Genomic DNA, 72089 nt, shown 5'->3' with positions numbered 1-72089 from the left:
TGCCATAGCTTCCAGGTGGTGCAGTTAACTTTTATCAGAGGACATGGATTATATTCCCAGTTTGTATATTTTTCTTTGCCATCAGCACAATCGCATGCATGGAAAGCTTGAAAAGTATTCATTAATGTCAACCTTGTCAGTGGAGGTGAATACAGTTACAGTGAGCATTAAAGGGGAACTGTCAGCCAATTAGCTGCTGGAGTTCATGCCTTGTTCTGCGCCGTCTCCACAGAAGCGAGGTGTGAATATTTCATAGCTGATAATTTGAAGTGTTGCAGGAGCTCCCAGTGAGTCCACACATTAATTGGAAAAGCTTCTCTTTGAATTTGAGTCATAATTCCTGAAACCGAGTGGATGAGTCAGTGAAGAATTTAAAATATTCCTGCAGAGAGACAATAGATACCCAACAGCACTGGCAAATACTACAGCAGAGAATTTAAACCCTGAAGATGGACTCTTCAGACACACTTGTGGTTAGATTTAGAGTGTTGTGGTGTCGCAGGGACTCAGAGTTGCTGATGTATTGAAGACAACGGTAGCCTTTCAGCTTTTTGTCAACACAGTGTGTGACAATGTTCAACATCATGGCTAAATAATTAATTTTGTATTTTATTTTACTTTACTTTGTGTTAGTAAAGAGAAAATGTGGTGTTGTTGTGTAAAATGTAAGTAAAAACAGAATGCAATGATTTACAAATCTCATAAATACATTTTTTTCCTTTCCATTAGAACATAATGTTGACATGTTGATATGTTGTATTTTAATCTGTTCTGTTGGAGTGATGAAAATTCAAAAGATACTGTAATTAATCCTGTTCGTACGATCCTGATCGTAGTGTTCAGAATTTAATTGGGATGCAGATCCAGATCTTTGCTGTCATGTAAGACATGTTGGGAATGTCTCCTGTATTTCTTGGCTAAAAACGCTGACCATTTATTGTGGGGTTATATAGTTATTTACTAATAATGGTCCTATAAAGAATGATAAAGAATCTTTCGAAAGATTCTTGAATCCAGATCAAGATGCATTCTCAGAAAAAAAAAAAATTATGAAAATCTGTCCAGTAGTTTTTGCATAAAGTTTCTAACAAACACACAAACAGAAAAAAAGCTGTCAAAAACGTAACGTCCTTGGCGGACAAAATAATACAATAAGCTGATTATTAATCAATGACATAGTTGACCATCTACCGATGTTTACAGTTTATGACATTGGTCAATCAGATCTGTAAGACGTTGGAATCCTTTAAACACACTGAAAAATGAATTACTAGACAATAATACATAGAGATAAAGATATTGACCTTGCATTTAACAAGATTCTAAAAATATGTTCCTCTTTTTATCAAAGGTATTGTCTGATTGAGAAATGTGGCATAAAAGCAATGTGTACCAAATACTCATGGATCACAAAAAGATTACTGCCTGTGAAAAGAAAAATACGCTTTACAAGGACCTTGTAAGAAAGAGAACCAAAGAGGCAAAATATAAATATAAAAAAAATATAAAATTAAGTTAAGGGTCTTAAGGTTGTAAATCTTAAGGACAAGATATAAGATTACTATAACAGGAATAACATAGCAGGAATATTTAAAAAATACAATATAAAACTATAAGAAATATATCCAAATAAAAAAGTCTTGTCTAAGTGTTTTCGCTGTATCACATGATTTCATGGGGTCTGTTAAACCCCCAGCTTGCCAGAGAAATAGGGGAGAGTTTTGTAAACATTAAACCAACAAATGAGTTCTTCTAATTGAAAAGCTAATTATTTGCAGGTAAAGTTTGCCCGTGACAGACGGAGCTGAATGACGGTATTGGAACAATATCACTCAAACAACAGAGTTTTAAAATTACTTAAATTAAATCAAATCAAGGCTAATTTTATTTGTATTTCACTTTTCATACAAAAGCATATCAAAGTGGTTAACAACAAAAAAAACAGTATCACACTTAAAAATACACACGCAAGTTACCCACACACGAACACAACCCAACCTTTCCCCTGACCATTAATGCCAAAATAAAAACTAATAACTTCAAGATTCTATCTCTGTATCTGGCTTGACACGACTGCGAGGAAACAACATCTGGGAAATCTGGCCATGTCAACACCAGCCCCAGGAACGACCAACAGAGACACAGCCACAGGGAACACCCAGGCCAGGGCAGGCCGGGGTCCACACCACAGCCATATGACTGCAGTGTAGAACCCCTACCAACACCCCCGCCAGGACGGGCCAAACAGGCGCAGCCCCCAACATGGAGGAAAAAGAAACACTGGAGCTAAAAAGATCAAATAAAGACACACAAGATAAAATAACTAAATAATTCTGTAAAACAATCTGCTTTTAACTGGAAGTAAAACTGGAAGTAAAAGCTAAACTAAAAAGGTGAGTCTTGAGCCTATTTTTAAAACCATCTACAGGCCCTGAGGTCCTCTGGCAGGCTGTTCCAAAGGCGAGGACCATAAAACTGGAACATGGTCTCTCCATATGTTTTAGGTCTAACTTTTAGTACATTTAAAAGGCCGGTACCAGAGGACCTCGGGGTCCGTGAGGGCTCATAACTTAAAACAAGGTCAGATAAATAAGAATACCCAAGACCATTAAGACATTTGCAAACAAATAAAAGAACCTTAAAATCAATCCTTGATACGCCAATGCAGCGATTTTAAAACAGGTGTAATGTGTTTCCAACCTCTGATCCTCGTCACAACTCGTGCCGCCGAGTTCTGGAGTAACTGCAGACTGAAAGCACTCTTCTTTGGAAGACCAGAGAGCAGGGAGTTACAATAATCTATTGTACTAGACATAAAAGCAAGCATCAGCATCTCAGTACTGGCAAGGGAGAGAAATGGGCAGACTCTGGCGAGACTCTTTTTAAGATAATAAAATCCCGTCTTTGTTATGTTTCTGATGTGTGGAATAAAATTCAGCTCAGAGTCAAATAAAACAGCCAGATGTCTCACACACTGAGAGGGGTAGAAACCTCGCAGTCTGCATGAAATGATCTCTTTGGGATAATTAAAACCTCAGTTTTGTCCTGGTTGAGCTGTAAGAAATTCTCTGCCATCCAGAACTTTATATCTAAAATACAGTTTAAAAGGGTATTAATTGGCTCTAGGTCATCAGGAGACACAGCGATGTAAAGCTGTGTATCATCAGCATAGCTGTGAAAGGCAATGCCGTGTCTCCTGATGACGTTCCCAAGGGGCAACATGTACAGATTAAAAAGTATTGTGCCAAAAATTGATCCTTGGGGAACCCCACACTGGATTTCATGGGTTCTTGAGAAGCATGTATCCAAACTTATCAAGAATCTTCCATCTGTGAGATATAAGTCAAACCATTTAAAAGCAGTAGTTAAAGCAAAAACCACAGCTAGAACTGTGACAGTTCAAAAAATACTTGACTTACAAACTTAGCAGGATCAGATTTGCATGTAAAAGCTGTGGGATGTAACAGGTCAAGAAAAGTAAATCTAAGTAAATCATTTTTCTTTTGCAGAGAATATTTATTCTGGTCATTCCAGTAATAACATTGATTTGGTGATTTGCCCTGAAACTATACTGACCACTGCTTAAAAAATATTTGGCAAGGCATCGGTGCCAAAGTCCAATCTTCGAGATCTACCATTCCAGTTGCAACACCTCTCCAACACAGGGCTGAATGACAAGCAGTGAGGAAGTTCAGCTATTCAGATGTGATGGAGAAGAGATTCAGCTAAAACTTGTAGGACAGTACATCTCAAGGAACGGACAACCTGGCAACAAGTATTTATCTCCGTCAAGGAGGTTATGTTTTACGCTGCGTCTATCTGCTTGTCTGTTAGTATTCAAGATAACTCAAAAAGTTATGGACAGACTTCATGGAATTTTCAGGAGTTGTTGGAAATATGAAAAGGAAGAACTGATTTATTTTGGTGGCTATTCGGATCACCAGGAATTTTTAAAGGAGAAGCGCTGAGCTGTTGGGAACAGCAGTTCAGTGCAGAACCGGTACTATTTGTTGCACCCTGAAGGCTGGCTCCTATGGATCTGCAGATATAAAGAAATGACAGGATTCATAGTGGCCGAGAAATGTAACCCTGCAACACCCGCAAGATTATTGAAGAGGCAGCTGGTCAGGACATTTGTTATGTTTATGTGAGGACTTTTGATGTGCTTCTCATGCACGTTTTGATGCACGTTATGAGAGCGCAATGTCACGTTGCCCCTATTTGGGCTTGTTTATTACCTCTGCCAAGGAGGTTATGTTTTACCCTCCCCAGCATTGATCTGTTTGTCTATTTGTGTTCAAGATAACTTGAACATTAGTCCCAAAAGTTGTGGACGGATTTTCATAAAAATTTTCAGGACTTGTTGGAAATGTAAAAATAAAGAACTTACTTAATTTTGGTGGTGATCGTGTTTTTGTATTACTTTTTTTCTTTTTACTTTATTACTTTGTTTTTTATACTGGAAGATAACTATTTCAACTCACGCTGATCTTTGGCTGGGATTGACTGATTGGGATTGGATGTCATCGTCAAATAAACAAAAGAGGAAATCTGACCATCTTATTGGTCGAGAGACCGGCAGGAAGTCATCACTGTTTACAACCAACCTCTGTATGTAGGTCTGCTAACATAATTTACATGTTTTTAATCACAGAATGTAAATCATGAATGTAGCGTGGTGGAATTTGAAGATAAACTTCCTGGGAAAAAACACTGCACTTATCGGCTGGATTGAAAACCTTCTTGAAAGGCTAAAATTGTCCCTAGCTCACGATAGATCACCCAAACAGTGTGCTTATGCTAGCAATTTTCCCCATTAAGTTTTATTGTGTGGTTCCTGAGATATTTAAAAAATTGTTGATGCTGTTGCGTTAGATCGCCCACATACCAGCTGAATGGTGTGTATTCTTCACTAATGCCATTTATTATTGGTATATTGCAACAGGATGTTCAGTGTTCAGTACTTCACATTTATCCTGACCTCTACTACACGGAGATATTGCTGGTGAGTTATTTTTGTTTATTTAGACATAATGAGTTATTAAGGTATGGCCACAGGTGTTCTAGTGTCATGTGTTTTATGTTTTATATATATGTTTATTTAGAAATCATTTGTTATTACATGTATTAAGATGTGACCACAGGGGTTTTTCTGTTGTTTTTATGTTTATTTATAAGTTTTTATTTTCGCAGGTATGACCAAAGATGTTCTCATGTTGACTTTTTATATTTTGTTTATTTATAACTGATTAGTTGGTAAGATATGACCATAAAAGTTCTCATGTTTGTCACATTTTTTATGCATTGCCACTGCCACACATCAGATATCACTGTTTATGTTTATTCAGTTATTATAAGATTTAAGATATTATAAGAGGAGATTAAGTGTTGAATTGTTCACATTTTTCTGCATCATGACTGCCAGACACCAGAGTTGTTTATGTTTCTTTGGAAGTTATTAATTGCCTCCGCCAAGAAGTTTATGTTTTTCCCGCATTTATATTGTTTGTCTGTCTGTTAGTGTTCAAGAGAACTCAAAAAGTTATGGATGTATTTTCATAAAATTTCAGAGTTGAAAATGTGAAAATGACAAACTGATTTAATTTTGGTGGTGATCCGGATCACTGTTTGGATCCAGGAATTTTTTAAAGGGCTTGGCAGAGGTTTGTGCTCTCAGAGTGCTTTTCTAGTTTTTAAATATGTTTAGGAATTGTGATAGCAAATACTGGTCTGTAATGAGAGAAAATATGTTTGTTGCCTTTTTTATAAAGTAGAACTGATAATCATAATATTGATGGTAAAGACCGAGGCTGATGAAGGCATATGAACAGTGGCACATGAACACGCTAAGGTTTGAGACAGAAGTCACGCAGAGGCTTTAATCTTTTCTAATCAGATACTATGAAATATAGCCCTTTATGAAAATAACAGCAGCCGTTGAGCAGCACACAGTTAATTGTGGTCTCACTGAGGATGGAACATATGTACTACTTCACTTTGACAATAACAAGTAGGAGGAATCCATTATCCACTGTTTTTCATATGCAAACTCATCCTCTATACAAATATGCCCTTTGCTCCCACTTTGTGTGTGTGTGTGTGTGTGTGTGTGTGTGTGTGTGTGTGTGTGTGTGTGTGTGTGTGTGTGTGTGTGTGTGTGTGTGTGTGCTTGAGTTTAGAGGGAAAAAACATTCTCCTATATCAATTATGTTGAGTGGTCTCTTCACATTGATTAGCACATAAGAGGCTGAGCCAAAAGCTTTGTTCCAGATACGCAGCAGCCAGAAGGGTTGCTGGGTGTTTGTGTGTGTGTGTGTGTGTCAGTGAAAAGCCTGCAGAAGACTCTCGAGGTTTGATCAGAACAGAGCCTGTTGGCTTGAAATGAAATGTCCTCTTGTGTTTGGCAGTTTCCCAAATAAGGACAACTACCCAAATCATTTACAATAATCGGTATCACTTTCTCCCCAGTGCCATATTATATGCAGCTGCCTTGGCCAAACATCACAGGGAAGCAGAGGACTTTCTGCTGTGTTTGTGTGAAAGTAGGCCAGAGTTAGTTATGTATGAATAAGATCAGGGCACAAATTATACCTGGACTTCAGAGGGAACCTTATTGTCAGGTGTGCACTGTAAATTTCCATGTCGTGTTTGTGTCAGGCTCATATTTGTTAGTGCACATGGCGTGGTCAAAAAGAGGGCTACTGCCAAAATAAAATTTTAAAACATTAAAAGAACCTTTTGTTATTACCGAAGATATGACCTTTTATTTTTATATATATATATATATATATATATATATATATATATATATATATATATATATATATATATATATATATATATATAATGTCACATATAATGATGTATAATGATGTATAATTCTCACAGCCTGTCGGAGGTCATCTTTTTAATTTGGCTTTTACATAGTATTTATTATGTTGGTGTGGATATTACATTTATTAACATTTTATTTTTAATTCTTATCTTATGATTGATAATACTGCTTTTTATAATCTTTACTGTATTATTTTCATTTGAAATCTTTATTGTTTTACTATTTTTATTTTTTTAATGTATTTCATCATTTTAGCATATTCTCCGGAGTTCCTCAGAGGGAGCCCTATTCACTGGGTGTCATATTGGCCATGGCTACGGGGGCACCTTTCATGTCTTTGCTCCTTAAGTGACCGTTATGGTGCCTCTAATACTTTAGTCTGGTGGACTCCTGGTACAGACGGCTCCTGTGTTTCCTCACCGGGCTCATCTGTGCTCAGCAATATATAACTTGGTGGGTGTATGTGTGATGTTTAAGACAAGTGTTGGAAATTGATTTTGGTTTGGCGTGTGGATAAGTGTCTGTGTGTGTGCTTGAGTGTGTGCGAAGGGAGGGGCTGATGAATTTTCATTGTTGTGTTTTTATTTTGTGTAAAGCACTTTGTGTAACATTTTATTGTAGGAAAAGTGCTTTATAAATTAAATTTGATTTGATTAAATAACGGCAAAGATAACTGATATTTCATTAAAGTGGAACTATTATGAGCATTTCAGGCTAATTTATTTTTATTTCTGAGACCAGAAGGGCTGGGATTGATCGAGTTATTGTCACAAATCGCTTTATTTACTTCAGACCGTAGGCTGTCAGATCAGCCTGTGGGCAAAACGAGTGGCTTGAGACACTTCCGCATTAAGACCCGCCTCCCACCACTGCACTACATCGGGAGCGCGCACCGCAACTGCTTTCGCCGTCATTGTAACATCTCATAAACAGAACGATTAGGCTAATATGAACTCAATAAAAAACATAAAATACACTGTCAACACATAGCATGCAGCCCTACATGTTGGAACCTGAATCAGACCCTGAAAACGAAGTGGAAAACAGCAACGAATGCAGCAGGATGTCTCTCTTTGGTAAACTCACCAGCCATTGTTGGAAGTAACCCGCCTGATGTATTTGTACATGTCCTTGTTAACCAGTAGAAGGTAACCAATCACCGAACCTTACCCCCCAGGACGTCACAAGAATTTCCAAGTAGAAAAGACTGTCTAAAATGACGCGTTTTTTGTCGCCATGGAAACCGAACGGAGAGAGTGCTGGAACTCAAACTCAAACATGCGTTTAGGTGATAAAAAAAAAAACGGTGCCGTTCACATGTCTGATGAGGATTCAACACTGTAACACTGTAGAAAGCTCAGAAAACTCAAAATAACATAATAGCACCCCTTTAAGAAGCTATAAAAACAAACATGCAGAAATGTCCTCAACAAAAAACATATTTGTAACCAAGAGTTGCACCTCTAAACGTAAAACATCAGAGCTGTGGTATATGAAAGAAAACATCCTTCAGCATTGTGCTGAGAGAGGAAGAAGTCCCAGTGGCTCATTTGACTCACTCATCAGAACGAGTCAAACTTTACAGAGCAGAGATGGAAATCTCCCGCCTCTTCAGGCTTCCTCTACTTCTCCATGAATAATGGATGAAATTAAATTGGTTCTTGTGAAATAGTTCCTTTTTTCTTCTCTCTGCTGTTTTTTAAAGCACAGGATGTGTTTTTACATTCTTGGTTTTAGTTGAGGCTTCGTTTATCAAGAAGTTGATGACTGTGACTGTGCACACATCAATTAATCTTATTGTAAGGATAAGAGGGGGCATGGGAGTTTGTGCAACCAGTCCACTTGTGCTTTGTGGACCTGGAGAAGGCATTTGACTGTGTCCCCCAGGGACGCCTGTGGGGGGTACTCCGGGAGTATGGGGTACCGGACCCCCCTGCACGAGCTGTCCGGTCCCTGTATGACAGGTGTCAGAGCTTGGTCCGCATTGCCGATAGTAAGTCGGATTTGTTTCCAGTGAGGGTTGGTCTCCACCAAGGCTGCCCTTTATCACGATGTTCATAACTTATATGGACAGAATTTCGGCACAGCCGAGGTGTTGAGGGGATCCAGCTTGGTGGCCTCAGGATTGGGTCCCTGCTTTTTGCAGATGACGTGGTCCTGTTGGCTTCATCTGGTGGTGATCTCCAGCTCTCGTTTGAGAGTGTGAAGCGGCTGGGATGAGAATCAGCACCTCCAAATCTGAGACCATGGTCCTCAGCCAGAATAGGGTGGATTGCCCTCTCCGGGTCGGGAGTGAGGTCCTGGCTCAAGTGGAGGAGTTTAAATATCTCGGGGTCTTGTTCATGACTGAGGGAAGGATGGAGCGTGAGATCGACAGACGGATCGGTGCGGCGTCTGCTGTAATGCGGACTCTGCGCCGGTCTGTCGTGGTGAAGAATGAGCTGAGGCAGAAGGCAAAGCTCTCAATTTACCAGTCGATCTATGTTCCTACCCTCACCTATGGTCATGAGCTGTGGGTCGTGACCAAAAGAACGAGATCTCTTATACAGGCGGCTGAAATAAGTTTCCTCTGCAACGTGTCCGGGCTCTCCCTTAGAGATAGGGTGAGGAGCTCGGTCATCCGGGAGGGGCTCAGAGTAGAGCCGCTGCTCCTCCGCATCGAGAGGAACCAGTTGAGGTGGCTCGGGCATCTGGTCGGGATGCCTCCTGGACGCCTCCCTGGTGAGCTGTTCCAGACACGTCCTTCTGGAAGGAGATCTAAATAAGACATAGGGCACGCTGGAGGGATTATATCTCTCGGCTGGCCTGGGAACGCCTCGGGATCCCCCCCGCAGAGTTGGCAAAATGTGGCTGGGGAGAGGGAAGTCTGGATGAATGGATGGAAGTTTATTATATTAATCTCTTTTACTATTATTTGATTTAATAATTGCTTCAAATCCATTTAAACAAAACAAAAAGCTTTTGGGGGCAAATTTCATTGTGCAATTAAAATGTGATTAATTGAGATTAATTCATTTCAAAGCCTGTAAATAATTGGATTAATTTTTTCAATTAAATCCCATCCTTAATAAAAAATAAAAATAAAAAAATAAATAAAAAAATAAAAACCTTTGAAGACAGAAACTAGTCCAAATAGATGGAAAAAAGATAGGAAAGTGGTAAAATAAAATTGAGTTAACAAAATTACTCAAAAGAGATTAAGATTTCACTAAAAATATGCACAAAATAACACAATGGTTAAGAGATGGGGATGCACGGTGGTATGGTGGTTACAGCATGAATTCATCCTTTTTAGGTTTTGTGCATTTGTCTGATTAGAGAGGGAATAAACAATAGTAAAACCTTCATGATAATATGAACACAAAATGTTAGCATGACATCACACAGTTGCTGCAGATTTGTCAGCTGAACATCTATGAGAATCTATCATTCCACCACATTCCCAACCTGCTCCATTGAATTGCGCTCTAATGACCGTGGAAGTTATTGGAATACAGCAAACCATGTTCAAGAAAGCAGCTGCAGATGATTTGAGCTTTGTGACATGCTGCATTATCCTGCTGGAAATCCCTATCAGAAGATGCTACACTGCAAACACAAAGGGTTCAAGGTTCAAGATAATCTTTGCTGGCTATTTTTCATGCAATGGGAGGTCACCACAAGATAAAAACATTAGATTCAGATTCCAAAAACACAAGGTGGATTTAATTATTCTGTGCAAGCACATATAAAGTTCATTGGTGATTGATCCATGTAAGAAGATTTGAAGGGGGAGGGGAGGGGGTCTGCGACTTGTTGAATTTAGGACGCATCATCAGTAGTGTTCCTCTGGATCCTAGAGTGTTTCAGCCTTTCACACTATACACCCTCACCAGAGGCGGCCGGCTGCAGGGTGATCAAACCTGAGCCTGCGTAACATGCGCAATTATAGTTTGTGGTATAAAGCCTACTACTATTTGATTATGGGCCCAGCAATGATCCTTTCTCTTCATCCAAAGCCACTGGTACTTTTCTCTGCTGCCTCTGAGGTGGTTTTAACAGCTGATCAAAGGCTCTGGCCCCTGACTCCAAGGTCTCTTAGTAGTTTGGTGGTAGATGTTGCCACAAACCCCCTGCATCCAACCTCCACTGGGCGGACTTCGGTTTTCCAGCCGTGTTGCTGCGCTTCAGCAGCTGGCTCAGCATAGCGCAGGTGCTTTTGTTCATGTGCCTCATCCATAGAGACCTTCTTTAGGGATGGGGACCGTATCACCAGGTCAGGCCTTAGGGTAGTGATAGCGATCTCGTGGGAGAAAACCAGCTGTTTCCCAGTATCTGCTAACAGTTTCCAGTCACGTGCTGAGCAAAGCTGACCTCTCTCTCTCTCTCCAATGGTGCGGAGCTCCTGGTTACTTTAGTCCCCTCACAAACAAAAAACTTCTTCCATGGGGGGCTGGCTTTGAGTGGTGGTAGGGAGTTGATGGCGATTCGTTTGTTCTCCAGGGTGGCCACAAGGCACTTTAGGACTTGGTTATAATGCCAGGTGTATCGTCCTTAGGTGAGACTCGACTTGCATCCGGTTAGTATGTGCTGGAGAGAGGCTGGCCTGGAGCAGAGAGTACATCAGAGAGGATCATCACCAAACCACTGCTGACGGTGTTGGGAGGACATCGTAGGTGGCTCTGATGATGAAGCTCAAGCTTCGTGCTTCCATAGCCCACACGTCTCTCCAGCTGATCTTCCTTTTTTCCACACTGTCCCATCGTGTCCACCGTGCCTATTTGCCAAGGGAAACCGCTTTTGCCCACTTTACAGCCTGCTCCTGGCGACGTACTTCTTCCACCACTATCTTCTTTCGTTCCGGTGCAGTGGCCTTACTCCAAGTTGGGCATTTAGTTGTTAGACCAAAGCCGCCTCTTCCGTGCTGGACGTTCCCCACTATGTTGGCGTGCTTGAGTGCAGAAGATGCCTCCTCCACTGCTGTTACAGCTGTCCATTAACGCCCAGTAATCAAGGTTTGTACGTTGTTCCTCACCGTTATATCTTGCGATTCGTTCAGTGTCATTTGGAGCCATGTTTTGGTAGATTTGAACTCCTCTGGTAAACTGGTGAAAGGCAGTTTAAGGACACTGTCTCCATAGATGCCTATGGTAGTGAGGCATCTTGGGAGTCCAAGCCATTTTTTTATGAATGCTTTGACTCCTCTTTCCAGCTTTTTCACTGTTGAGATGGGGACCTCATAGACTGCCAGAGGCCACAACACCCGGGGCAATAGCCAAAATTAGAAACACCAAGTCTTGAGCTTTCAGGTAGATGGGTGTTGTCGATGGACTGTAGGCCAGCATTAACATCCTTGCACAGCTGTTTCACCTGGTCCCTATCCTTCAGGTTTGTGTCGTAGCACCTCGCAAGGCTTTTGACTGGTTTATCCAATATTGTGGGAATTGGCTCGTTACTGATGAAGAATTTCAAGTCAGCAAGTATTCCCTTCACCACTGAGAAGCTGCGTGACTTAGATGGTTTTATTTTCATTTGGGCCCAGCTGATGTTCTCCTCCAGCTTACCGAGTAATCTCCTGGTGTATGGGATGGTGGGAGTCAGTATGGTGATGTTATCCATGTAAGCTCTTAATGGAGTGAGACGCATACCGAGCCTACTTGTTGTCCTCCTATGACCCATTTTGAGGCTCGCATGATGATCTCCATTGCCATGGTAAAAGCCAGGGGGCGAGATGGTACATCCGGCCATGACACCTACTTCCAGGCACTGCCATGAAGAGGTGAACTCTGGGGTTGTGAAACAAAGCTGCAAGTCCTGAAAGTATCATTTAACCAGGGCTGTAATGTGGTTTGGGATGTAAACAAAACCTGAAGGCAGTCCAGAGAAGTTCATGCAGCACAAAGCCAAAAGCGTTAGCGAGATCCAGGAAGATGACATGAAGGTCCTTGACAAAATGAAAAAAAAAAAAAAAAAAGAACACCAAACCACTTAACATGCCACACACAAAACCAAAACATTTCTGAATACTGCACAAAGGGCTGACAATGATTTATCACAAACTATTTAAAGTCCTGATGGAGGATGGAACAAAGAAATGTATGAAAGTTTCTTCTGCAACCAGATGTATTCTATTCTATTCTATTCTATTCTATTCTATTCTATTCTAATTCAGTAGAAGCTTTTATCCAAAGCTACTTACATATGAGAGTGAGAACAACACAAGCACAAAATCAAGGACATGAAGGTGCTAGTGGACTGCTGCGAGTCCAGTTGGATCCAGGTGTTGACATGTAGTGGTACAGGCTTTTTCTTTGTGCCTGTTTTTTCTACTAGCACAGAGGGTCTGAGTCAGAGACAATGCCTTCTGCAGAAGGGATGAACATGAAACTCGGGTAGGCTGATGTGTTTAAATGATGTTCAACTAAGTATTCCCTAAAGTGTACTAAGAAAACATCCCCCCTCACACCACCACCAGCCTGAATCGTTGGTCCAAGACAGGATGGAACCACGTTTTCATGTTTTTTCCATCAAATTTTGATCCTACCATCTGAATATTGCAGTTGTAGACTTGCAATGGAGACTCATCAGACCAGGCAGCGTTTTTTCATCTTCTATTGTCCTGTTCTTAGCTGACAGGAGTGGGACCCAGGTCAGAAACGTTTAACCCCCTGGACCCCATGTGTGGCTCAAGCTTCCAATAAAACAAACTGCTGAGCTGCAGTCCATCACCTGTTTGACTCAAGATACAAACACAGCAGCACAAAGAAACACAAAAGAGTTTATGACTCCAAACACACACCTTCCTCCTGCACATCATCAGCCACCATCACCTCTCTGATTCAGTGCAGATGGATGCTGTAATGAGCTGCTGTTTGTTTGGCTACAGGCTGTCTCAGATGACACATGATACTGTCGTTTGGATTTCATGGCAGCTGCCACAGTGGCACTGAATCACCATCTGAGTCTCACACCATCCCACACTCGAGCAACAGCAAGTGCTCAACCAATTTCAGTGTTATCCCCCAGTGCTAAATGTCACTGTCCTGGCTTTGGTCTCTTTTAATACTGTCCTCAGAAAAAAGTGGAATCAGATGCACATAAATACAGGTAAGTATTCCATGCATGTCTTTGTGTGTACAGTTAGATGTTACAGAAATCAGTGTGCTGCATAATTTGTTCATACTTTGTGCTTTACAGGCAGCTGACACTAACAGTCATGCTGCCAAACACGACTGAAAAAGTGGCATTTCAATGGAAGGACACATCATTGGGGTCTGTTGTGGCAGCTCGCTGTCCTTCAGAGCACGATGGTGCGATGAAGCAACAAAGTGCATTATTGGATGTCCCCTCCTCCCTCCCAGCAACAGATCTGGTGTGAGGACAAATTCACATCTCCAGATGGAGAGACAAACTCAGGAAGGAAGAGGGTCCATCAGGGATCTATCACTAGAGGTGACTGACTGCCAAATAAAGAGCAGTGGTGGGTCATTTTACAGGGTGACAGTCAATACAGTCGATACAGGCAATCATCTAACAGAAGCCTCTCAGCATCACTCCAGCTATGGTGTTTACAGCTCAGGGCTAAATGGTTTTAACCCACTGAGAAAGGTCATATAAAAGGCAGAAAGGTTGTTTGACTCGCAGAAAAACTGCAAATAGAAAAGAGAAAAAAAATATGGGTGAGTTAAAAAGAAAAATGTGTGAGTACAAGTAAATACGCATGCTCATTCATCTACAGTTGTGCCTCATGTAACTGAAGTACATCGATCCATTCTCTCTTCAGCCATCAGACTCAACACAGGCTGCTGATATGACCACACAGTCACATGCCAGAGTTGTCATATTGTCAAATCCGTAGATGGTGCTAAAAGGACTAATATTCCATAACCATGAGTCAGCAAACAGACAGGAAGTCCACCAGCTGGAGAGCTGGTGCAGAGCAAAGAATTTCTGCTCAAATGTCACAAAGATTAAGAAGCAGGTCGTGCACCACCTTCCCCCCCTCTGCATAGTTGGCATGCTCAGGAAGTGTCCAGCTACAGGTGCTTGGGCTTGCACACCACTAACATCACCAGCATGGTGAAAAAGGCACATTAACATATCTACTTCTTGAGCAACCTCAAGGCTGCTGGACTTGGCCTTCCAGCCCTCATCTCCTTTCTACAGGTGTGGAGTGGAGGGCATCCTGTCAGCCCATCTCAGTGTGGTTTGGCAGCTACACAGCACCAGAGAAGAAAGCGCTCCACCACCAGGCGCCAAGATAACTGAGTGCAGCTTTCTGTGCACTGAGAACATCCAGACAAACCGCAGCAGTAGCAGTGCCGCCGCCATCAGAGGTGACTCCACCCTTCTTATGAACTGTTCACCTGTCTGTCCTAGGCAAGACATTGAGAAGTATCAAGGTCAGAACCTCCAGGCTGAGGTCCAGTTTCGTCCCTGAAGCTGTCAGACGTTTAAACAAACAAATCTTGTTGTGACAAATCATTCAGTTTTAACTGGCTACTTTGTTTTTAGCTCATTGATTATTTTATAGTGTTGTTATTTTTATTGAGCTTAAGTCGATGAGCATCAGGCAACAAACCTGGTTCTTTTCATGTTTTGGCATTAACCAATGACAAATAAAATCATCTGAACCTAGAAACTACACACATCTGATGTCAGCTCAGCTTCATGAATCTTACTTAAAAGTTGATGTTTCAAAGAGTTAAACCTTCAGACATGCACAAAATCCATTGATTTTATGATGTCAGATATGATCCAAGTAACTAGACTGATCTGGAAGATGTTGGTGTTTCTCCATCCTTACCCTGGGGATCCACTACTCTGTTTCCCTGCTTAACAACACTTCCTCCAAATAAACCATTAAAAACTGTCTGCATTCCTCGATGACAAGCTTCAGGGTTGAATCTTCATTTAAACGAGATCAATATGAGCTGGGAATTAAAAGAAAATGAACAATGTAGAACAGGACATGCGTCCGGGTCACAGACATTCATTCATTCATTATCCTAACCGCATGGAAGCTGGAGCCTATCCCAGCAGCCTTTGGACAAAAGGCAGGGTTCACCCTGGACAGCTCGCCAGTGCCCAGGTCAAATACAAAAGACTAAAATGTACTTTAGTTTCTAAAACCAACACTGAAGAGAGATCAGTCTTCTTTTCTGCTACAGCAGTATACAGCATACTGCATTGCTGCCCCTCAATGCCTTCATTCCTTTTCCCTTTTATAGCTGGTTATAATCCAGCATGTTTACGTAAAAATTGTTCATTAACTTTCCTTGTCCCATCCAAATAAATAAACTGAAACTAAAATGCTTTTCAGACCAAGGATCCCAGGATGGAGGGAAAGGAGCAGGGACTGTCGAGCAGCTTACTGGCACGTGATCTGCGACTGCATGGAATTAAGTTTGTTTAGCTTGGCAAAAATGTCATTAAGATAAGGTAAATGGAAAGTTCAGATAATTATCTGAATATTTTCAGGTCTTCTCTTGTTTGTGCTCATCCTTATCAGCTGCGAGATTAGCAGAAGGTGCCACCTCGCCACTTTCATTATCAAGTGAGGAATGGGAGAAATGTTGCCTTTCTCAGTGAAAGAAGACACCCTGCCGCCGTTCATCCATTTACTGCTGTATGTTGCATTTACACTGATATGTATTTACATTTGTGAGTAAAAAATGGGCGGAGAAAATATAAAGTGTAAAATAAAAAGTGTTAAAAGTTGTCTAATAACCAAAACCAACCACTTATCAACCACCCATGCCCTACCTTCAGGAAACTCCTGTGTGTGTTTGTGTGGGAGGGAGGGAGGGAGGGATGAAGGGGAGTGGGTGCATTATAAGACACTTCTGTCTTATAATACAGAGCAGAAGATAAATTAATCCTTTCATTTATTATTTCTATCAGAACATCTATCAGCAAAGTTCCAAGTGAAGTCATGTCTCCACCATGAATCTAGAATCAGCAGATGAAAAAGTGAATTCAGCTAAAGAATTGTTCATAATTTCACCAAAAGCTGGAATTAAGTATTAAGTGCGGCTAAAAAGTGGTGTTGTCTTCTCATTCACCTGGGGAATGTGTTTCCTCATATGAAGCAAGCAGCAGCAAGAATTTGGTCTCATTTGAATTTGATTCTATGTAGAGATTAATATACGTGGTCAAGAAGGTCATTATTTACTTGATTATTCTATTGACTTGTCGATAGTTTGGACATTATCGCGTATTGTGAAAAAGTCTTGATTCCAACTCTCATTTCTATTTGTATGACTGGGAAACTTTCATGGAAATGAACGGCCTATGTACATCTCTAATGAGCTTGAAACTTTCAAAGCTCTTCTGTTGTTTTTGGCTGTAGACATTGTCCTCCAGTGTCCCAGGGACAGCAGAGGGCGAAGCCTGACAACAAATATGTTACCCAATGAGGTCATTGGATTGCTGTTCATGTCTATTTAAATAAATAAATAAATTCATTCATCCATTAATGTTCAAGTTTGAACTGTGTGAGGATTAATCACTGCATCAGACCTGTTGCCATGGATTTTTAGTCCAGTTTTTGTGTCATTTGACATTCCTGATCCTCTTCTACCAGTTTACCTTCCTTGCCACCATGTATTATAATTATATTATTATAATTTTTCCAAATGAAATGAAAAAATGAAAATAAACATATTTCTTTCTTTTCTGTCTTTTTGACATCCACACCACTTCTAATGAGGCTTCAGTGAACAGACAATGGATCATCTGAAGGTCCACATGCATCTCTCTCATCCTGTTTCAGGTTTTTGCCCAATATTTTCCTGTTTCTTTCCGATTCATCTGCTGTGGATAGTGTTTTATGCTCCCATTTATTCTTTAGTCCTCCACTTAGCCAGTTTCCTAAATTTTCAAGGACACACTGCACAACCTCACATTAAAGAAATACAAACAAATGACGCATCTTTGCCATAAGCTGCCAGTAACAAAGTGCCTAAAAATACTTTTCAGATAAGTTCTTAGCAGTCACGTGACAGCAGACCAGTTTATTTCCATGAAAAACAAGCCTTTTTATGCTTCAATGATTTACAAGTCAACAAGTGCAAAACACATTTTTGTCTGAAGACACAAGGACTGAGCTAAAAGCCAGAAAAAATTGTGAAATAGCAGCGGAAAGTCTGAACAGATGTTGCTCAACATGACTTTGTTAGGGGGATCAATACATTGCAGTAAAATAATCATGTGATGAAAAATACATCTATCACACTTACCATATTTATCCTGTTTTGGACCCAAATACCAAATAGACAATGAAGAACAGAATCTCGTTTATCAATCTAAATGAAATCTGATCTTAGTGCTTCGGTTTGCGTTTCAGAAATGATTAAATTAATCAAATCTATGATCACAACAGGTTCTGATTCATTTTTTGGCCATTTAGTTATTAACACTCAGTTATTAATCCTAATAAATACAGGAAATACTCACATGTAGGAATGTGTGGCAGGAATTGTTAAAAAATGTTGCTAAAAAAGACTGCTGATTAATTATTGGAAATCAGTAGTTTGTCCATTTCAGCAACAGATTCAAATGATGAAATTCACACAGTGAATAATCTGAGCTCAGAATGGGTTACAAAACATATATGTGATTGTTTTAAGTGTCAGATTAAAGCTTAACACTATTTTCCCACATACAAGCTGCAGATTGCCAACAAATCCAAGTTTCTCTTCCCAGTGAGACGCAACGATTGTTACCCTGCACTTCAGCTACAAAGATGGCAGGGATAAGAAGGCCAGACTTATTTTCATGTTTCTAATTCTGAGTGTGCAAAACAGAAAGAAATAAGGTAGCAAACCAACCTTTGATTTATATTCAAATGAGAAGTATACAGGGGAAATTGGATTTCTCTTTCATTTCAGAGAATGAATTTCCTGGCAGCAGATAGTATTGAATCATCTTGCGGCGTTAATATCCAGCTCTGAGCGTCAGGACCAACTCTTCATTACAAACACACAGAGGAACTTTTACACCTCCTCGCTGCAGAACGCGGTGACAATTTCCATTTCAGCTCCAGTGTTCACACAATACCCCAAAGGCTATTTAATGTCTTTTCACCCATTTTCATTTACACTTGAAAGGCGATAACATATCAAAGGAGTTCTGCTTTAAATTCAAGAGAAAACTTGTCTGGGTTTTTGTCTTGCATGTCATGGAATCTGGCTAATTGTTCACCTCTACGCAAGCCAGAGGAAGGAGGAGCTTTTTCCTTTCTAGGTGTAATTGGGATTTGAATGTTTACATGCTGATGAAAAATTCAACTTTTGTAATCTGAGTGCACTGACTGAAACGGTGGTGAGAAATATCCACTGATTACAGTGGATATCCCTCCCAACTCCAAATGTTCGAGGCTAATCTTTTCTGGCCAGAAGCCTTTTCATTGCAGTTTCTGATGCACTTTGAAGGTTTGTGATGTAAACCTGTAGTCATACAGCAGACTTTCTCGCTTCATTAAGTCTAGTAACTTAAATGATGGTGCACATTTAGAAAAAGAGGTTGTAGAATGTAAATTCAATCACATGCTCAGCTGAGTGGAAGGTTTCAGGGAGTTCCTGGTGGGTGGTCAGATTGTTTAATACCTACAAAGTATCAGGTTTGATGACAGCCCTCCTAACATGGTGCACATCAGTGTTAGGATTAAACTCAGTGAAGCTGCTCCAATTTTAGCCATGAAGAAACAGGACTGATCTTTGGCGCCCCCCAGTGGACAAACGGATAATTGGCTGGGGAAAAAAAATCCCACATCTTCATTTCTACCCCTTTCAATGAAAGAACTGCAAATTGAACAGTATATAGCAGGGCTGATTCACCTTAAACCCAGGGACTCGCTTTGGTTTAATACTAGTTCATCTCTCCAGGCCTTCAGGTTTCTGCAGGTATAAGTGAATGAAGTTTTGTTCTACAGTGTGTAACTAAACCAAAGGGGAGTTCATCATAATTTTGGTTTAAAATAAAGGTCTCAAAGCTTGATTTCATTAAGAAAATGTGATAAATAACGGTGTTATCATGGATCACTCTGATTTTAGCATAGTCTATGAATAAACTACATTTTATGACTGGATTATTATTGATTTTATTACGAGAATGTGATAATGATATTATGCTTAGAAAATGCATTAAAAGCTGCATTTCTACTGGTATCTAAAAACCTATTGAAGTAATTGTATTGAATTTGCTTACAATTAGCCATTCAAATGTTTTGCCTGTGGGTCTACATACGTGGTAGCTGCCATATTTGTGCCACCATTTTTACTAGTTTCTCTTAACGGACAAACAACTGTGTGAAGTGAGAACACTGAGTACGAGCTTTGTTTGATAGATACTAGAGGAGGGAGCACCAACTCCGGTCCTCGAGAGCTACCATTTTGCAGGTTTTGGTGTTTCCCTAGTACAACACACTTGAATCAAATAACAAGGTTCTCCAGCAACTTCTTGTCATGTTCTGCACCTGCCTGTTAATGAGCCATTGATTTGCACGTTGTTTACACCTGCACACAGTGCTGAAGCAGTTAACCGAACTGCAGTCATTGCTGCACCTGAGGCTTCAGGATCCAATTACAGATGAAAACCTGTATATGTAAGAAAGAATTTTTACCACTGATGGCCACCATTAATTCATAACTGTATACCATTTGAAGTCATTTCTACATTCATCTTCCACACTGGATGTTAGTAAGACCTCTAATGTAGTTATCACATAATAATAAACACAAGTTACTGATGCTGTTGTTGATAAAACTGGGTAAGTAAAATGTAGTTTATTCAGAGACTCTATGCTAAAACCAAAGTGAGTTTATCACATTTCATAATAAAATCAAGCTATGAGACCTTTATTTTAACCCAATATATCATGATGAATCCAGTTCCTGTCAAAGTTTCCACCAATTATATCACTTTAATTGACGGATGTCCAATCAGGAGCCACTAAAAATCACCAAGTGAACAAAAAATTATATGTATATATCAGAGAGAAAATATGCTGGTAATGGTGGTGTATGGTTGGAAAAAAGCACCCCCCCAAAAAAAACTTTTTTGATGTATGATTATTGCAAAAACCAGCCAAGACGGAGTTGGTTTTGTGAGGAAAGTAGTGAAAAGCAGCATAAATAACTGTAAATAGCAAGAAAAAAAAAAAGCCTAGAGGAAAAAGTTTAAATATGTAAATAGATTCTGTGTTGTTTGTTTTAGCGCCAATGTTTTTCCTCCCGAAAGCCAGAAGTTGGAGAGTGATATGCAGATGAGAAAAAGCTTGGTCACTGCTGATCTGTGTGTTATTTCTACAAAGTAGTGTTAGTCATAAATTCTGTTTATTGTTTTTTTTTGTCTGGCCTTGATGGTGCGAAATCCATTAATAGAATCATTTTTAGCCTCACACTAACATTTGAGGCTGTCCTGAAAAAATGTCTTTATCTTGAATGTGCTTCAAAGAGTTGAGGCTCTACATGTATTTTTACATATAAAAAAACAGATGATCAGTCAACAGCAAACTTTGGCTTTTGGTTTTAAAGATTAAAGATAGAGAGGCTGAAATATGATGAAAAAAGCTGGTGGTTATGCAGTGATGTCAATATTAGTTTTGTCTGAAGAATCAAAGGCACAGACTCTTCTTCAACTCCCACTTGTGTTTATTTTTATAGTTCCATCAATTTTGGTATTTGTGACAAAGTTTAAGCAGAATAAACTCTTAAGTTAAGGTTTGTTAATCTAAAGTTGAAGCGTTTTGCTTCCATCTCAGCATCAATTTCCTGCACCAATCTCTTAACATCCTAAAGTGTCACAGTCTGTTTCAGTGGATTCTGATCGTTTTGCACTGCTTTACATGCAACATGAACATCAAAATAAGTTTAAAGTCATTTATTCTGCACACAAAGTTCCAGTTAAAAAGGTTTCTAATCTGACTTCTGCCGTTCAGTATATCCACGCTTCTCGTGTAGATCATGTTCGGTCTCGGGTCCCATCATGAACATGAGTCACTGAAAGGAGTCCATCTGCACAGAAGCAGTTCAGGCTGGAAGAAGCAAGACGGATATCTGATCATAAACAACAATGATCTGTAAAGAGAGGCCGGCGATCCAAAATGAACCCATTCAGACTTTCATGTTTCAGGATGATTTCACATGTTTCCATAGCAGCTGTTTGACACGTTTTTATGTTCCTCGCGTGTAGACTGGAGTCCCTGAACATGCGAAACACCTGCAGGACAATTATTACAGCAAACAGGAATCTAACTCTACAGCATGTTTGTCTCTTCTTCGAGTTTAGACTCATCAGAGCTCAAACACCCCACAGCAAGTCATCCAAACAGCTAGGGAACACTGGGAAAACAACTCCCGCTTACACTGAGGACCACTGTAGCAAGGTTACTCAGGGGTCAGCAGCAGAACGTTATGAGTGATCAGGACAGCTTGCAGGAATAAAAATGACCAACTGGAGTAGGGTGATATTGATTATTATTAATGTGTGTACTCAGATAATCCCTCAACAATAAATAATAAGAGTTAAAAATCACTGTTGATCTAAAGAGCTGATCAAGTCGTCTCTGCCATCGTCATTCAAGCATCCTCTCCACATTTTAAAGTAACTCGAACAGTGGAAGGCTTTCTTTACCACTGTGAGTCTTAAGTTTTCTCCCAGCAGGACCAACCTGGGCGTTGTCCTTCACAGAGGACTCGATGAAACAGCTGTGTCTGTTTTCAACAGGCTACTTGGTGGCAGATTCCCCATCGGTCCTCATGCTGAAGGGCTCCAGGCGCTCGCTCTCAGGCAGCATGTTGTTGAGGCGCTCCATCAATGGCACCGTCTGGTCGATGCCCATCTGGATGCGACGCAGGATCATGGACATCTCGTTGACCTTCTGGATCTGCTCGGCGTACTTAGCGTAGCGTTTCTGCCGCTCCTGCATTATGCTGAACAGGGTTTCCACTGACATATCCATCTGAAAAGAAAGATGGGAGGCAAAACTTTCAGCATGTTTTTGGTGTGCACCACGTGCATCGTACTGTAGCTGGAAATCTTGCCTCTTTGATCCTCTTGACCAGGGCGTTCTGGTCGAAAGCCACGGCTTCAGCACACTGGTGCAGATGGTCCTGGTAACGGACGCAGAGCTGCATAACCTGAGCTGCATCCAGCCTCTCCAGACACACACTGCTGGGTGACGTCTGGCCACTCAGCACTCCTGTGGAAACAACAATGGGTAACGTACTTGCACGGACGGATATGCTGGATCCAAGTCACACTTTACAGCAGCGTTGCACTTTGTAACAACAGCGATTAACCACACAAAGGATGTGAAAGCACCAGAAGAACTTTACAGGAAATATGGCTCATTATCCACACAGTGCTGCTGGGTTTCAGCCGTATTCACCTGTTCAGAATTTGAAGACATAATTGTGAACGCTGAAAACTGGAGCCAATTTGCTGCACGTCAGAAAAAAGGAAATGGTGAAAACATACCTGTTGGTACTGGATTATATAACAACCTTTACATTTTTGTGGTCAACTCTAGACATGTGTTTATGTTGTTGAGTCAGAATCAGCTGTACTGTTATTACAGAGGATAAGGAAACTGCATTGCTCCTCCTCAAGGCAGAAAACTGGGGATAAAATCAGCAGCCAAAATACAAAAATATGAAATAAAAAATAGAAATAGAAAATACAATTGAACAATAATATTAAAACCAATGTGTAGATACTGGTTTTAGTCTGTATAACTTTAACAATATTCACAAAATGTGTAAAATTATCTAAAATAATAAGTGCAAATTATAAAATACACATTTCTTACAGCTCATGTGTGTGAAAGTGTGCGTGTATGTGCATGTGTTAGTATGCCTGTATATAGTTCATTATATATTTTAGAGATTATTTGTAGAGTATTTTAGAGATCAGGGTCAAACAGAACCTTGACTGAAGAGCTACATCTGCAGGTTTCAATGTATCCCTGCCCCAACATCCTGGACTCAAATTAATGAGTCATTGCGCAGATTGTTATAGGCTGTATGATCCATTTAATTTGATGCAAGCGCGTTGGAGCAGGAATACATTTACAACCTGCGGGACTGCAGCTGTTGTAGGACCAAACAGAGTAGCCCTGATCTACCCAAACAAATAATTTCTAATCAAAGAAAATAGGAAACCACATGGAGAGAAACAGGAAGGAGTGTAAGTAAACTCATGTCTGCTTTCTCATTTAAAAATCATTCATTTCATTTAATCATTTAATTTTTTAAAGACTGCTGGGTTAAAGATGCCATGAGATAAATGGTTTTGTTGTGTTTCCTACTTTGTGATAAAAGTGGCTCAAATGACGAGAAAAAAAACAACTATTCTTGACCAGTCTGAAGTCAGGGCTTAAATTACCACATGCAAGAGCACATTTTTCACTCCACATGTACCTGTGCAAGTCTAGAAAATGATAAGTCTTTGTTATTAGTTGACTCGTTTAATAACAAAATGACAGTAGAAGTATAATATCGACTAGCATTAGCATCAGTTGGAGAGCCCGCCTTTACCAGCTTCCAAACCTGCATGCAGCAAAACCCCACTATGAGCTGACCAAAGCTGGTCTATAAACAAGAAACAAGATGAACACTCTGAGATATGTGCTGAACAGCCGGTAACTGTTTAAACTATACACTACCAGTCAAGTTTAGACAAAGTATGTCCAAATTTTTAACTGGTACTGTAAATTAACTGAATATTTACACAAATTTGAGTTTCATCTCTCATCTGCTCTTGAAACATCCCTTCCTTCCTCACGCTAAAGAAGAAGATCGGAGGTTGTGATCCAGTTTGTTGTCTCTTCCAGCAGGGAAACACCTGAAATGCACATCAGATATCGTTCCCTCTGAGTTCAGAAGGAAGCAGCTTCACAGCTTTGAAATTCGCACTGCTTCCTTTTAACTAATGAATCCTGAAATTTTTATCTTTCTTCATCATAAATATTTAAATTTATTCTATAAATATTTAAGCTGAGATTTACAGGAAATGTTTGAACTGCCTTTGTATTAAGAGAAAACTGCTGTTAAAAAGCAGCTTATCTTTATTTTTCCAAAAGGTGCTTTTAAACCAAAAGTTATTGCGCTTTTTTTCCCAAGACATTTACTATTAATATAAAAGTTTGCAATAAGCCAATTCTGAATCCTTATTGACTTGTGTGCAAAAGTGTGATCAAACCTCATCGTAGTCCAGCACTGCTTAAAAACTTATTTGTGCTTTTGTTTTTATAACATCTTATAAGATTGGATTTAAGGTTTCATAAAGTTTTGTTGTCCACTTAAATTATTTATTATTATTATTATTATTATTATTATTATTATTATACTTTTTTTTTTGCCCCAAGCACCGGTGCATTACTACAGAAATGTCCAAATCAAGATCTGCGTTATAAACAACATTTAATGGTTATCTCCCCAAAAAAGAAAACTGAATCATTTTCAGCAAAAACCAGAGGATATAAGTCGAACTTATCTAGGAATTAGTAAAAGTAATGTCTGAAAGAAATGTCTCAGGAATTCATTGGCTGATATTGATAATTGACACTTTTATCCATGGTTAGTCAGGAATTAAACGATAGCTTCCAAATTCATCTTAAAAAACACCATAAAGATCCAGAGAGAGGTGAATCCCACAATAGTATATCATAGACAGTGTGCAAATTGTATTATAAAAACCTCTTCATCTTCATGATTCATTTCAAACTGAGTTTTGTTTTTGTTTTTTTGAAGAGGAATAAAACTTCTGACTACAAAATAGCACAAGTAAAACACGATTTATGATTTTGGCAGCGAGCTCACAAAACTTTTGTCCCACAGTGATGAGACAGACATACTTTTAATCAGCAGAGTCTCTGCTTTCATATGAGACATTGAGAGGTTTGCTGGATCTGGAGAAACTAGCAAATGCTCTAAATGGATAGTAATGTTCTCATCTTGTTCCATTCCCAAGAACTTTTGGGGGTCTGAACTGTGTTTTGTTTGGATCCCAAAGCTTGGTAGAATCTTTAAGCTGAATTTCTCTGTGATTTTTGTGTGCTACATGTCAGGAGTGGTGCTCCATGTCTGTGTAAAGACCGTCTGTACTACATGAATCTTGTGTTACCTGGTGCAGGAGGCTCTTGTCAAGAGAAGGTTAACTAGAAGAGACTAAAGTTAAATTGGTGGAGAAAACAACTACCCCTGCCTCTGATGTGACATTTTTCTTAAACAAGCTTCCATTTAATAAACATATACATGTTGACAGGTTAATTAATTAACAGACAGGGATGAGGAGTACTGACAAGGAAAACGTTAGCAGTTGCCACAGCAACCACCAACGTTTTAGATGGACGTTCACTAGTTAAACACAAACTGATCAGTAACATCAGTAACATGGCATCAGCCCGCATATAGCCTTAGACTGGTATGCTTAGTTATTACTGACCACTGAAAGTGCATGACAGCAGGTAGGAAATAGCATACCTTTTAAAAGTGGCTGAAACGTGGGAATCTCTTGAAGTTTGATGACATCAGGGTCGCTGTGGATGTTTCGCATTGCCTGAGTTCCCTGGGCCACGACCACAATATCATCCATTTTTGCCTTCTGCTTAGCAGGGGAAGGCACCACTGTAGTTGAATGAAAATGTGCAAAGCTAAACTAATCTCATACATCAAATCAAAGAAAGTGTTATTTCCTGAAGTTAAAAGATCCGCATTTTGATAAATTGCTTATATAACGTCGACATGTGATTTAAGTACCATATCCACACTGCAGTCGACTTAGGGCAACATATTAAGAGATATAAAAACAATACATTAATAGTGTTCATACTTCATTTCAGTTCAAAATCATGTCAAAAGCGAATTAGACACCCAACATGCAGTCTTACCCGATGAGGTGTAATCGGAGTGTTTGTGTTCAGCATCTCCGCTCTGCTCGGCTCCCATGCTGCTAACGATGCGTTAGCAATGCAGCTAAAGGTCTGCCTAAGTCAGCGTTTCCACAGCCAAGTCCAAATAACTGGTTAAAAGACGGCAAATATTTTATAAAGACTTAAACACTCCCGGATAGCAAACAAAACTGATATCACAGGAAATGTTTAGCTCTGTGCTGCTGAGCAAAGCAGCTGTAGCAGCCAGATTTCCTCAAAAATTCTCAACTGTCTCGCAGAAGATATAAAATAATCAACGCTTCATTGATTGATTATATTTCTGAGCAGACCAGGATCTAAGATAAGTATGTATATGAAAGCAGACAAATGTTACACAAGACAAAAGCGAAACATAACGCTGTATAGAAAGCGTTACTTCCGTAAATAACGACGTTTTCTTCGCGACTCCATTGACAGTAGCATTACTGCCCTCTGCTGTAGCGGAAGCGTCATTACAGACACAAAACCGCTGGCGATCACATTACTTTTTCTTTAAATGAATATTGAGGATCAATTTTATTTTTAAATGATAGCAATACCGATAATTTCGTAATTCAGTTTATAAAATGGACTAGTTTTGTAAGACTTCCACAAGATAAAAGTAAAAAAACAGCTAGAACCGTATTTTCAGCTGTATATTTTAATAAGCATAAAACATAAACTGCACACAGAACACAAAATATAAAAGCAAGTTAATATGCCAACAGTCAACAATCTTTAAGCCTTTCCATGGAAAACTAATATAGTTTTAAAACATGTCCTTTTGAATTTGTAGTTAAAAGCGGTACATACTTTATTTTTCTCATTCTTTTCTGAATTTAAATCACAAAACCAGCTTTAACTTTGCTTAAAATCCAATAAAGCATATATTAATTATCTTGAAGCTAAATTTAAGCCCCCCCACACACACCCCTTGCAAAAAAAGGAACAGGAAAACTTAGTTAAATAACACTCATTTAGAGAAACTGCCTACTGCAGGACAACACCCTTCCTTTAGCATTTTAGACAATTACTTTATCCTGAACAATACAAAAGATATATAAACACCAAGAACAATGATCAAGAAAAAAACAACGAATGAACAGGAAACAAACAAATTATGGTCTCATGTAGGTGATTTCAGGCTGCACTAATCCTGTCCTCCATCTGCTGTGCTCTCTTCACCAGCATGTCTCCCGTTCTCCTCTTCAGCCAGAGGGTAGGGACGGAGGTCTAAAGTCAGGATGCGGCTGAACATGCAGCCATCAAACTGCGAGGAAGAGAAAAACTCAGAGAAAGCAATGACATTAAGAAAGAATTTTTAAAATGTCTTGTCAGTTTCTTACATTTGAATAGACTCCTTGTAGAGCGTCAGCCTTGGAGAAAAATTCCTCCTTTAGGGAGATGACGATAATCTGCATGCTTTCTCTGGACTCCTCTCTGATGAAGCTGGTCACCTGGAGAAAATTAAAGATTTATTTAAGTAAAACAATCCTTAACTTACTGTAAAACAAACCCCAGCCCACTGGGAAAACATTTTAAATGATGTATTGCTAACAATATCAGTGATTCAGCTGTTATATGTCCACCAGAAATAAAATTATTTGCTGTTTCAACTCCAAATCTCAACCCTAAGGTACATGACATTTTATGATGCATGATTTCTCACAGACAAATGAAACACTGCAAATAAAACAGAGGTGGATGCTTTCATTTTCTGCATGTTCATCACGTTCATCAAGAGTTAATAGAACAGAAAATATCTATGCCACCTGCTTTCCTGGTGAATTTGTTAGATAAAACAAAGCTTACAACTTGTTAACTGATAATGAGAACCTACTAATCAATAGTTTAAGCCCAGCAGTATTTACAAGCAGTAATCTTTGCACATAACTGGAATCTGACCTTTCCGATGTTGGTGTTGTCCAGCGCTGCGTCCACCTCATCCAGGATGAAGAAAGGAGCTGGACGGAAGCTGAGAGGAAGGACACAAACATCAGCTGTAAATCTGCACGAACACTAAAGCAGAAATGTGCCTGAGTTACAGGCATGGAGGGCGTTTTAAGTTAAGAAACAGGATAAGTGTTGACACAGAGACTTCACTGAGTGAGGTCAATTCTCACTGGCCTCTATTAGACACTCTGACCCCATCTTGCTTTTAAAAATGTCTTAACCCTTGAGAGTCTGAAAAATAATGGGAACAATATTCTATTTTTTTAACCCAAAGTCATTATTAGAAAAAAAAAAAAACGTGATTACATGAATAATTTGACTATGTGTACGATTTATATCTGTGATGTCAGAATTATTGTAGTGCAAAAAGTCTCCAACAGGAAGCAGACGGAAAGTATCCGACAGGCTCTAACAGTTTTGAACAACATTTTAACCACAAAAGGAGACAAGTCTCAGTTAAACAATGTATCAGTGTTACACACAGCATTAACTGACTCATTGTGTTGATTGAACAAAGTGTTGAAAACATTACTCCAGGGATTTTACTCCATGTTGATGTAATAGCATCACACAGATGCTTCAAATTTGTCAGCTGCACATCCACGACGACAATCCAGGGTTTATGTAAAACTGAGTTGCTGCCATGTGACTGACTGACTAGTTATCTGTGTTATGTCACCGATGTAATAATGTTGTATGGTTTTAGGTTTACCGAATAAAGTGTGTGATGAGGATCAACTTTCTTTAATCAAATTCTCAAGTGTTGGATGTTATTAGGAAATTCAACATTTTAAAAGCACGTAATTTCATTCATTTTCTGTTAATTCCCAGCATGCACTGTGATTCAAGTGTACTTTAGGATCTCACTTTAAGTCCAGTGTTACCTGTGAATGGCAAACAGCAAGGCCAGAGCAGCGACAGCCTTTTCTCCACCAGACAGATTGTCCATGGACATGAAGCGTTTCCCTGGTGCCACACAGTTGTAGTTGATGCCCCCCAAATATGGCTCGTCTGGATTCTCTGCACTCAGAATGGCCTGGGGGAAGCAGAGGAGGCAATTTTACTATTTTTAAAAGAGTTTGTCGTCTAATAAACAGTCCCAGATTAATGCTAAACTTATCAACCAGTTACAAGCCTTCAAATCTTTTTACATTAAATGAGATCTCAGAGTCTATAACCTGAAAAACATACAATATTTACTGCTGTCTCACCTGAGCGCTGCTGTTCTTGCATATTCGTTTATAGATTTGATCAATGACAACACACACATGCTCAAAACAACGGTTGAAGTGGTGGGAGCGCTGGGCTTTGATTTGCTCAAATTCCTGGCTGCACTTCCTGGCTTCTTTAGAGCTGGCATCAAAGGCTGAGTGAGGAAGAGGAAGTTAAAGCATCACTCTGACCGACATCATTTCATTTACACACAACATCAAACTGCGGTGTTGAAGAGAGGCTGAGGCACCATGATACCTGCCTTTAAACTAGCAGAAGATGCTTCATTACCTCATTTGTAGTAAAAGCATTTCAAGCGAAGATGCATTCTGATGAACACAAAGTGTAACTCAGAAAAATGCTGCTTGGATTGGGTGGGGGTGTGGGGGGGTAGAGGGTGTTCCAAAGGAAAATGGGAGTCATTTGTTGTAACATTAAAATGCCTCTTTTCCATTGTTGAAAATGTTAATAAAAATTACATTACAAAAAGAAAAATGCTGCTTGAAACAAAACTGCAAATCTGTCAGATCAACATCAGGATGTGGAGTTTATATGAAGGTAAACTGATGTTCACACACGGTGCTTTACAGCAAACTCCAACCCTGACAACGGAAGACCATCTTTAATAAATCGCTGCTTTAGCTACCAAAAGCTGAATTTAGGAATATTCTACTCTGAACCGAATATTCCAGGTTTCTAAATCATTAAACCTTGGAAACATAGTTTTTGTGTACTTTGGGTAATGATGTCACAAGGTAGCTGCAGTTTCAGCACAAAACAGCAGTACATCTGCTATCTCTCTCCAATCAGGGGCTCATGGACTGGGCAATCCACTAAAAGCGAAAGATTGCAAATAATCGTCCCAGAATGCTTTGCTCAAGTAAAATAACACCTCCATTGGTCAAAAAACTAGTAAATACATACAATTTGTGAAAGTAATTTGAACTTATCACGTGTCAATAACTATGAAGTTTAGTAGAAACAGTAATATAAGAAGACCAACAAGTGCTGATTGCTGGAGTTCCTTTGGAAGTTCTTTACTTGTCTTAATTTTCAGATTTTTGTATAGAAAACCTTCAGCTAAACTATATAAGCTGCTCTGACAGGGAGAAGGCTGAACAGAGTGCAATTCAGTTACCTGAATGTGACAGAAATACAGTCTGTGAATCAATAAGGCACTTTATTTCATAGCTTGATGAATAAAGTGTTTACTAGCGTAACACAGAGAACACAGTCCAACCACCGAGAATTTCATGAAAGGAAACACTGCATGAATGAAGCAATATACCTTCCATTACTCCCTGTAATTTGTCCTTCACCTCCCTCATTTTCTCCAGAGCCTTTAGGTTGGGAGCAGTAGTGCGATGCAGCACTCCTTCTACAGAGGAGATTGACTCCTTCAGCCTCTCCAGGTAGGTCTCTATCTCCTCCTCAGCCTGCAGACTCTGTCCACCGGCGTTGTCATTACATGCACATTAAGAGCATCGACACAGAATAATGATGAAGATTTGACCTGATGTGATGTCTCACCCTGAAATCTGCCTCCAGCTCAGAGTAGTCGATAACAAGCTGCGCCTCTCTCTCGTAGATGTCAATAGAGGCTGCGGTGCTTTCCGAATCTCCATCCAGCTGCACAGGCCCGATAAATCCATCATGAGACAAGACTTGACTTTCACTTTCTTGCTTGTTAAATTCTAATTATTTAAGCTCTTGTTCGTTTTCTGGCCTGCTCCAAAATGGTACAGCAGAGGTTATGGCATCGGTGTGTCCTACCTGCACCTCACTGATTTCATTCAGACTCCCCGACAGCAGGATGATGGGCAGGCCATGGATTTTACAGGTTAACAGCAAGTTGTGTCGAGCCAAGCGTTTCTGCTCTAAGGCCGTCTCTGCAGACATCACTTCTCGCTGAAGCTTTACCAACTCCCTAAGAGAAATAAGAGAAAATATAAGCCTCAGTGTTCAAATTTAGAGTTGATACATTAAGACAAGCATTTTAAGTGAAACAAGCAATTACTAGGTGTTTCACAATAAAAAAAAAACTAAGCCTGAACCCTTTTTTAAAGGTTGGGTAAAGGAAACCTTACATTTGGAATTATCTGCCAGATTAGTCTTTAAGAGACAACAGATAGGATTCATTTTATGTCCTACTCAGACATTTTTATATATTTCTAAACAACTTTTTAATTTTATTTAGTGATTATTTTGGAAATGTCACAGCTAAGTAGCATGACTGTTTTTATTACTTCTTTTTTGTGATTGTTTTTAAAGTTTATTTAATTGAATAGATAAAGAAACCTGGAATTGTATCATATGTGAGGTCCAGCTTCAGTCTCAGATATAACTGTAGAAAAAACATCTGACTGGGATGTTTCTGACCAGTATGGCGATTGCAGTTTGGTTTGTAAATTTAGCTTTTAAATTCCAGTTTATGTTCAGTGTTCATGCAGAAATATATTTTCTACATGAGATTATGAGATTATCACATGAAATGACATCCAAATATGAGCTGCTCGATACTCTGACACAGTGACGCACAGCGATTTGAACAGCTTCACTTGCCAACTGCATGATGCAAACAGTGCCCAAAACACTGAAGGTTTAATTTCTTCTACAACAGGTTAATAATTAGTCCTTGTAGAAAAAGACCAAACAGTCTGATGTTATTTTATTTAAAGCACAGCGGTTATTTTTCTCCATATGCTTTCTGCTTTGCACAAGCAAAATTCAGCCCTAATGCCACACAGACACATGCATGCTCGTGTACGTTGGCACATTGCAAACAGCAGACGGGAAACTCATGTCAGCTTTGCGCTGTTTGCTGTATATCAGTACAAAGCTGCTCTTCTCAGCTTTCAGAATATACTGCAACTACGTTCACTGCGTAAACAGTTGAAGAGTGGACGTCATTTTCTGTCACCGTGGACGGCTTCCAGTTTTGGCCAAGCTCAACTTCTGATTGGTTAGTAATGTGCTTATTTACAAACAAAGCTGTGTTTACAAACTTTTTAGGCCATGAACGCCATCTGAAGACAGTTATTGTCTGATGCATCAAAAGGATCATCTTGCAGTCATCCAAGGATGGCCGTCCTTTATCCAAGAAGGATAATGTGGTTATTGGTGGATTTGGCTCACTGCTGTGACAGAGCACCAACATGCCAAAAAACAGCTTCTTTCGCAGAGATAATGAGACTTTTAATGTGATATGTGTCATGTATCTCCAAACTGTGTGTAGCTCTCTGTGGTGTCTGGCGGAGGCGTGGCCTGTGGTTAAGGCAGCACAGCTGAGCAGAATCACGATCATGCTCCTCACCTGCTTAAAAACCCCAGGCTGTTCACCATTTGATGCTGGATCATTGCCTCTTCTAGGTGTCAAACTAAGCTGAGACAAACCACAGCCCTGCCTTGCCTTGCCTGCCTTGCCTGCCTTGCCTGCCTTGCCTGCCTTGCCTGCCTTGCCTGCCTTGCCTGCCTTGCCTGCCTTGCCTGCCTTGCCTGCCTTGCCTGCCTTGCCTGTTCAGACCATCTGACGTCCTACCCAGCCAGTCCTGTCTGCCTGCCTGGGTCAATTCCTTGCCTTCCCGGATTCTGCCAAGATCCTGGGACATCAGCCATCTGGTCCTCTTGGTGATGACTCAATTAAACAGTTAAACTGCTAACCTATTCCGTGGGTTCATTATCTTCTGTGACAATACAGTGGGGCTCCAAAGTTTGGGCACCCCTGGTAAAAATTTATTTTAATGTGCCAAAAAGAAGCTAACAAAAGATGGAACATCTCCAAAAGGCGTCAAATTACAGATTAGACATTCTTATAACATGTCAAAACAAGTTCGATCTTATTTCCATCATTTTAACTTTTAAAATAACAGAAAACAAAAAATAGCCTCTGCAAAAGTTTGGGCACCCTGCATAGTTAGTACCTTCTATTCCCCCGTTTGGCAAGTATGACAGCTTGTAAACACTTTTCATAGCCAGCCAATAGTCTTTCGGATCTTGTTTGAGGTATCTTCACCCATTCTTTCTTGCAAAAGTCTTCCAGATCTTTGAGATTTCTGGGCCATCTGTGACGCACTGCTCTTTTAAGGTCTATCCATAGACTTTCAATTATGTTGAGGTCAGGAGATTGTGAAGGCCATGGCAAAACCTTCAGTTCATGCCTCTTGATGTAATCCACCCTGGATTTTGAGGTGTTTTTAGGATCATTATCCATTTGTAGAAGCCATCTTCTCTTTAACTGCAGCTTTTTCACAGATGGCATTAGGTTAGCATCCAAAATTTGCTCAAATCCCATTGAATCCATTTTTCCTTCTACTCGTGACATGTTCCCTGTGCCACTGGCTGCAATACAACCCCACAGCATGATTGATCCACCCCCATGCTCAACAGTAGGATGGAGGTTCTTTTCATTAATTGTGTGCTCTGTCTTCTCCAAACGTACCTGTGCTCATTCCGGCCAAAAAGTTCAATCTTAACCTCATCAATCCACAGAACTTGTTTCCAAAATGCATCAGGCTTGTCTATATGTTCCTTTGCAAACTTCAAATGCAGATTTTTGTGGTAAGGATGTAAAAGAAGTTTCCTTCTGATGACCCTTCCATGAACGCCATATTTGTACATGTACCTCTTTATAGTGGAAAAGTGCACCACGACTTCAGTATTAGCCAGATCTTCCTGGAGGGATTGTGGGGGCATCATGCAGTCAAACTTGGGTTTTGACTTGTTTTTCTGACAATCTTGCAAGCTGTTCTGTCTGATATTTTTCTTGGTCTTCCAGATTTTGCTTTAACTTCCACTGTTCCCAATGACTGCCATTTCTTGATTACATTCCGAACAGAGGATATTAGCATCTGAAAACACTTTGCTATTTTATTACACCCTTCTCCTGCTTTGTGAGCATCAACTATTTTCAGTTTCTTGACAGCTGCTTAGAGGAACCCATGGTGCCGATTGTTGAACCAAGGTCAGATGAGTGTGAGCATTTAAAACCAGGTGAGATTGACATCACATGGTCTTTCCAGACACTTACTGTAAACAATCCAGGACACTGTCAGGTCTCTGTTGTCAAATTGTACAAGGTACTAACTCTGCAGGGTGCCCAAACTTTTACAGATGCCATCTTTTCTTTTCTGTTATTTTGAAGGTTTAAATGATGGAAATAGGATGTAACTTTTTTTGACATGTTATTAGAATGTCTAAACTTTACTTTGATGCCTTTTCGAGATTTTCCATCTTTTTAAAGCTCCTTATTTGCACATTAAAATAAATTTTTACCAGGGGTGCCCAAACTTTGGAGCCCCACTGTATGTGTTTAACTTTGTTGTTTATGTTTTAGTATTTTGAAAATTTAGGTGGTCTAATTTTGACTAGATTAACATTAAAAATCCCATATTTATTTGATAAATGCAGGCTATATAGTTTTTACAATTATCTGGCAGGTGCCTGAAATCATTTCATGACCCCCAGTTTCGGAACTGCTGCACTGTACTATTTATAGAGTAACATGTTAAACAGCAATGTCAGTGTCTACATTAAATTACAAAGGAAAAATTAATCATTTTCCATACAACAAATATTAGAAGGTGGGTCTTTTATGCTGATTAGAGTCTTGGATATGTCAAATTTTGGCAACAAAACTGATTTGATTTCATTCATATTTTATGCAGCATCAGAAAATCCCACTGGTGATTACAATATAACTGATCCTCCTAAACAATTATTACTATAGAAATATGTCAGACTTATGGTAAAAATAACATTTCTAAAACAACCATGTGGATGGCATTGCTGCTGTGATAGTAGAATGAGTTTTACTTGTTAATCTCCTGAAGCGTTTGCGTTTTCTGGTCCAGCACAGCTTTGTCAGTAGCCACCTGGCTTTTTTTAGAGAGCAGCTGCTTTTTCAGATCCAGCAGCTTCTTCTGATCCGCCTCCACTGCCTCCAACAGCTTCTTCTCATCCTACAGGCCAACAGAAACACTGGGATCATATCGAGTTCGTAATGGCCATACAGACCATTAAAAACAGTTAGTTAGTTAGTTACTGGAAGGTTTTCATGACCCAGGAAAAAGTAAGTGATCCTTCATTTTTTTAAATAGTTTACTGAAAATATTGGTACTGAGAAAATGAGATGTGGAGCTTGATGGTAGTAAAATGTTTTATATCAGAGTGAAACTTGAGGTTATTACCTCTTTCTGCGCAGACATGGTTCTCTCCTCCTTACTGATGGATTCCTCCATTTTCCTAAGCTTTTTTCTCTCCTGCTCAAGCTGGTTTTCCTCATATTCAAGTTGTGCACTCAGGCGAGCACGCTGACTTTGAAACTCCAGCCTCAAGAGAGAAATGCATGAAAGTATTAGAGCAGACAGACAAAGAAGAGTTTGGATACGTATGCGAAGCTCCCTAAAGCTCCCAGATTTCAGGTTAGGTTTAGCACATGTGATCCAGAAAATCAGTTGTTTGTGATTGTTGTACCGTTTCTTGTCATGCTCTGTCTGCTGTTTCAGATGCTCGTGCTCATACTGTCGGATGGTGTCCACACCAATCTTGGCACAGAAGTCAGAAAACACCATGTCTTCCATCTAAATACAAAACATGGATACTGTTCAATACATAAAAAGTGATCAGTCATAGCATCTTTTTTTTAATTAATCGAGCATTAATATTTATTTAGATAGGGATAAGTTGCATTTACAAGTCACCATATTAAGTAAACTTGGTTAATTGCTTGTTAACAAAAATATCAAATTAACCAATCAGATAACATGGCAGCAACAGTATGTATTTAGTCATGTAGACATGATCAAAACAACTTGCTGAAGTTTGAACCAAGCATCAGAATGAGGGAGAAAGGCGATTTAAGTGACTTTGAACATAGCATTCAGAAATCTACAGAGATTATTACACACACCAAATTAGATGTATTAAACAGCCTATGAAGTTCTGCACATTGACTCATTTATTTGAGTTGTGTGCTGGAGCAGGAAACATGGAAAACCTGCAGGATTGCAGCTTTTGTAGGACCAGAATGAGGAACTCTGCGCTAAAATGAATAAAATTGTCAGCAACTGTTTGCAGAATTACATAAAACATTATAAATAATTATGCATGAACATTGTAGCAGAGGTGGAACATGTCCCAGTTGAGATGTGATTCATTCTATATATAAATCAAGTTCAGGGTCTGAACACATGTTTTATTTAGTTCAACATTAGCTGAGTTTTGTTACCTTGCTCTCTTCTTATTAATTCAAACCATTTAAATCTGAATTGAAAAAATGTCTGTATGCAGTGACAGCTGTGCAGACAGCAGTACCTGGTCAATCTGTTCACTTATCTTCTTCATTTTTTCATTCTTTGCCTCCAGGCTTTCTTGCTGCATCTGAATCTCATAGTCCAGATTAGCCAGTTCACTTTCCAAACGAGAGATCTCCTAAAATTAATCATTTAAATGTCAATTCTCCTTTGCATATTTGTAACCATGTGTAAAAAAAAAAAATCTCTCTCCATTGTGCTTCTGAATTTGAGTGAATTAGATGTGTTTGGTGTTCAGAAGCAGTACCGCTTGGAATCTTGGGATGGCTTTCTTCTGAAGGTTTTCCAGATCAGCTTGGGCATATTTGAGGCGGGTCTGAGCTCCCTGAGCCTGGGCAATGACCTGTTTCAAGTCTGATTCTTTCCTTTTAAGCCTCATCAAATCCTGCAAAAAAAGCAAGATAAGAAACTGTGTGTCTCGAAATATTACTCGCCCATATACATATATACATACAGGTGCATCGCAGAAAATTAAAATATGATGAAAAAGTTCAATATTTTTGGTCACTCGTTTCAGAATGTGAAACCTATTTATTTTATAGTTTCATTACACAGAGAGTGAAACATTTCAAACATTTATTTCTTGACATTTTGATAATTATGGTTCGTTGGTAATGAAAACCCAAAGTGCAGTCTCTCAGAAAATTAGAATATTGTGAAAAACGTCAATCTTAGAAAGTCATGGTGTCAAACCCTAATCAACTAATTAACTCAAAACACCTGCAAAGGTATCCTAAACCTTTAAATGGTCTCTCAGTCTGGGTCAGATGGCTACATCGTCAGGGAAAGACTGCTGACTTGACAGATGTCCAGAAGACGATCATTGACGCTCCACAAGGAAGGAAAGCCATAAAAGGTCATTTCTAAAGAAGCTGTTTGTTCACAGAGTGCTGGATCCAAGCATATTAATGGAAAGTTGAATGGAAGGAAAAGGTCCACCAGCAAAGGACAGAACCGTAGCCTTAAGAGGATAGTCAAGCAACATTCATTCAAGAATTTGGGGAGCTTCACAAGAAGTGGACTGAAGCTGGACTCAGCGCATCAAGAGCCGCTACGCACAGACAAATCCTAGACATAGCTTACAAATGTCGTTTTCCTCGTGTCAATCCACTCTTGACCTAGAGACAACGTCAGAAGCATCTCACCTGGGCTATGGAGAAAAAGGACTGGACTGTTTCTCAGATTTAAGCAAATTTTGCATTTTATTTGGAAATCAAGGTCCCAGAGTCTGGAGGAAGAGTGGAGAGGCACAGAATCCATGTTGCTGGAAGTCCAGTGTGACGTTTCCACAGTCAGTGGTGATTGGTGATGGGGAGCCCTGTCATCTGCTGGTGTTTTCTGAAGCGCACAGTCAACACAGCATCTACCAGGAAATTTTAGAGCACTTCATGCTTCCTTCTGCTGACAAGCTTTATGTAGATGCCAATCTCTTATTTTTCCAGCAGGACTTGGCACCTGCCTACACGGCCAAAGGTACCAAAAGCTGCTTTAGTGATCATGGTGTTACTGTACTTGGTTGGCCGACAAACTCACCTGATCTGAACCCCAAAGAGAATCTGAGGGGTATCGACAAGAGGAAGATGAGAGACACCAGACCCAACTATGTAGATGACCTGAAGGCTGCTATCAAAGCAACCTGGGCTTCCATTACACCTGAGCAGTACAACACGCTGATCACTTCCATTGCCACGACGCATTGATGCAGTAATTCATGCAAAAGGAGGCCCAACCAAGTAATGTGTGCGTGGAAATAAACATACTTTTCAGAAGCCTGACATTTCTGTTTAAAATATCATTTTTTTCATTGATCTTATGTAATATTCTAATTTTCTGAGACACTGCATTTTGGGTTTCCATTATCTATAAGCCACAATCATCAAAAATTTCAAGAAATGAATATTTGAAAGGTTTCATTCTGTTTAATGAATCTTTATAATTTATGGGTTTCACATTCTGAAATGAGTGATGATAAATATTGAACTTTTTCATCATATTCTAACGTTCTGAGATGTACCTGTATGCAGTTTGACAGGATACAAACAATAAACATAAATAAATTGTATGTAATCAGTGAAATCAAGACTCGAGAGTTTCTACTATTTTGATGGCTATTTGCTCACGCGCAGCTCCGCCATCAACCGATCCTTGTGTTCCTTCAGCTGCATCACATCCTTCTCATCCCAGCAGCGGGCTTTGGTCCGCAGATAACTGGAACCTCCGGAGATCACACCTGATGTTTTAAATAGTGTCCCATCCAGAGTAACTGTCTGTAAGAACAAGACCGCTGATTTGTTAGCCTTTCTATTATTTAGCTGTTCCTTTTGCAAATAATTATTCTTTAACTCTTAAAACTATGTGCCATTTTTTTATATTTTTGGTCTACAACCTTTTTCCTTTTTTTTAGAGATGCAGACCCTCAACCCATTCAGGCAGTCAACATACGAGGATTACTTTTCCAAGACTGCCTCAGTTGTCAGAAACCAAAGTACATTAGTGACATCTCAACCCAGTATGAAGCTACCAGACCCCTCAGATAATCTGGATCTGGTCTTTTATCAGTTCTCAGAGTCAGAATGAGCTGCATTCAGCTTCTATGCTCAACATGTTTGATTGTCTAAAATAATATTTTATTATTTAAATTCAGGTTAAAGAACCACCTGTTCTCAACTGCATTGTCCAACTCTGCATTGTTTCTTTTAAAGATTAATCCTTGAGAATAAAATGATATAATTTTGTTGTTGCAGACAGGACTATGGCAAGTGGCTGGTTGTTACCACAGCCAAGCAGAACTTTCTTCTTATGAGGCTCAGAGAAGTATTGAGTGACTGGTCAGACATTTGATGTGGGCCTGGTTAACATGGAAAACCATGAAGCGAACAGTTGCTGCTTTCATATTTTTGCTGATGCAAGGTTCCACAGATTTAATAAACAACTGATCGAGGTGGTAATAAAGTACGGAAAGCTATACAACACATCGCTTATAAAGACACAGACCCCATAAGATACACGACCGCTCTGCCACGGTCAAAGTTTCTCAATAAATATGAAATAACTGGGTCTGCTGTTTGTTCCACATAAAAACACAGCCCAACACACAGTATCCCCACCCAGTTGCTTGTAAAGTATTGAGCAGACCAAAAACAACTTTTTCCTTGTCCTTGGAGGTCAAGAGCAAAAAGTTCACACTTTTTGTGGAGTACATAACAAGCTTTACACACTACTGTAACTGAGAAATTGTTGACAATGATAGCACTTGGGGGGCGCCAGCGTTTAGCAGAGTTTTAAGAGTTAATGTTTGTCAGAAGCAAATTTACCCTTAAGCGTTCCTGTCTGTCGAAGGCCACACTCCTGGCATCTTTGATGGATTCACACACCAAGGCGTTGCCACAGACATACTGCACCACCTTTCTCAGCTGGGCAGCACCTGCAGCAGCGTTGACCTGGACAACATCAAGCACCAACTTGGTACCAGGAATTTCCCTCAGTCGCTCATTCAGGGTATTCACCTGTGACCAACATAGTGATAGTTATCTATTGGATGGGTAGATGTCAGAAAGTCTGTTTGCCTGAAGGACTATTTCAACTTACTACTAAGTAGTCGATGGGCAGAAACGTCTCTGGCTCAGCTCGCTCCTCCTTGATGAATTTGATGCAGTCACGGGCCACTTTCTCAGTCATCACCACAATGGCGTTCATGTTGCTGCCAAACACCTTGGTGACCGCCAGCTGGTACTTCTTATGGATGGGACTGCACAGGTCGCACAGTCGGCCATACTGGAACAGGAAAACACAGATCACCAGTACTTAACATTGACAAATAATTGGCTAGTTTATAAAAGTGATCCTTTGAAACTCTACAGGACATGGAAAAATATGTGAATAACAAATACAACCAAAAAAAATATGTTCCTGAATTTATAGCAATTTTAGTGAACTGAATGAGCAGAAGTTCTATTCTATTCTATTCTATTCTATTCTATTCTATTCTATTCTATTCTATTCTATTCTCCAGTCATTTAGCAGATGCTTTTATCCAAAGTGACTTACATACACACTCATACCACGATAGAGTGTGTTGAAGGTATTTTCCACACACAAAACTGTCTGTGTCTTACCACATTTTCAGGAAAGAGTCTGCAGAGCTTCTCCAGCAGTTCTCTGCGCTGCAGTTGCCGTTTGCTCTCATGGCTGTACAGACGAGCGTTCCCCAGCTCCTCCATCACCTGGCCCAGCTCCTGGTTCACCTCCTTGGTACGCTGACAGACCCGCTCAAGTTCTGCTCTCAGGTTCTTCTCATTCTGATGGAGCTCCATCAGAGAAGACCTAAAAAATTTATTTAAACTAGGTTAAGCAGTTAAGTTTAAGTGGCTACTCTACAACAACTGCATCTGCTACTGTGCCAGTCCTGAGGGATTTACGGTTTTTGATCTGTTCCAGCCTGTAAGGAGTTTCTGTGCAGTTAAAACTAGTCTGCATGTGCCAGCTGCCCAAAGGATGAACACAAGGACATAAAAAACTTCCACTTCTTCATACATCCACTGCCTCCAACCTAATCCTGCATGTGTTCACACCGCCACAGTGACAGAAATATTCCAAAGGAAGTTTATTTTACTGCATTATTATTTAAAGAAAACCAGTAAGACTGATAAGGTTTATGGAGGTACAGATACAGCCATGTCTTACAATGACTTTGATGGTGCAGCGTGTATCAAAGGTCAAAGGTCAATGGCAGAAACATGTAACATATCATTAAAAACTGTGTTTCGACTCCTCTCTAATCACTTTACCAAAATAAATAGAATGTTTTTATTCTCTTTGAACACGGTATTTATGGGTCCACATACATGGCAGCTGCTGTATTTGTGTGTTGTGCGTGCCGTGGTCAGCTGTTTTAATTTGCGTGTCCAGCTGTGTGTCATTATCTCTGTTTCCTCTGCAGTGATTGGCTGGAGTGGCCTGCTGGAGTGAACATAAGGCGGGCGGTGCGCAGTGCTCGTGGGAGGTCACTGCCAACCTCTCCATCATTCTGTTTGGGTTGTTTTTGAGTTGGGAGTCTCCGGTAGTTCAGCTTTCGGTTTTGGTTCTTTGGTTTGATCCTCTTTTGTTTGGGGAGTGGCCCAGATCCTACGGCCCATTGCGTGGCTGGTTTGTGGCGGCTCCCTTTTTGTTTATTTTGGCTGGGGCTCCCTCCTCTTTCGGTTGCTGTCGGTTTCTTTAATAAACTTTGTTTACATGTTGATTGTTGGCAGTGGTTCCTCTCATATGTTATGGTTCCTACTCTCGAGCCGTACTATTGTTTTGTTTAGGGGCCGTAACATATATGGGGGCTCGTGCGGGATCTTGTTTGGATTGTGTGGCGATCTGTGTGCGACGCTTTGTGCTGCCTGTATTGTGGGCTTGTTCCCGAGGTTTTGATGCTGTGTGTCATTTGCTGTAATGGAGTTTGTGCTGGAGGACTTTGTGGCTACGCCGCGTCTTGAGCTGTTCAATCGTTGTACGAAGGCTCACCTGTTGTCTATCGCTACTCATTATTCGATCCCTGTGCCGAAACATGCGCAGAAGAAATTGATTAAGTCGGACCATCTTGCGGCACTGATTTATCACGGCATTTTGCCACCTGTGGAGGCTGGGCGTGTGTCTGTGGCATCTGACGCTGCTTCTGAGTCGCCGGCTGAGGAGGTTAAGCCCACCTCTGCCATACGTCAGATGGAATTAGAGGTAGAGCTCCGCCGATTGGCTCTTAGAGAAAAAGAGGTCGGTCTTCGTGAAACGGAACTTGCAGGGGAGTTGGAGCTCCGCAAGGTTGAGGAGGAGAGCCGAAGACAGCTGCGGCTGCGTGAACTGGAGCTCAGTAGAGTTTCCCCAGTTTCACCTGCGTCTACTGCTTCCTCTGGTTTTGATGTGAATAAAAACCAGTTTCCAGTTTCCAGTGTGCGCGGTTACCCGAGCCATGGCAAAAGGCCGGCTCAAGTGCTCGACAGCTCCTGGTGTTGATTTAGGCGACGGCCCTGTGAGTGGTCCCTGCTTAAGTGCTGCTGCAGAAGACTCTGTTACCGGAGTCGTTTCCTCATCACAAGTGTTTTCTGGTGTGAGTGATGCTATGGCATCTGAGTCTACATCGAGTGGTTCACTGTTGCCTTTGCGTGCACTGGTTTTGTCTGATGAGGACATTGTTAAAGAGTCCTCGGGTTATTTTCTGAGGAACGGTGTCTTAATGCGCAAGTGGACTCCACCGTTTGCGTCCACGCAGGATGACTGGAGTGTTGTGACCCAGATTGTGGTTCCTCAGGTGGTCCGCCCTGTTATCCTGGGTTTGGCACATGATAATCCTTTGGCTGGTCACCTGGGGGTTAATAAAACGTATGATCGCATTTTGCGGCATTTCTTTTGGCCTGGTCTTAAACGGGACATGAGGCGGCACTGTATGTCATGTCACGTGTGTCAAGTATCCGGAAAACCGGCTCAGACGCCACCTCCTTATCCCTTGTGTCCTATTCCGGCTGTGGACTCCCCTTTTGCTCATGTTTTTGTTGATTGTGTGGGGCCCTTTCCACGCACGAAAGCTGGTCACGGGTTTCTGTTGACTGTGATGTGCGCCTCCACTCGATTTCCGGAGGCATTCCCATTGCGCAAAATCACTGCTCCTGCCGTTTTGCAGGCATTGGTGAAGTTCTTTTCAGTGTTTGGATTGCCTAAGACTGTTCAAACTGATCAGGGTACGAATTTCATGTCCCGTGTGTTTAAGCAGGTGATGGCGAAATTAAATATTACTCATCGTTGGTCCAGCGCATATCACCCTGAAAGTCAGGGCGCGCTGGAGAGATTTCATCAAACTCTTAAAAACATGCTCCGGAAGTTCTGTCTTGAATTTGATAAAGATTGGGATGAGGGTGTTCATCTTTTGCTTTTTGCTGCCCGGGAAGCGGTGCAGGAATCACTTGGCTTCAGTCCAGCCGATCTCGTCTTTGCGCATCAGGTGCGTGGTCCGCTGGAGTTGCTGCGGGAGAAATGGCTTTGTGATGAGCCTCAGAATCTCCTTGACTACGTCAGCGCCTTTCAATTCAGGCTCCATCGAGCATGTGAGTTGGCCAAACAAAACCTTATTTCAGCACAGCGTAGGATGAAAACCTGGTACGATAAATCTGCTGTGAACCGACAGTTTGGATCGGGTGATAAAGTTTTGGTTTTTCTGCCTGTTCCGGGTTCCAGTCTGCAGGCTCGTTATTGTGGTCCATATGTTGTGGATAAGAAAATCAGTGACACTGACTATATTATCGCGACGCCAGACCGCACCAGGCGTAGTCGTCTGTGCCACATAAATATGCTGAAACCGTATCATGAGCGTGCGGAGTGTTCTCCAGCAAGTAGCCCACATACTGCCACGCTTCTGTCTTCTGTTTCCGTGGCGCGACAACCAGGCGTGAATTCAGAACCTTTGGTCCCGTGTGGGGCGTGTTCCCCTCAGGAGCTGTCCAGTGCTGATGTTGATGTGCCGTCCGGGGCCTTGCTGCGGGGTCGTTTACAGAACTCTGAAATTTTAGGTGATCTTGGTACGTACCTTGCGCATTTGTCTGACGTTCAACAAAGGGATGTGATCGGTCTCATTGAATGTCATCGTTCTTTGTTCTCTGACGTACCATCGCGAACGACAGTTTTACAGCATGACATAGATGTGGGTGATGCCTCTCCTATTAAACAACATCCTTATAGGGTCAACCCTGACAAGCAATGGCGTTTGCGTCAGCAGGTGGATTACATGGTGTCACATGGGATTGCAGAGCCAAGCTGCAGCTCCTGGAGTTCACCGTGTCTTTTGGCTGTGAAGTCTGACGGGTCTGACCGCTTTTGTACTGACTTTAGGAAAGTGAACCGAGTTACGAAGCCGGATTGCCATCCGTTACCACGGATGGAAGATTGTGTGGACCGGGTTGGGTCCGCTGCTTATGTGTCGAAGCTAAACCTCTTAAAAGGTTACTGGCAAGTACCACTGACGCAGAGAGATATCCGCGTTTGTTACACCTGACTCTTTTCTTCAGTACGTGGTCATGCCGTTCGGGGTACATAACGCCCCGGCTACATTTCAGCGACTGGTGAATAAGGTGCTGTCGGGGGTGCCGGGGTGTGAGGCATATCTTGATGATATCGTGGTGTATTCTAGTTGCTGGGAGGAGCACATCGGTCAACTGAGAGCTGTGTTCGACCGACTGGTCGAGGCAAATTTAACAGTTAATCTTGCAAAGTGCGCATTTGGCTGTGCCACTGTGGTTTACTTGGGGAAGATAGTGGGCAGTGGCCAAGTGACACCAGTGCACTCTAAGGTGGAGGCCATCCTACACTTTCCTGCTCCGTCTTCCAGGCGTGAACTACAACGGTTTTTAGGAATGGCCGGTTACTATCGCAGTTTTTGTAGGAACTTCTCAGCTGTTGCCGCTCCTCTTACTGACCTCTTGAGCCCAAAAAGACTGTTTGTCTGGTCGGTAGATTGCGCTCGTGCTTTTGAGTGCATTAAAGCTCTCCTGACCCATTCGCCTGTTCTTGCTGCTCCTGTGTTCGGATCGCCCTTTAAACTGGCAGTAGATGCCAGTGATTCTGGCGCGGGTGCAGTTCTTCTGCAAGATGGTCCTGACAGGGTGGAGCACCCGCTGTGCTATTTTTCTAAGAAGTTTAATCAGCATCAGCGGGTGTATTCCAACTGTCGAGAAGGAGGCGCTTGCGCTCGTGTTGGCCTTGAAACATTTTGAGGTTTATCTCGGTTTGTCTATCTGTCCGATCACCGTTTTTACTGACCATAATCCTCTGGTGTTCATCGGTCAAATGCGCAATTCTAATCAGCGGCTCATGAGGTGGGCTTTGTTTCTGCAGGGGTTTAATCTGGAGATCAGACACATCGCAGGTAAGGATAACATTCTGGCTGACACATTGTCACGCATTCCTCCTGATGTTGGCTGACGGTCCTGGGCATTCCCGGCTCAACATCTTGGGGGTGGAGGTGTTGTGTGTGCGTTGTTTAGGGGCCGTAACATTGTGTAACCATTTTACTCTGAATGGACAAACTTTGTGTGGACAGTGAAAACCCTCAGAGCTTTTAAACTGCGGTACTGGATTTCTATGATAGGTGGTGGAGCACTGTTTGGGATAAGGGATGCCTTAAAAGCCACTAGAGCTGCACAACATTTTGTTTGAGCAACATCGCAGCGTACATGTCTGCAATAGTCGCATCACAGGAGCTGCAAAGTAGGAGGCTAACGACCTCAATATGTTCATTTGTCATTCTGTCCATCTATGAGCTGCAGACGTGGATGGGAAGCCCATCAAATTTTTTTATGAATGCTCCAACATGAGTAAACATGATAAAACAAAACTCAGGACCTCACACACTAGAAGTGAGCAATAAAAAATTAAAAACAGAAAAGATGTGAAATACAGACAAAAACAATACTTGTAACATTCATAAAAAAAAGAGGTAAAATCAGTGTAGATTCACTGTCAACAAGATAGTAAAAGCTCAGCAGAAATTAGCTCAAAATTATTGTATTTTTCATACCGCAATATATATTGAGGGTGGTTAAAAATCACAATTTCATTTTTTTCCAATATTGTGCACACCTAAAAGGCCCCACAAGTAGTTACTTGTTGCAGTTATCGCTGCACTTGAGGCTGTGTGATTCACTTGTGTGTGAAAACATGTCTATGCTGCCAGAATTTTGGCCACTGATGGCCACCATCAATTCACAATATAAGAGAATATTCTCTTTTATGCCAGTAGTTGTCAGTTATCCTTACACTCTGTATCTTTGAACAGAACCCTTTGCGCATCAGTAGAGGACTACTAGGCAATCAAAACATGGACCATGACTGTGGCTGATAGGACTTCTGACTTACTTGCAGGACTTGGTGTACTCCTCCAGCTTCTCGTCTCTAACTGTCAAATCTCCAAGGTGAGTTTGGTTGTTTCTTATTGCAACCTGGAAGAAAGAATAATCCAGTTGCGGCACAATGTATCTTAGAATTTATTGATTACAAATTATGTTGCAAGAAATTTGGGTAAAAAATACATGTGTTCTCAGAAAATGTTAAATCTCCATCTCTATCTAAACAGAACCATACCTCCACTTCTTGCTTTCTGTGTTGGTCGAAAGTAATCTTTTCACGTTCTGCATTCACCTCCCAATGCAGCTTCTCTGCCTGCTGGTAAAGAAGAGCCCCCTGTCTCTGGGCCAACTCCTTCAGCTTCTTGTATTCCTCTAACTGAACAAAAAAGCAACAGAAATGTTTTCTTTATTTTTTCAAAGCATCTGCAGGTCCAAGATACTTAATGATTAATACAAAAATAAACAGAAACTGAAAAGAAAAAATGAGAATAACACAGAACCCTTTAAGTGAACATGAGTGTTTTTCATCCTGTAAGAGCATATGTAACATCACCTGATCCTTGTCCAGCTCAACGTCTCTCCCTCTTGCAGCCCTCTCTTCCTGGACCTGCTTCTCATAGTTCTTCAACGTCTTCTCAAGCTCAGTGATTTCCCGCCGACCCTCTGTCAGCTCTTGCTCCTTCTTAGCCACCAGCTTCTGACTCCTCTTCACAGCATCACGGATCTCATCAGCCTTTTTAGTGTGATGAGAAATATTCACTCTGGCTTTGATAAACTGAGACTGAGATTGAGAAACGATGTGTTCCTGACCGCTGTGGAACAGAGTCAATGTAGACCAGAACATTCTGGTTTAAATGCAGATATTCTGACACAGTGTATTTACAGAGGTGAAATGAAAACATGTTTTGCGTAACTGTATAAAAGCCCCCACACACAAAGACAAACACACCGGATCTCCTTCTCAAGGTGCAGTTGCTCTCTGGTGAGGCGGCCATGTTCCTTCTTTTGAGCTTTGACCGTCTGCTCCCAGTTGACCATTTCATTCTTTTTAGCTGCTGCAACAAGTTGCCTCTCCTTCAATGTGTCACTGATGGCATTGATGCCTCTCTCATTGTGGTAAAGCTCAGCAAGGCTCAGCTGCAGACGGTTTTGGTGAAGTTCGTCTAACAATGCCTGATATCTCTGGGCCTGGAAATAAGGGTGAACAGAGAGTTAAGCAAGAGAAGAAAGACAGAGAAGAAAAACAAGCGGAATCCAACCAGTGATGGAGTGGATATATATGAATAGAGTGGTGGCCCCGTCGTGCAGAGAAAAAGATGGAAACTCAAATATATGCAGCGGTAAAAAAACTAACATTTATTTAGTAAGTTAGAATGATTATTATCTCCAAAACCAATAAAAGCAGTCCCTCCATTTGGACAGTTTTGTCCAATCAATGCAACTTTAATGCACCTTTGCCATGTTGTAATGCAGCAGGAACATTTCTAACCATCACCAAGTTACATTACACCATCTATACTAGATACTGGACTATCTCCTGAAAAATATAGATGTATACACTGTATACAGAATCAGAGTCAAATCAAAGTAGAGTGCCGCAGTGTAATGTCAGGTCATGTTTTTTCTATCTAGTTTCATATGAGATCAATTAACAAGCACTTTCTTTTAAAACATTAATAATAGAGATCTCTCATCGACCCCAATTCAAATACTGCACTCGTCATTGTCTACGGTTTAGTTTTTGTAAATAAAGACACAACTTCACTGAGAGAACTAATCAGAGATGTTTGGTTGCCTTCAACCTCCACAGAAATGCTCTGCTTCTTCCTCTCCTATCAGTCAGACAAAAAACACAAATGATTTCTACACTGACTTCTGAAAGGAAGTGGGGTCATATATGAGTGAGTGAGGGTGTTTTGAATGCAAATGACTGAATGTGCCCGATCGGGTGATTTAAATACATGCTGTACTAATTTAAAAGCTTATTACTTATGTGCAGCTCTCTCTCTGATCCTCTTTCCTTTCCTGTCAACCAACATTTGAATAAGTGTTAAATTCTAGAGATATTTTGATTGTATTTAATCAGATCTGTAAGAAAAAGCAAATAGCATTACAAGCCACTGGGTCTCTTTCAGACATCTTGTCTCAAATGTATTATTAATAGAACTGACAATTCAGCAGTTGCCTGTGTCAGCTGACTTTGAAGATAATAATGTAAAGACAACTACAGGAGCAAAAACACAAAGACTTTAAAATCACAGTTTGCTGCTTTACCTCTGTTTTTTCCTGGGACATCTGCTTCTTCTCCACAGTGGCAGATTTTTTCTTGTTGAAGTGAAACTGAGTGTCTTCTTTCGCTTTTAGCAGGGCCTCTTTCTTCCTGTTGTATTCCACAGAATAGTCCTTGGACTGGCTGATGTACTCCAACATTTTGGTCCTTTCCTTTGGGTCCTTCATGCAGATGGACTCCACTGCCCCCTTGTGAGGAGCATAAAATCAATAGTCATTTTCTGTACCACAATACAGATGGCTGAGTGATGCAACTATATACATGAATCTTAAGAAAAATTAGGTTTTGTAGGTTTCTTTAAAAATATTTTATTTTACTTCTTATTATACAGGTAAACCTCACTGAGAAACTAGGTTTCATAATAAAAAGTGACCAGTTTCAAATATACAAAAAATATTACAAGTTTAAACATACTGTAGTAATTACATTTCATATAGTGAATGAATAAATGAATAAATAAAAAGTCAGTAGCAATAAAACATTAAGAACATGAAGAATAATCCAACAAAGCTTTCTGCATTGTCTTTAGATATCTGTAAAGAGCTAGCAGGAGCGTTCATATAAATGTCACCATAATCTGTCTGAGGTAAGAAGCTGGCTGCAATGAGTTTTTTTCATGTGGAATAAAAAACATTGTTTATTTCTATTGAAGAACCCCAGTTTAAATTTCAGCTTTTCATTTCAGATTTTCAATATGTCACTTAAAAGAAAAATTTTCTTTGATTACAATATCTACACAAATTTAGCCAGGGTACCTTGTGCAGATATAATAGCAGAGAGAACATTTTCTTTTTTGTTTTGTTCATCTTTGTTTGAAGCATGAATGCTGAGTAGAAAAATAGTATTATTAAAAAATAAAGAAATTTCTCATTTAAATCCAAGTATTAAGATTGGCATTTCTTGTTTATTAACCCCATATATCTAAAGGCACCAAACACATGTCCTTCCAGCATCTGCATTTCAACACAAATATTGCAATATTCTGCAGAGCTTATTATAAGGTTGCAAAGATTTACTTTCCCTGTTTATTTAGCTTTGTGTTTCAGCATGGTGTTTATGTAGGTGTCAATTATTTCTGTTAATGGCCTTCGCTGCCCGTGAACGAGACTAGGACAAAACAGAGCCAGAGGCTGGATTTAAGTGCAGTCATGTTAGGCTTACCTGGAACACCAGACAGTTTTGAGCTTTGGTCATAATGCCAATCTTCTCAAGCTCCTCATTGTACCCAGCAGATGTCACACGAACACCATTGATGCGATATTCAGAGGAATCCCCTGAAAAATACAATGAACAACAATTAGGATATTCAACAGATATTTTAAGACTGTTCAACCCCAAGCCTGCTATGCAAGAAGCAAAGTGTTAACCGCTGAGACTACTGAACTAAACATCAGCACTCTATAATTTATTCATTTGCTTTTATCTTGTGAACAGCACAGATGGAACCATTTATCATATCTTTGTTGCACTCTTGGAGTTCTGCCCCATTTCACACGCACAGATGCAAATGCGTGACCTCAGGTGAGCACACTTCCACTAGGCAACAGCATTCATGTCAGAAAACATGTCAATCATTTGATTATCAGACTAACTTTATCAGCATTTTTTTAACTCTTCCTATAGGTGAAGATGGAAATATTTGCACTCCAGTGAAGCTTCACTCCCTTACCTCCTGCTCTGATGAGAGAAAGTCATACCCATCATGGGAACAGATGGCTAAACAAGCAGATACTACCATATTAATACTGCCATAATTTCTTTGCTATATTGCGGCTTAAAATGGATCCAGTTTTCTTAAAGGTTTTATTAACATCATCATGTTATCTAAGATCATCAAGAATATTTAGAGCAACTCTCTGAAATGAAATAGTCTTTATAAGGACATTTAAAAATGTAAGTATTTCTGTCCTGAGTATTTTGCATCACAGAATTTGTGGACAATTAGTCTGATGATGGTAAGAAATATGCCTTCACAGCTAAGTTTAACTGTCAGCTGTTAAATTATTTTAGCATGTGTCCTATTCCCTCTGCAATGGGTAGATTACCTGTTACACTTACAGTCTATGAATAAATTATTCAGCAGACCTTATTTCAAGGCTATAAGGAGCAACAAGCACTAAAGAGTCTAATTATTATACATGTCATCCTCCTGGCAGTCCTTCATAATTCTTGCATTAAAAACATGCTGTGAATCTTGGGGATTAACAGCAGTTTAATCTGTTGTTGACATGTAATAAAGATTAAACTGATTAGATTGTTTTAGGATTTAACATAAAAATGAATTATTCTGACATAAAACAGAAGCGTGACCCAAATGCAACTTATTCCATAAACAGCTGAGGTTTTCTGTTACTTTAACTAGCATGAAATATTATTATAATCACATCTTTTATGAGACTATACTGACAATATTTAAAAGAAAGATGTCAAGTTTATATCTCGTTCAGGTAATGGTTTTTAAAAGTTAACTTGTTTCACATTATAAATACGTTTAAATCGCTTTATTTAAACAGTGTTTCCCTTATTAATAGTAGTTACAACGATTTTATAGATGTCTTAAGAGAAAATCTAGAGGAATATTTTACTGACCGGTGATTATCCGACAGAAGACCGTCTCCTGGCCCTCATCGCTGCAGTACCGTAGGGCCACGCGGGCGGTGGTGGACACCGGCTGACCAATGTGGGCTCCGTGAATCAGTTCCCTCAGGTGCTTCACTCTGAGGGTAGCAGCTCGCTCCCCCAGGGCAAAGCTCAGAGCATCCATCACATTGGACTTTCCTAGTGTGTTTAAAAGGATAAATAAGAAAGGCTATCAAGCTAATATCGCCAACAAACACTAAAATAGTTGATAATCTCCTCATTTTTAAATTGTTCATAAAATTGTGTGTGTGTATATATAAATATATATATATATATATATATATATATATATATATATATATATATGTATATATATATATATATATATATATATATATTTAATAAGCTAGCAGTTATAGCAGCTAGCTAGCTAACTAGAAAATTAGCTGAGTGAACTGGTAAAAGTTTGCCTACCGGAACCATTTGGCCCAATTATACAGTTAAACCGCATGAATGGACCGATAACTTGCTCCCCGCGCCATGACTTGAAGTTTTCAATGTCAATTTGTTTAAGATAACCCATCTTCATGCAATTTACCGCGGAGCATTCAGCAATTGCCCTGTTAAATGTTGGAGCGGACCCTAGACCCACAGCGTCAGAGGCGGGAAACGCACGCGGACATTTACGTGATTCCTCCTGTGACAATGTAATTATGTCAAGACATAAACAACTTCAAACAGATATCTAAAAACAACATTTTAGTCATGTTCCATTCACACAGTCATGCAAACATTTAAATATCTTTATTTCTCCCCCAGGAGATGCTTGAATCAGGAAAATGTTTTGATTGTTCTATTTATTTTCGACAATGAATTGGCATATTTTTGTATTTGTTAAGTATTAGATTGAGTTGTCACAAACAAGCAGTAAAATGTCTGTGATGCCAGAACCAAAACGATATTTATGCATCAGCTCGGTCATAAGATCGCAAATAAATACGCTATAATCTAGAACACTTGTTTCTCAAATGGGGATAGGCATACCCCTGGGGTACTTCAAGGCAATTCAGGGGGTACGTGAATTTTTTTTGAAAACGAGAATCTTTTTATGTTTTCTTTAAAACACCATTAAATAATGATAATCCACAAATCCCACATTCTGACATGAATTGAACTCTACCAGTTACGAGTCAAATCATATCCGTCGGTCGCCTTGACAACGTAAACAATAGCGTTCTAAATAAAGCGTAGTAGAGACGTGCAGTTAAAATTTAATAAACTAAACACAAATGACAAAGTGCTGTATTTCATGTGATTTCTTGACCAAAAATACTTTGCAGTGGTTAGGGGGTACTTGGCTGGAAAAATATTTTACAAGGCGTACTGTGTTGCAAAAAGGTTGAGAAGTGCTGGTCTAGAAAACATGGTCAAGAAAACTGCGTTAAGTTCAAACTGAGCGTCACAATGGGGAAAAACTGGGAATTTAGATGTTCTGAGAATTTCAGAAACTATCTACTGGGATTTTCACACACAACCTTAACTTGGATTTACAAAGTATATTCTGAAAAAGGGACAATATCCAGTGAGCAGCAGTTGTCTGGACCAACAAATTTATTGTTGGTGATATCCATCCCTTTATGACACAGTGTACTCTTCTGATGGCTACTTCCACCATGTCACTAAGCTCAAAAAATCTCTAGCTGCTTTCTTCAACACAACAATGAATTTACTGTACTCCCGTGTCCACAACAGTCACACGCAGTAATAACAAGACATACTTAATGACCACTGGATATAAGTGGAGAGTGTCGTAAGAGAGCTGCAATCAGGCAGAAGAAACACAAATACTTAACAAGCCCAATCCATTTTTACGCAAATGATATGTGTTTTACACAAGAGGACTGATATGTAGGTTGTTATGAGACTATGAAACACATAGGTAAATAGTGTAATGCTTGCACAGCATATTCTGGTAAGTAGTACTCTAAGAACTTAAAATATTGCACCATATCCAGAGTGAGTGTTTGAAGGTACATTTTGCATTGTTGAACACTGCTACATGTTACATCATCAAACAGAACCTTTTGTCTATGATAGCTTGAACTTTAAGCACTACATTTGTAGCCAATTTTAGCAAGTTGAGACTAAAAGAACTAGATATTTACCTTTATTTACAGGAACAAAGTAGATAATATATGCTGTATATCAATAATAAACAAAAAAGAATCTTAGACTATTATCAAATATGTTGCTGTTGACCAATGCGTCCTTATGCCTTACATGTAACTTTATATAGCGAGACAAAATGGAATCATGAAACTCAAACATTATAAGAATTTTATTGGCATTGTTAGCATTGTGACGACATATTCTGCGATTATATAGCCATTAATAAGGATGATCACGGACGTATTCCATGATGTGTTTCAAGGCCAACCAAGTCTCTGTGGCAGTGGGGATGATCTGATTGGCTGGCAGGAGGAAACCATAGTAACCAGTGTCCCTTAGCTCAAAAGCAAAGGAGTATTTAATGCCCATATTGTAAGACCAGTCAATGCTCCCACCACTGGCTTGATCTGTGAGGACAAGAAGTTGTGAAAAATAGTCATATTTTTAGGATTTGTGTTAAAATGTGGCATGAACAAACAGGTGGGCATGATTACTTACAGATGATCTTGCAGATGCTTCCAACTTTGTATCTAGTGCCATAGAGGGAAGTGAGTTTCTGTACTGCAGCTCTGCCAATGGAGTCCTGCAGGGGGATGGGAGGGAAAGTGCACTACAATTAGGCAAAATGTAGACACAATACTGGTGTAGGTGGGAGCGCTACAAAGGAAATGCCAGTCAAGAAAAGTTCCAGACAAAAAAGAAAAAGACAAAAAATTCAAAGCTTCCAAGTTAAATAACAAAAAAAGCCTCTGTTCAAAGGAGTAGTATGACACAACACTTGCAATTACAACGCAGTGGTTTTATTAATAAAGCACAAAGCTATTAGTTTTTATCAGGAGGGGCTTTAGTTGTGCATGAATGACTGCAGGACTATGGGTCCATTAGGCAAATTCCCAGAGTTCATTTGTACTACTTAAATATGAAGAGCAAAGCTGGCTGAGTTGAGGGAAAGAAATGATCTGAGTAGAGATGAGTTTATAATTCATTGACCTTTAGGGAAATTATTCAAAATTTCAGCTGTTAAACTTTAATTATGTTAGAAACCGCAATGCCAGGCTATTCCTGTCAGTGTATAATGGAGTTAAAAAGCAGGATATGAGACCTAGTTTCAGACTGGTGCATCAAACCAGAACCTTTTTGTCTCCCTGAGGATACAAACACTGTACAAAGTAAACTTCACAGCATCTTTGATGTGTTAGAACTTCTTTCCTAATCACAGTTTCACAGGGAAAAAAAAACTTTGTTTAGAGAAGGAAGATGTCTTAAGCTTTCATTTGCCATGTTCTCCACATCGTTAACTCCATAATTGTCCTTCCTCACCAGCTCAGGCTGATGGGGCACATCCCTGCAGGTGTAGCCAAAGGGGTACATGAGCAGCTGGGAGTAGGCGTGGACAGAGATGAAGGACTTGAAGTTTCCATGGCTCTTGATCAGGTCCACCACATTCTTCACCTCAATCTCAGAGTGAGCAGAGGGGCCATGATAGGATTCACTGCAGGGGTTTTGACTGGCTCCAGGGCCTGAACAGAAGAAATTATTGCAATAAACACATTTCATGTGTGGGCCAATTCAGCAAGATGAGATCCAGTACTTGACATGGCACACAGAAGCCTATAAAATTCCAGTGCATTTGGGTAATAATAATTATATTCCATATTTCTCTGTATAATACATTTTACAATATAAGTTGTTAAAGATCTAAGCAGAAATTATTGCAGAACTGTTGCACTCAATTCCTGCAGATAATAAAATGGCCGCTTAGAGCAACAAATGTAAAAAAAAAAAAAAAAAAGAAGTTTTATTTGTGCATTTATCACAATAGTGTCTTAATTTCCTCACAGCTCTGAGTAAAATTTGTCATCGCTGCATAGTTAAATAAGTAGAAGATAAACTGAAGTCCTAGTAGGAGTAAATGAAAATGAAGCAAAAATTTTGCAAACTGTTTGAAAGTCCTCATTTCTCAGAGGGTGCTGTTATAATATGAGGAGCGGGGAAACTGTTAGATTATCCAAAAAGAGTTATGAAAAACCGAGATATTCAAAGGAAAAAAAATCAAATCTTATTACTTTTAACGATATAATTTAAAACAAAACAATCCAAATTATGTTCAAAACTAAAGTAAAAACTGTTCTACAAAATGTCCAAAAGCATTTAAGCTTCAGCAAATCAAATATAACGTTAGAGATTATTGTAAACCTATCACTCCAAAATAAAAAAAGGGGTGGTGATAAAATGCTTGTGTACTTTTTAAGGCTCAAAACTGGCAAGGAGACTAAAAATAGTCATTTTTTCACATTCCCAATCTGTTTTTGAGAGATTTTCTTACTGCATGAAATGATTACTTGCATGAAGGCCACATACTGAATGTGTTGTATTTTGTTTTGTGTGTTTCATTTGTACAAAGTAAGGTTTCTCTTTTCTTATATAGGCATACAAACCTTTGCTTCTGCCTGTTCTGATTCCATAACTGTATAACGTATAAAGAAATGCATTATTTGTGACTGAAACAAAAATAAACTTCACTACAAAATCTTCAGGAAGATTTCATTGCCTCACGGGTGGTGGTGCTCACTGGTGTGACTTTTATAGCAACAACCAAATACTTAATGTTTCTGTTTGTCCTCAGCAGTGATTACACTAACGTTATATACCAGATTATAGTGATGTTTTACAAAAAAAAATACCATCTGTCTTCTTTTGGTTAAAAATTAATTTAATGTTTGTTCAATACTGACCACCAAAACCTGCATCCCAGTTCCTGTTAGGATCAACTCCAATGCAACTGGATCCTGTGTTCCTGGAACGGGTCTTGCGCCACATACGATTCTGCCCATCACACAGCAACAGTCAGTACAATCATCTGCCTTTCCCACTGAAATGGTCCTTCGAAAATTTCATAATTTCAAACCATTAAAAAAAAAAAGATCAAATTCCATTAATTAAATAAAAAAAAGAATAAAAAAAATTAAAAATGAAGGAAGTCCAGATGGAATCAAGGAATCAAGCAATAGTCACATACATTTGTGTGTGTGTAAGCATATCCGTCAGGATTGGCCACAATCAGCAGGTAGATGTCCATGGTGTTCAAAAGGGAAGTCAGGGAGGAATCACTGCCATAATCAGTAGCAATCTGAGCAAAAAGCACAGGGCATGGATCTTATGAAACTCCTCTAAATGAGAAGCGATATTAGAGTTTTAGAGAGACAAACTACTGTAGGCCTGCTTGATGTTCTGTACCTTGTTGGCAGTCCACACTCCTGTAGCTTGAGACACCCACTCTCTGGAGTGGATACCAGTGTCAATCCAGATAGCAGGGCGCTTGCTGCCACCAGTGCTGAACTAAACACCAAGTTTACAAAATAAAACTCAGCAGATTTAACAGAGATATTTCATACAAGTCAAAATGACAAGAAAATGATGTTTGAGGTTTGTCTTCCCTTTGCTGATTTCAGTTTATGAAAAAAATAACTTCTGCTTATCAGTCCTGTGCTAAAACTCACATTACTAAAACATACAGAAACACATGCAATGCTGGTGTGATCTTGCATGAAACCGAACAGGACCATCTTACCTTGAGCACATACATGGGCCTGTTCTCATAGGACCTGCCAATGTCCTGCTTGGTGATCAGGTTTGGGTACTGAGCCACCAGGGAGTCCATCCAGTCGTAGATCTGTATGGACAAAGGTCGAGCTTTTCAATACAGACACATGAACAGACACATGAACAGTAGAAACAATCAAAGTAAATATGTGTTTGGCTTTGAATAAAGAATCAGCGAGCCAGACAACATTTATGTGTTCACATCAGCCACGTATTGGTCTGCAGTGTCGGTAAACCCCTTGGGACTCGGGCTTTTAAAACCACCAACAAACTTTGTAACATTGGTGTTGATAGACTGACTTTCAGCTGTCCCATCGAAGCTGTCGCCAAGGCAGCTTTTTACCAACTCTGAACCAGCAACAAAGTTAAAGACAAAAGCCTTTAACCAGAGTCCAGACTAAACATGGAGAAGCAACTTTAAGCTGTTATGCTGCAAACAAGTGGAAGAAACTTGAGATTAAACTTACACCAAATGTAGAAACTTTTAAATTCAGGTTAATTTTTTATTTTTTATTTCATGAAATGAGATCTGCACCTTATTGTTTAACTTCTCTAAATTGTTCCTTGATTTAATCATTTTTATTCAATTGTTTTCCATGATTTGTTTTATGATTTTATTTTAATTTTTGCAATGTTTTAATATTTTAATTTCTCTTCATATTCTTTTATGTACTTTTAAATGCTTCTTCTGCACCCCACTTAAATGCTTTTAATGTTTTATGTGAAGCCCTTTGAATTCTCTTGCATATGACATGTACCATATGAACCTACCAAAAATTTCATTTCAGAAACATAAAAATCCGTCTAAAACACAACAGCCTCCAGGCTAATCAACCACCTTAAACATTTTAGCAAATGTAAATCTTGACTGAATTTTAAAGAAAGGACCCCAGGAAGATTAGATGCAGCAATTTGCTAAAAGCTAATGTTGATCTAAACAAATAAAGAAAGACAAAGTAAACAGGGTTTTTTGTTAGCCAGTCTGGGTTTGATGAAGATCATCTGGGTTATGAAAAAAGTTCTGAAACTTGTTTCATCTGACAAGCGTACTGTTTCCAGTCGGTGATAGGCTCCAAAGTTGAAGCTCCTTGTGCTGCGCTCTTTCATCTGGTTCTCCTCCATCTCCGCTTTTTCTTCATCAAGGAGTTCCTGAAAAAGATTTCCAAGAGATCTAAAAATTCACAGCTGGTGTTGATTTATTCTCTAAACCTGATTCAGGCCTTCAGAGGTTTACAGACCTGGAGGTTGTCAATCATAACAGTGAAGGGGATGCTGTGAGCATGGAGATACTCCTTCACAGAGCTCAGGCTGGAACGGGGCACTCGGATGTCTACAGGAAGTTCGGTGGAGACTGGGTGGAGCCAGAAGTCCAGCTGGACACAAAAGAACCAATGAGAAACAGACACAACAAGATTTAAAGGTACTGAAAATGGGAAAATCATGAGGGAAAATTTCACCTCCAACTCATCTTCAGCCTCCAGAGCCTGAAGAAGCTGGATCTGTTCCACTGACTGGGCATCAATCCTGATGACCTGATCACTAAAAGAGATTGATTTTAGTGTCTCAACTTTGTTATTTCAGTTATTATTGTGGTTTCAGTTTTTATTCAGCAGGAGTAAAGCAAACAAACAAACAAGATTCCTTGAGTCACTTAATCCAATTATAAGTAAAGGCCATTCCATCTTTTGTGATACATGGTTATTTATTTAAATCAGTATAAATGTTTACATCTCAGATGTGGCTCCATCTCATCTGCATGCACACCTCACTGATTTTACTCTGTCCCTCCCATAGACTGTATAAAGACAGCTTTCATATACGGTCTATGGTCCCTCCACTGGACCTTTGTTCCTTTTGGAGGCATCATGACACCCGAATATCAGGGCACTCTTGGATTGGTTTGCTTTAGCTATTAATTTATCACTTATTACAGCTTAAAACATGTTGCTTGAACACCCTGCTTTTCTACTTGAGCCCCTTGCCCTGATGTTTAACTTGTGTCCTACAGGGGAAGATTTATGGAGCTTTCTTTTGCTTGAAGGAGTTTGCATTCCTCTTGTGCAGCATCCTTTTCTGGGTAGGAGCTGCACATGTTAACTGGAGTGTTGTTTTTCCCGCTTGCATGTCATTATTTTACAAACTTTAGCTCTTCCACTCAATCAGAAATATAGACGATTAGTTTCTGCTTTAGAAAGGACAAATAAAATCCACACCCAACTTCTGCATCAGTCTACGTCATCGTTTCGCCATCTGAGATGGAGATGATCATTCATGCCTTCATCTACTCTAAACTTGGCAACTGCAACTCCACCTTCACTTGCTTAAACAAAAAATCTCTTGGCTGTGTTTAGTTTGTCCAGAGTGCTGCTGTAAGGCTATATTGCACAATCATCAAAATTCACTCCTGTCACCCTGCTACCAATCCAGCTGCACTGGCTTTCCATCATTCACAGAGTGCATTTTAAAATGTTGGTTTTGACTTATTGTGTCCTACATGACCAAGCAGCTAGTTATGTTAGGGACCTTTTAAAGCCATATGTTTGCAGCAGGTCTCTGAGATCTGACCAGGGTCTGCTGGCTGTTACACGAACATGGCTTAAAACAAAAGGTGACAAAGCCTTTGTAGCAGCGACTCCTCCCCTGTTGCACTCCCATCTTCTCCGCCTGAGGTCCGCAGAGTCAGAGATCTCTTTTAAAAAGCAGCTAAAATCACATATTTTTAATCTTATTTTGACTTAGTTTTATTTGTTTTTATGGTTTTTTTAAGTTTTTGTGTTTCATTGTAAAACAATTTGTAATTTTTACCGTGAAAGGTGCTATATAAGTAAACATTTACTTACTTATCAGAAAGTAAAACACCATAAATTAATGACTAAGACTAAGAATACTGATAAACTTACCCACTGAAGAGCCTCTTGGCTGTAGCTACAGCCAGAACCACAAACAGCAACCAAAGACCCTTCATCTTGCCTTTACACCTGGACCCTTCACAATGTGCGAGATCAGCTCTTCTAGTCTCTTTATATTGTCAGGTGGCAGGTGGCCTGTTCTCATGCTGCAGTTTGCTCACTTCTCTGAGAATCATACAGATTTCCTGCCTGGAAAGAGGTTATTTTAAGTTAAGAACATGCTGATCAAGTTTCGTTGCACTTCCCAGCTGCAGATAGTGATAGGTTCCCTGCATTATTTACTGAAGACATCTACTTGTTCTTATTACACTCGTGCTCAGGACTACAGTAAAAACAGAAAGTGCTTTTTAGCTTTACTTCTGGGATTAAGCATCCAATAAGTATTACTTGTTAATACCACATGCATATGGCACAAACGGCACATTGATTAAGCCTAGTAATGGGTTTATATAAGCTTTGAGGGGATTAAAGTTCAAAGTTATTGTTTAGCCACAGATTGCAAGACTCTTCTTTCACACTTCTGAAGCCAAGACTGTTTGCACAACATTGCTTCATGTATTTGAGATAAGTGCCTTTTTATGCTTGAATGAATAAACAGCCATGGCCTTAGAAAGGCTGGAGACCACCATTTGGAAAACAAGAAAGTCCTCTAGTTTTTTGGAAGCAAAATCTGAAGAAATGAGGGGCTGTTGGGACTTTTTACAAATTGTGATATAAGCTGCCTTTTGTAAAGGGAGATCATGTATTCACGTCTTGAGCAACAGCTAAGAATAAAGATAATGATAACACGGTGCTGGAGCAACAAGGTGATTTCTCAAAGAGATATTCGGTAAAGACTTGGCATTTGTTAGCATGACGTGGAGTTTGCAGAATTAGAAAAAAAATTACAGACAGCAGATGAAGGATCTGAAAGTGATGATGCTATGAAATAGGCACAAATCCAGCAACAATTTGACACAGGACCAGACAGATGTATTGCGACCATGAGTTGATCCATCCACTCTTTAATGGAGTCTCAGCAGAAATGGTCACCAAATAAAGAAACAATTCTGAAGGAAAGGAAGCAGGGCAGAAAAGATTAAGTAAGCAAAATGACACAAGAACTGGACTCTATTTTCATTTTATTTACAAGTTTCCATAAATTGTTGCACTTCTCACTCTGTGTTGGTGTTTAAACCTGTTAGGAAATAAAGGGGAGCTTGAGATTTTTCCAGAGCTCCGTCTTCTTCATGTAACACACGAATCATCTTGCGGGCGCAGCCACTGATCTACAGTATAGAAGACATGTATTCTGTGGAGCACTATGCGCGAGTGTGTGGGCGTATACAGGTGTTAGTGCGTGCGTGTGTGGGCGCGGTTAGGTGTAAGTGCATGTGGGTGGCGCAAAGTTTTAAAAGGTACACTCTCACTTGGGGAAATGGTTTTTGGGAGAGGCAGCTGGGTAGCCGTAATTTTTGTTGACCGTTTTTCGTTTTTCGCTCTTCTCCTTTGTACATTGCTTTAGCCTTTTGTGTGTTTTCTTCAATATTATTCCGGTTTATTTTCTGTCAAGTCATCACAGCACGTTCTCTGTATATATAAAGCAACGCTGATCCCAATGAAAATAAATCATCTTAAAACGCAACTGGATCCAGCATATCTTTGGAAGGACGAAGCGCGTCACCAATATTACAGGACCCAACACCTCTCAGCGGCTATAGGAAAAGGAAGCCGCAACATACAGGCTCATTGATTAATGCTTCCACACAGCAGATAGTTTTAAAAGCAAAACAGACACCCCACGTTCAAGAGCGAGTTTGGTCAGAGGACCTGCTTTTTGGTGTCTGGATTTAATATTTCATTGCAATAGAAGAAAAGTGACTTTGGTATTTCAGACAACACACAACTCCTGTTGCTAAATAATGGTCCAGTTAGAATACTGACAGATATCCAGGCTTTATCATAAAGCTTTACTTCTTGATGTGTCTGGTTCAGAAATTTCAAGCTAAATACCTGAAACCAGACGACAGGAGAGTCTCCGAGCTGTAGGTTAATACGTGTAGAAACATTCAATGATTCCACACAGTTGGTACAATTGTTAATGGAAGAAGAAAGGGACTCAATGGCAGTTATGTTTATAACACTGAACAGTAGATTAAATGGGTTATTTAATATTTGAAATTGGAAATGAATACACAATAAATGATAAAATTAATCATTGATATAATTAACATATCAATTTCATTTGATCTTTTTTTCACCTTTTAATGAATTAATACAGGGTCTCTGTGCTACAGAAGAAATAAGTAAAGAGATAGATACTGTCACTGAATATATTATTATATCTGAGTATATTTATTTGGCTCTGCAGGGATCTTTAACTTTGTATAGATTTATAATGACTTGCAAAACAGGGTAACCAATCAGATGTCCCGATCTGTTGATAAAGTTAGCCACAGTGACTGCAGCAAATATCATACAATTAAATAGTGAAACAATTATTTATCTTTTTACATCAGTTCAAATCAATAAGGTTATTAGATGTTAATTGACTCCTGACATATTTAAGCAAATAATTAGATATTTGATTAATGATGTATAGGTTTCTAATATTACTTAATTAATTACACATCATCATTTAAATATTTGATAGAAGAGATTATTTAATTATTAATTGAATTAAATGGTACACGTAATAACTTATTAAGGGCTGCATTTATATATTTTATTGTGGCATTCGTCTCCCCCATAGTTATTGTGTTCCATTGTGATCATACCGCTGTTATTTTGTGGGCTGGCATTCAATAGACGCTTGCATTTGGATGCAGTCACCAGTAGATGGCAGTGCAACAACGTAATTACATGCTAAAGTCACTGTGGAACTCTTCGCCTCAGATTATGGAGACTGAAATCATTTTGAATCATGATCTTGATCACCCATTGGGTTTTTCCTTTTCAATAGTTCGAGCCTGTAGCTGCTCAGGTCGACTTGTTGTATGTGAACATAGCAGAATGGTTCAAAATGACTAAATGACTTGCATCAGCCTCTGAATCTGAATCTGTTAAGAGAAAAAAACACAACAATCACCGGAGTTACTGGCAAGCATAAAAGATTCTCAGCTGCAGCTTGTGAGATGTTAAAATTTAAACCTCCATTTAACATTTATGGGCGTAAATGTTGATCTGCAAAATGTAATGCAATATGTGGCTGCAATGTCTTCCTCTGGCCCTCTGAGAGTGATACCAGTTTTATTCTCCGTGTTTATTGTGTTGCAAGAATTATACCAACCCAAAGAGCTTTTTTCTCCCCAAAAAAGTGTATTCAGGTACTTAAACATCTCTCCCAGCCTTTCCCTCAGTGGTGCAATTGTTTTATAATTTTGCAGAGAAATTGGGATTTTGCGTTGTTTATGAACAGAATTGCCAGTTGTTATCCGACTGCTTGGCACTCAGCCTCCCTGCTCCCATCAGCTGCTGTGACCCCCCCCCCTTCACTCCTCTCAGAATTAATAAAAAGAGGTTTTAGCGTGTCACTTTGCTTCCTTTTCACTCTCAAACAACCCCATGAGACAAAGTGGGGGAGGTTTAATAAGTGTGGGAAGCTACAGGAGACCAGACAGTTTAGTTTGGACTTTCCACATTTCTCACTGTGGAAATTATTTATTGCTTTTCTTGCTGTGTGCACCTAAAAGTTTAATGTCCCTGTGAAAAGTGGCTTTACATGCAAATGTGGGTGGAGTGTGTTTTACCTCCATCTTTGTCCCCTGTCATTTGCCTCTAAAAGCTATATGAGCCATGCACCCCTGAACAGCGTGTTCCACATGACTTCCTCTGCTGCACTAAAAATAGATCCATTTACATTGCATTTCATGCCTGAGCTGTCTCTCAATATTTCAAAGACCCACCAGAAAATTGACCATTAATCATTTATTGCTCACTTGCTCATCTCATTCTGGGCATAGTGCATGTGTTGGTGTTAAAGCAAAATAGCCCAAACACAGATCTGTTTATTCAGTGTCTTCTGTCTGTTAAACACTGCAGAGAGACAGAGACAGTGGATCAGCATCCACTTCAATTCAGTGTTTAATGCTGTGCATGGTCAACTGAGCGTGTAGGTCATGTGATTCCCCCTTCAGTCCAGTCTAGTGGTCAGCAATGACAGAAGGAAGGAGGAGTCAGTAAACTGAGATCCTCTGCTGATGAGAAATCTTTGTTTTTGTAGCACAGTTTTAAGAGCTCTAACAGGGTTCTCTGTGATACCAACTTTCTCTAAGCCTGTTTTCTCTGCCAAAGAATAACTCAACTCTGTGTGACAGAACAAGGCATAATGAGAACAGAGCGCGAACAGGAGAGGGACATGCTGACTCTCTGATCAGTTGCCTCTGTTTTATTATGCATCCAGACATGAGGTTGAACGATCAGACTCAGCTCCCAAATGCTTCTTGACACGGCTGAGATTGTAGTACAAACATGCTCTTGCACAATTAGAACAAAATATTACGGATGAAAACCAAAAATAATAACAACATCCCTGCTGTGAAGTTATCAATACATACTGTGTCACCATAAAGGACCTTTCTCCACCAGGGGGACAAAACGACACCACTACACAGCATGAGCTCATTATGATATGATATGCTAGACAATGATAATTTATGTACACATCTAAATGGACTGAGAACAACAGCGGCATCAATGTGGAGTCATTTTCAGCCCACATTGTGAATAAATATGTACTTGTTGTGTTTTGGTGGGTGTGTAAGGGTGTAAGAACACATCAGTCAACATCAATACATTGATTCAGTGATCACTGATCACATTGCATTGATATAAATTTAATATATTAAATTTCAAATGATATTACAGTGATGAAATGACTCACTGAGAGTAAAAATCTTTTTTCCAAGAGTTTCCTGGCCAAAACGCCTGCTGCACATTTAGAACATTTTGAAACACACAACACATATTCAAAGTACCTCGGGTTTTAAAAGAAAGTAAAAGATATTTGTTGTGTTCTGTGACATGGATGAGCACCAAGAGAGGGCGCTATAGAGTTGCATGCAATAAGCAGGATGTGTGATTGTAAGAAGAGAAGAAGAATAAATGGAGAAGCGAAACATGAAGAAGTTCTCTGTCTAGTTCTTACTATAAGCTCTACAAAATACCACAATATTATAAATAAATAATAAAAAAAAAAAAAGAAAAAAGCAAGCTTGAATCTTCAATTCAATCAGCACAATGACAAAAGGATGTAACTGACTTAAAAATGTCTGACATTAGTCACATGATCATATCGCCATATATCAAAACATTTGTATTGATGTTTTAACTTTTGCAAAAGATAAAGGAGAAAAAAACGGTAGTTTACTTTTGTTTTGTTCTATCAGCCTAAAATTGTGGCTTTAACTTGATGAGAAAAATGCCTAAAGGTGTATAGCCTGACTGGGATAAAATGCTGACTGTAAACCGACGTGGTTATGTGACACAACTTAACAAGATTAAAGTAATTGTTGCTCGTATCACTCTTGTTGTCAGAACTCAAAGACAGCCTACAAAACCTTTGCCATTTTCTCAGTGATAAATCCCCCATCGATGGCTAAATTAGCATCCATCTGGCATTCTACCTGTATTGTGACATTGTGCATTATCCTGCTGGAAGTAACCATCAGAAGATGGTCATAAAGGGATGGACATGGTCAACAACAATACTCTGTGAGGCCGTGGTTTTAAAATGTGCAATGTTGACACTAGTGGGCTCATAGTATGCCAAGAAAATGTCCCCCATCACCAGCAGCTACATGAAGTGTTGATCTCAGGCATTACGCTGTTGTCCATCTGCTTCAAAGATGGACATGTTGAGTATCATAGGTTATTTTCTGCAATCTTTAGCTGGAACTATTGGTCATTTGACTTCCTGTTGCCTTTCTATCATTTCCAACCAGTGTTCCCATTCTCCTCTGACATCAATAAGAGGTGAATGGTCCAAACAACTGCTGCTCAATGGAAATTTTCTCTTTTCAGAAGATTCTCTGTTAACCTTGGAGACACTTGTGTGTGGAAAATCTGCAGATTCTGATGAACTCAGACCAGCCTGACTGATAACAACAACCATGCTACGCACACAGTCACTTGAATTCCATTTTTGCACCTATTCTTATTTTTGCATTGAGACTACAAACCTAAACAAATAAAGCTAAAGATGGCTTGGTTAGGTTTACTTCCTCATATCTGAAACTGAGATATAGAGAGAATTTGCCTCAGAAAACATTTTAGCATGAGATAAATGTTTAAAGGCACTTGCAGAAAAACTGGACAACACAGAGAAATCATTGTGACATATCATCAGAATCTCTTTTAAATTATGTGAGAGGGAAAGACAACAAAAAATTTGCTCATTTTAACTTTTAAAACTATATTGTAATCTAGATTAGTAAATTACCACGGAGAAGATAAAAGATCATTTTGGTTCATTTTGCTGCCATGAAACACAAGTAAAAGAAAAGTGTAAGAAGCATTGCATCATTTTCCTGATTTTAAACTCATTCTTACCTGTTGTCCCTTCAGATGTTAAAGTATACTAAATTATGGAGGTAGCTTCGCTTCAAGAAGGAATACATTTGACAACAAAAACATCAGAGGTTTCATAAAACTTCTAAAGGGTAAATAAAATGAAGAATCAAAGCCCAGAAGTCCATTTTTCCTTTAACCTGCCTTGTTGACAGAATTTTCTATTCACATTGACTTTGTTCAAATATGCATTCAGGCATTTACACTGATCTGTGTTAAGATTATGTAAGCTCTGAAACAGAGCCACATCTCCAGAAAATGCTACATGGCACTGTCACATTTCTGGTCTCCATGTTTACCAATTGGGTCTTGATGGAGCTGTACATCTGTGTGACATCACAGATGCACAGACCAGGCATGCAAGCTCCGCTGGCTTGTTTCTCGCAACGTGGGGATGAGCGGTGAGCGTTAACTGTCCCAAGGGGTAGACGTTATATACAGCGTTTTTCCTTCTTTAATGTTGCTACTTCTGCACACTCAAGACAACACATCTCCCAACAGACTAACTTATTACCTTTCACTGCCTTTCAACCAACTGAGGCTACAACAAGCTGACAAACTTTCCTCCAGGCTGTTAAAGCCCATCAAGATTCCAACAAACGTTCAGCATGCTTTTTTTTTTTTTTTTTTTTTTTTTGCAGAAACAGCCGCGTTGCTTCAGAGATTTCTCATCAGCAAATCCTGCATCCAGACTTTTCAAATCCTTTCATACTTCTTTTATCATAACCTAGATTTCTCAGTCTTGATTGGCTGATGAAGCATTTCTTCCTGCATCTGGCTCCACAGCATTGCACCATGTCCATTACATAATAATCTAAGAAAAGACCACAACAGCCCAGGAAGGCCTTCGCATGTGTAAAAATAGATTGACAAGCACAAAACGACATGGTTATATTTGGTAACATCACCCCCCTCCACCACCATCTCCACTGCTAATAATAGCAAGGGACATGCTTTATATTCATTCTATAAGGCTTAGCCCTGTACTTGCCAGGACATTTTCATCCTCGTGCTTTCTGAGTCGAGTGGACAGACGCTGCCTTCTGCAGGGTTGGTGCATGTTTGTGTGCTAGCTGCAGGGTTTTTGAGGTGTGTGTCATCAAAATTTTACACACAATTCTATATTCCATTACTCATCACAACCTATTTTGGCATGCAGGCATCTCGGGGGGGGGGGGGGGGGGGGGGGGGGGGGGGGGTAGCAGGAAATGGCAGCTTGGAGACCCAAGGAGCTCCCAATATCAGCTCGAATGATATTACACTCATGCTGAGCTTGTTCAAGTCTGCCTTATTGCTTTAGTCTCAGCAATCAGAAAAGATGGTCCCTGTAGTCAGAAAAGGTGGGACATGATGATGAGGATGTTTCCCTGAGAGGTGAAAGCTAAAAGTCTTTTTTTGTTGTTGTTTTTGTGAGATGAGACAAAGCAGAAGCAGGTGAAACCATTGTATGTGAAAAACAAAATATAATAAAGTAAATAAGTGATTTTCTTATGGAAAACGTCTTGTCGAACAAACAGTTTTTTTTCTGGTTGTATCAGTAAATGAAATAGAATCAAAAAACGTAAGAAGAAATAAAGAATTAGAGGTAAAAGAAAGGAAATCCTGTAAATATGTTTTTTTCTCGGTTTATTAAAAGGTGGACAAGAATCAATAGCTCGCAGTTCCTGCAAATATTGATTAGTTTTATTGTTATTATTTTTGTTGTTTATTATCAGGGGTTGTAAAGAAAAGGCTGAGCAAAATCTGCACTTTCCCAGAATCCTCAGAAGACTCAACCTGAAGCGGGAGCTGCTGACCGTCTGCCACCACTGCTCCATTGGAAGAGGGTTGAGTTACAGCATTTCTGTAGGACTCAAAAGCTGCACCATGGCATATAAGAAAGTACTGCAGATACATTGTGTTTCACATATACAGTCTCTAGGTTTCACCCCTTGGGCATTTTTGGGGGCTGGTTAGCCACCATTTAAGTTTCCCCTTTTGCCTCATTTGATTAAGACAGTTTGTTGGAATTAGTCTTGTTTTGTCACCACTTTAGTCGGTGTGACCTCTTCTTGATGGTTTCTGTATAAATTGGATTTTCATTATTATGTTGATTTTTTTTTTTACCTTTAACCTATGCTTGATTGTCTTTTCACTGCTGGGTTTATAAGTGTTAGAAAACAGTTTCCTATTTGAGTTTAGGCACTAAAACTATCTGATTATGGAAATATAATTACCTGGCTAGGATTAGAAAGACCTAAGTTTTAGGTTAAAAACATGGTACTATGGGCTGATTGATTAAATTCATGGTAAATTACTTTAATGACTGTATAAATGCATTTATTTATATAGCATCGTTCAAGATACTATCACAAAAAGGCTGTACAGAAAAAAAAACAACCAAATGAATTAGACAACTGTATGACACATAAATAGTTGGGCAAAGTAGCAATAAAAACATGTGTTTTTAGTTGTCTTTCCAAAAAGTTTCACAGCCTGCAGACCCCAACCTATAAGCTTGCTGTTTCTTGATCTTTAAGAGTCTGCAAAAAGAGGACCATTATCTTGAAGTGTACTCTGAAGTGGATGGGGAGCAAATGGAGCTGGACTAGAAAACTCAACATGAGACACCTTTGGTCAGAAGCTTGACAGCAGTGTTCTGTACAATCTGCAGACGATGCTTTGTTTTGGCAGGTGAATACTGAGTTAAAGAATACCAATCTATAAAAAAACACAAATAACAATTTCCAGATCTGCTTTGAGAGATCATACTACATACTTTAGCAGCAATTTGTAAATTCTAAAAATAGGAGCAAACCAGGGACTGAACATCTAATAAAAACATTGTTTGCTTTAAGTTGCTTATTTGAACTGTAAAGTGTCCTTGGATTTCTTGAAAGGCACTTTAAATAAAATGTATTATCTATCCATCCATCCATCTATCCATCCATCGACACACTTAACTCCTCAGTCCAGTTCAGGGTTGCAAGAGGCTGGAGCCAATCCCAGCAATAATTGGACAAGAGGTCAGTAAAATGTGTCATTATCATTGAAAAAAAAAACTGTGTCATATTTTATTACACAATTCCTCATCAGAGACTTGGTATAAAGAGCAAATGGATAAAAAGTTTACATTGTCAGTTCAGCTTTTTTCCAGTCAAAGCATTAATGTGACACATACACTTCCGATACCACATGAGACTACGATAGATGTAAAGCTGAATATCAATCTGCATAACAACTTTTTAAAATCTGCTGAAAATGTGCTGAAGAGGGAGAATAAAATGTTAACATTGGAAAGCTTTTCTCACATTTCCAACATGTACTATTTGAACAATACGATTTAATTATTGTTAGATAGTATTATTTAAGCAGTGGTATGTTGTTGGGTAACAATGAATTTCAACCAGTAAGTTTTAAACTGCGTAGTCCCTGATAAAAAAAACAAACAAACACAGTTTTCCAACTCAAACCCTGTTGGTTTGGGTGATAAAAATGCTTCAGAAAAAAAGGACTGATGATCTGTCTGTGAGCTTTTCTCATAAATCGCCAGCATCAAATGGGTAAAAGCACAAGAAGTGATTCCAATTCAAATCTATGACCTGGCCATTATGAGTTCACTGTCTAACTGCTGTAAATGCAGTGAGTTGCCAGGCCTTTTCATAAATGTAATTAACAATTAGATAAAAACAAGTCCTGATCATTGCCCATGAATGTGTTAGTCCACTCCTGTTCCATCCCATCTGAACGTACAGTATTGTCAATTAGTTCAGTTCTGTCATTGTTACAAAAGACAGCATCATGTCTGTGGTCTTTTGTATCCTTGTCTCAGTTACAGCAACGTTTTGTTTACTTGTCTTGACTGCCAAGCAACTTAACAGCACCAGATTATACATATTCACTAGCCAGGCTTAGAATAAAACACATTTTTTCACACATCATCTTATTTTGTCTTCATTCTTCTTGTTGCCAACCTGCTTCAGAGACCCAATCTATCACATTTAAAGCCCCACCGTCACCTTTTTCAACTGCTTAGTGTCCTAAACAGAAACATTTTTACCATTCTGGAGTTTAGTAAAAACATAAACCGTACTACAGATTTTGTTGTATTGTCTCAGATCTAAAGTGATCTTTCAAATTCAGACCTAAATTCTACTTTTTTTTTTTTAATGCTATGAGTTAACTAGTTTGTTTAATTAGTTAAGTAGTTTGTTTTAATATTGTATTATAGCATCCTAAAATAGGTAGAGTTTTATAGAGTTTTGAATTGTCTTTTCTTGCTTCGTTTGACTTTTTTAGTTTTTTATATATATTTCTCTTGCATTGCAATCTGGCACAACAATTCTGCCTCGTAGCAGATTCAACAACACCTGTTTTTTCCTGCCATGTTTTTCTACCATATTTTTAACTGTGTTGCAAGAAAAATTCTAATTAAAGTTTCTGTATATAGAGTTAAGTAGGAGGTGACCTTAACAGTACAACAACTCATCATGATGTTAAAAGTAATACGGAAATAAACTCACAGAGCGCACAGTGATGAGGGCTCATTAAAATGTTGGACAGCCCTGCGACGGGGAAGAAAGAAAAAGTCTACTGCCCGTAATTAGCACGTTGTCACTTGTTACGCAGCGGCCCACGCTCTGGCATGTCAGATCGCTTCCCTACAACATCCACCAATTGTGTTTGTGCAATTCTCACAAGCAGAAGGCAAACGACTCAAACCCACTGAGGCCAGTGGCCAGTGACCACTGGACATTTTCAGCAGCTCTGTCATGGGAAATATGAGTGAACACATACAACAGCTATGCCAGATAATGAGGTAAAAAAGCCCTCGACTTGTTAGAGCAACTTGAGCATGTTTACGAAGACAGAAAGCTGCTATATTCTGCATCACTTGGTAGATGGACAGATCAGCAAAGTACTAAACAACTAGACAT

The 72089-nt window shown here is 39.6% G+C and overlaps 3 protein-coding genes across 4 annotated transcripts; all 3 read right to left on the bottom strand.

The window, feature by feature from the left end:
- Positions 1-21529: 21529 nt before the first annotated feature.
- borcs5 (BLOC-1 related complex subunit 5) lies at positions 21530-26968 on the bottom strand. Of its 2 annotated transcripts, XR_013771736.1 has the most exons (5): positions 26709-26968; positions 26302-26445; positions 22861-23018; positions 22488-22778; positions 21818-21831 (listed from the first exon to the last, which is right to left on the bottom strand). XR_013771736.1 is itself a non-coding variant. In XM_079259365.1 (4 exons), the coding sequence occupies exons 1-4, from the start codon at positions 26764-26766 to the stop codon at positions 22545-22547; spliced, it is 594 nt and encodes a 197-aa protein (XP_079115491.1). In that variant the 5' UTR covers positions 26767-26968; the 3' UTR covers positions 21530-22544. The 2 variants fall into 2 exon arrangements, 1 of the variants encoding a protein (XP_079115491.1); XM_079259365.1 differs by having other exon boundaries at positions 21530-22778.
- A 911-nt stretch (positions 26969-27879) lies between these two features.
- Positions 27880-52535, bottom strand: smc1b (structural maintenance of chromosomes 1B; the record flags this gene model as incomplete). The annotated part of the gene is made up of 25 exons (XM_079256726.1): positions 27880-27999; positions 28076-28186; positions 28635-28704; positions 29567-29718; positions 29894-30048; positions 31183-31339; positions 31425-31523; positions 31668-31821; positions 35706-35851; positions 36080-36221; positions 36366-36472; positions 37206-37322; positions 37452-37589; positions 39325-39471; positions 40519-40710; positions 40793-40978; positions 41320-41527; positions 47087-47169; positions 47312-47452; positions 47630-47888; positions 48026-48264; positions 49351-49554; positions 50528-50640; positions 51956-52144; positions 52421-52535. 25 exons carry the CDS (start codon positions 52533-52535, stop codon positions 27880-27882), a joined length of 3744 nt encoding a protein of 1247 aa, XP_079112852.1.
- Positions 52536-54334: 1799 nt separating this feature from the next.
- On the bottom strand, positions 54335-60683 carry LOC306768378 (carboxypeptidase A2-like; the record flags this gene model as incomplete). Its single annotated transcript, XM_079256712.1, has 11 exons — positions 54335-54522; positions 54614-54698; positions 55436-55635; positions 56851-56941; positions 57135-57245; positions 57353-57454; positions 57687-57788; positions 58769-58867; positions 58957-59091; positions 59176-59257; positions 60619-60683. The coding sequence occupies 11 exons, from the start codon at positions 60681-60683 to the stop codon at positions 54335-54337; spliced, it is 1260 nt and encodes a 419-aa protein (XP_079112838.1).
- Positions 60684-72089: the final 11406 nt, after the last annotated feature.

The sequence above is a fragment of the Telmatherina bonti genome (assembly GCF_933228915.1).
Source record: "Telmatherina bonti genome assembly, chromosome: 2".
In the NCBI taxonomy this organism is placed as follows: domain Eukaryota; kingdom Metazoa; phylum Chordata; class Actinopteri; order Atheriniformes; family Telmatherinidae; genus Telmatherina; species Telmatherina bonti.
Note: the sequence above shows the minus strand (reverse complement) of the source record. Positions and strands in the feature narration are given on the sequence as shown.

Excerpts from the sequence above, each read along its gene's own strand:
- borcs5 (XM_079259365.1), bottom strand. The coding sequence starts at position 26,766 with ATGGGAGCCGAGCAGAGCGGAGATGCTGAACACAAACACTCCGATTAC. Across the intron at positions 26,446-26,708 it reads CTCCGATTACACCTCATCGG|TGGTGCCTTCCCCTGCTAAG; the intron begins GTAAGACTGCAT and ends ATTCAACTACAG. Across the intron at positions 22,779-22,860 it reads TGGTCAAGAGGATCAAAGAG|ATGGATATGTCAGTGGAAAC; the intron begins GCAAGATTTCCA and ends CTTTCTTTTCAG.